The sequence below is a fragment of the Bubalus bubalis genome, chromosome 16, assembly GCF_019923935.1.
Source record: "Bubalus bubalis isolate 160015118507 breed Murrah chromosome 16, NDDB_SH_1, whole genome shotgun sequence".
NCBI classification, from domain to species: domain Eukaryota; kingdom Metazoa; phylum Chordata; class Mammalia; order Artiodactyla; family Bovidae; genus Bubalus; species Bubalus bubalis.
Window position 1 is genome coordinate 79638738 of NC_059172.1, and position 72089 is coordinate 79710826.

General features: G+C 41.4%; 2 protein-coding genes across 2 annotated transcripts in view; both read left to right on the top strand.

The window, feature by feature from the left end:
* Window positions 1-1591, top strand: part of LOC123465014 (stromelysin-1-like) — a 2450-nt gene extending 859 nt beyond the window's left edge. Inside the window, exons 2-3 of the mRNA XM_045163037.1 lie at window positions 19-122; window positions 1191-1591. Coding sequence (XP_045018972.1) covers window positions 19-122; window positions 1191-1291 — 205 coding nt within the window. The 3' untranslated portion in view covers window positions 1292-1591. The remainder of the gene's footprint in view (window positions 1-18; window positions 123-1190) is intronic.
* Window positions 1592-27435: 25844 nt separating this feature from the next.
* On the top strand, window positions 27436-36622 carry LOC112579733 (interstitial collagenase). Its single transcript, XM_025267019.3, has 10 exons — window positions 27436-27777; window positions 28457-28701; window positions 28795-28943; window positions 29185-29310; window positions 30248-30403; window positions 30536-30653; window positions 32941-33074; window positions 34941-35103; window positions 35598-35701; window positions 35878-36622. Exons 1-10 carry the CDS (start codon window positions 27673-27675, stop codon window positions 35985-35987), a joined length of 1410 nt encoding a protein of 469 aa, XP_025122804.3. The 5' UTR covers window positions 27436-27672; the 3' UTR covers window positions 35988-36622.
* The last annotated feature ends 35467 nt before the right edge of the window (window positions 36623-72089 follow it).

A 72089-nucleotide genomic window follows, 5' to 3' on the forward strand; every position in this document is an offset into this window, starting at 1 on the left:
TTCTTTTACTTGGTACAGATTTGATGAGAAGAGACAATTCATGGAGCCAGGTTTTCCAAAGCAAATAGTGGAAGATTTTCCAGGGGTTGAACCAGAGGTGGATGCTGTTTTTGAAGTATCTGGTAAGAGGACACTCCTTTTGTTGGCAGTGGGGCACTTGAAGCATTCTGTAGTACTGGAAGAAAGAGGAAAGCTGAAGGATTTAATACAGTTTTTTTAACCAGATTCCTCTTCCCAACCCTAAATTTCAGCTTACAAATTTCATATCAATTGTATGACTACTTCGTATAATAAGCTGGATAAAAACCACCTCAAGTGGTGTTGCCAAGTTGAACAGTGGCCAGCTGGCTTCTCCACCCCACCACTAATTCCCACGGAGAGTTTCTCTGTCTTTTCTGAGTAGTCAGTCAGCTGCCAATATTTAACTTTCCATGAGCCCAGAGTTAAAAAAAAAAAAAAAAAAGGATTTTCTCCCTCCTCGGGGATAGATGGGTGGAGGGATAGATGATCTTTATTGAAAGGTAACCTGAGCACCAGGATGGCAGAGTCAGAAAGGATCGTCTGGTTCTGAAAGAGTCCCTGAGATTCTCTGAGGCCAGAGAATCAGGCTTCTTTGTCAGCAAAGGGGAGGAGGAGTATTCGGAAGGAAAAATGTAAAGATACACAGTTTCTGAAGATGCAGAGAATTTTATCTGATTTTAAGCGGAATAACCTAATAACCCAGAGCCTGGTTCTGCTGTCAAACAGAGCTGGAGTGGGATGCTGTTCCCATCCTTTCCTTGTTGAGTGACCTTGGGCAGGCATTTAAATTTGTCTGAATCTCAACTTCCTATCTGTAAAATGGAGTTAGATATATGTGCCTCATAGGACTTTTACAGAAAGAAATGAAAATAAAAGTCATGCAAAATGCTTACCATAGTTCCTGCTGCTCCTGCTGCTAAGTCGCTTCAGTCGTGTCCGACTCTGTGTGACCCCATAGACGGCAGCCCACCAGGCTCCCCCGTCCCTGGGATTCTCCAGCCAAGACACTGGAGTTGCCATTTCCTTCTCCATAGCATAGTTCCTGGCACATAGTAAATTTCTACAGACACTTTCTACTTTAAGGTATCTGTTATTCTGAGTTCTGTGTGTTGCCAAATTTATTTACTTGAAGAAAAATATCTCATTATTTCCCCTGTCTGCATTTGCAGGGTTTTACTATTTCTTCAATGGATCTTTGCAGTTTGAATTTGACCCAAATGCAAAGAAAGTGACACATGTGTTGAAGAGTAACAGCTGGTTGAATTGTTAGGAGAGATGTTTAGAAGGCATAACTGGGCATTTTAAATTAAGCCGATAACTCTTCACCTAAGTCTCTGTGAACTGAAATGGTTCGTGTTCTCCTGTGTGTGCAGTGATGGAGACCAAGCGTGTGAGCTGTGTGTCTTACCCACTAGCCTCACATATCACAGGGCATTCAAATGGGCTGTGCATTTGTACTCTGGTCACATGCATCAGCCTCCCACGGGAACAGGGTTAGCACTCTGCAACAGGCAAGAGACTGTATATAGACTATTTGCTTATTATTTAATAAAAAGAATCTGTCAGTTAACTTTATCGTGTTGTTTGTTCCAATGAATGCACTTTCCTCATGATCTTGGGTGTGTTGTGGACTGATCAGTCAACAATGGAGGTACAGGATCAGGGTCTCCACGTCTGGGACCTCAAAATGGGCTCAACCAGAACTGGAAACAATCTGCCATTTCCTCTCCCCAGGTGCCCTACCAAAGGAATGCTATTTCCGCCAACAAGGCTTCATATGTGTTCCTGACACACCTAAGGAGAAAGATCAAGGGAGTTGTCACTACACAGGGCGGGCTCAGAAAAAAAGTTGTGAGGCAGAATCCTATAATCAAAGCAAATCACCTAGTTCACACACCTCATTTTTTCTGGTGGGGAAATAAACCCGTTCTTTATCTTCTCCTTTTACTTATATATTCCATCAATGGAGTTCCTTTCCCTGCACAAGTAAATAATTGTGCTCAGATCACCTCTATCCACACACGAAAATGCCCTCCTATACTCATTTTGTATCTCTCCATGTCCCCATAAGCCCCCATGGACAAATGGTTATCTTAAACCAGTTTGCCACTCCTAAGTAATATGTAGCACAGTATTGGCAACACAGTAAGAGCTCATTCATGCTATAACTTATTAATTCATTTGAGAATAATTTACTACTAGTATTCCATGTCTTAGGTATTGTGCTATGTTGTGGGCATGGGAGCCTGAGGAAATGGACACTGTCCCTGCCTCACTGAGATTATAATCCAGCAAGAAAGACTATATGCAAAGAGTGAAAAACATGGATATGCAACTGTAATTTTAGTAAGAGTTATAAAGGAAAAATTAGGCTTCTTTGATAGAATAACAGGAGGAACTCCTTTGAGCTGGGTGGTTTTAGAAGTTTTGGAAGAATGGCATTGGAGAAGGTTTTGAAGGAAGACATGAAAACTAGCTGAGAAGATGGTTTGGACTAAAGTGGTCACAGGGGAGAATCAGATGGGCATATGAATGTGCATATGATTGGCAACAGAACTCTATGATGGCTTAGACATGGCGTTTATTTAACAGACAGAAGTGGCCAGAATAACTCCCAGATAGCTTCGTTGAGCTTACGGATTGATGGGGGAAGAACTGGAAAGAAACAGTTTTGTGAGGAAAGGGCAATAGTTCGGAAGAATTGCTCAGTTTTGCTAATTTTTGAAATGTCTGAGAGATTCCCAAGTAATACCATGAAATAAATGAGCTTAGAACTCAAAAAAGAAGATATAGTGATTATGTTTGGTAATAAATGTTAACTAAACTTACTGTGGTAAACATTTTGCATTGTACTCACATACCAAATCATTATGATGTACACGTAAAACTGATACAATGCTGTATGTCAATTATACCTAAATTTTCTTTTTAAAAAAGAGAGAAGATATGAATATGTGGGGTTTTCCAGCATTTTATTAGTCTTATAGTGCAAGACATACCAAATGAAAGATTTTTATGATGTAATCTTAATAAACCACAATATTTTGCCAAGGATTGAACATGTCTTTATTTTTAAAACTAACCAAATTTATTTGGTTTATTTTTTGATAGATACTATGCAGCCACAGCATGAATTTGAAAGGTAAAAACATGCAATGAAAAATTAATTTTCCTTGCACGTGTATCATCACTATCTAGTTCCTTTTTTCAGATGCAACAAACTAGAATTTTAGGAATCCTTTCAGAACTATCTTATACATATACAAGCAATAATATTATCTTTATAGGTTAAAGTGTGTGTGTGTTAGCCGCCCAGTTGTATTCAACTCTTTGCTAACCCATGGACCATAGTCTGCCAGGCTCCTCTGCCCATGAGCTTCTCCAGGCAAGAATACTGTACTGGGTAGCAATTCCCTTCTCCAGGGGATCATCCCAACCCAGGTCTCCTGTGTTGCAGGCAGATTCTTTACCGTCTGAGCCACCAGAGAAGCCCTAAGTTAAAATGCTGCTGCTAAGTCGCTTCAGTCGTGTCCGACTCTGTGCAACCCCGCAGACGGCAGCCCACCAGGCTCCCCCGTCCCTGGGATTCTCCAGGCAAGAACACTGGAGTAGGTTGCCATTTCCTTCTCCAATGCATGAAAGTGAAAAGTGAAAGTGAAGTCGCTCAGTCGTGTCTATTAGCGACCCCATGGACTGCAGCCTACCAGGCTCCTCTGTCCATGGGATTTTCCAGGCAAGAGTACTGGAATGGGGTGCCATTGCCTTCTCCCTAAGTTAAAATGGTAGCATATAAACTCACACTGCTCTGCCATTTGCTATTTTCACTAACTATAGCCTGGCAACCATTCCACATCAGTACATGCCGAATTTGCTTCTCTTTTCATGACTACATTCTGTGAGATAAATATGTGATTTATTTATTCAGTTTCCTATTGGCCACTAAATTAATGATTAAATAAATGCATGCATCAAAGAAATAAAATTTAAATGTAAAATAATAAAAAATAAAAATATTTTTAAAGTAAATAAAACTATTACATTAAATGATAATTCAGTAATGTGTAATTTGTCATGAGTATCCAAATGGCCCACGTGGTGGAGAATTTAAACAATAGTTTCCCTACCCCTCCATCTCCGCTCAGACTTTGAAGGTTAAGCTTTTCATCAGATATGCAAGTGTATTCAAGGATATTCATTGTAGCATTGGGAAAAATAGTAAATGAATCAAATAAAATTGTAGGCATCAGTATTCTATTTTCAGTATTCAGTGAATCAGTAGGTGATTTTAAATATTTCACTATTATTTCTATTATTTGATTGGCATGCCAAAAAAAAAAGCTGCTCTCAGACATTAACTAGTCCAACTGAAGGTCTGACATATATTATTTGTCCTGTTTTAATGCAGAAACAAGTAGTTTACATACATCACCTCACTTAACTCTTCTTTGGGAGGTAGAGATCATTACATCAGTTCTACAAATCTAAGGATTGCTGCTCAGAGACGATAGGCCATATCCTCAAGGTCATGCTGATAATAAATGGCTGAACCAGAGATGTAATCCATCTTGTCTGACACCAAACTTATGTATGATCCACTCTGCTGCTCCCTACTCTTTGTATTGACATGAACTGACTATACGTGTGACGAAAAACAAAAGAGATGAAGCAAAGGAAAGACTGACAGAGGTAATAAGTCAAGAGCTGGAAAAGAGATAAAGGAACTGGCTCTTTATAGCTAGCTGAATCAAAAGGGGAGGTTGGAGTGACCTAGCCATGGGTGTGTAATACAGACTTTCAAAAGTCAAAGGTCTGTAACTCGAGTAATTTCTACAAGTGCTGCTTTATATATTTTTCCATTTAAATAAGGAATATTAACTCAGGTGATAGAATATTTTACATGCATCTAAGTGTACAGGAATATGGCTTTTTAAAATAAATAGTTCATTCATAATTCAAGAATATTTAATAACTTGTCAATTAGGATTCTGCTGGATAGTAGAAAGGGACAGTGGGAATCTCACTCATCCATTCATGCACATCACTAATTAGATGATGAGGCATTTGGCTACCTTAAGAGAGTCATAGATTAATCTTAATTATAGATTAGTGGTTTTAAAAAATCACTGCAAAATCCGATACTAAAGGAAAGGGCATGGGTGATTCATAAAAGAGCATTGTAGAGGACTCCCACACTCCTGGGACAACATGTGTGACACATGAGACCACAGATACATTTTCAAAGGCATGAAAATATTTTATATAGATCTGTTACAGAACATCAAATTGCTTTCCCTGACACATTCTGAAAACGACAATTTAATTTTTAAAGGTCTCTGCACATTAACTTGCTTTGAATTTCATTTTCCATGAAGTCCTAACATGTTACCATCTGACTCTGTAGCAAATGAAAGTCTTTTTCTCAGTGCTTTCAGTTCATGTCACTTTTGTGATTAATCAGATTCAAATTACATCCTCATGAGCAAGTAAAAACTTGGGAGGAGAGTCACAACCGCAAGACTACAGTTGGCGGAAATCTAGGTCAAAATTCTGCTAAGAAAGGACAGAAGTGCTTCTAACACTTGGAGGTCACAATTTGGGGATGATACTACTGATATGGAAATAAACATAAAGGGCAGACAGGATAGGAGACATCCATTTCTTCCTTTCCTTATTCATTCACTCTTTGGGCAATAGTTACTAAATACTCACTGTATGCTAAGCACAGTGCTAAAAGCTTGGATACATTTGGATAAATCAGTGAACAAAACAGGTGAAGATTTTGTCGTCTTAAAACTTCCATGCATGAGAGAGGCAGACAAGAAACTACAATTAAGAACTATAAATACACTACATCATATGCTGGAAGGAGATACAGGCCCGAGTCCTCTGTGCTCAGTGTTCAAGGAACAGCAAGGGGGCTGCTGATGGCAATGAAGTCAGAGGGAGCGGGTGAGAGTCCTAGAAGAGAAAGGCAGAGAGATGCGGGCTGAGGCAGGAGCAAGTCCTCGGGGTGATACGGGTCGGTTTAAAACTTTGGTTTTTGGGTGAAATGGAAGAACCATAGGAGACAATAGGTCAGAAGAGTCTCTGGATACTCTGTTAGATTATTAATAGAGCAAACGGGAACATAGGTAGAAGCACAGAGACCTGTTAGGAGGCAATTGTACTATTTTAATCCAGCAAGGATGGTGACTCCAGCTAGGTGGGAACCGTAGTAGTGGGGAGAAGTTATTTGAGATGTATTTGCAAATAGAATCAACAGGATTTAGGGTGTGAAAATGTGGGGCTGTAAAGTGTAGGAAAAAGAGAAGAGTTTGGAGGACCTTGAGTCTTTTAGGACAAAGCTGTTGAGCGGCCCTCACTTGAGGCGTGAGCAGGCTGTGGTGGGAAGACCATAAGTTTAGTTTGGGGCTTGTTGTGTATTTGCTATGTCTATCTTACATCCATACAGTGATGCTGGATTTATGAGTCTGGAGTTTAAGGAAAAGCTCTGGATTGGAAATGTAAATTTGGAAGTCATCAGCACATAGATGGCTTCATTTTTTTTATTAAAATTTCTTTGTTTTATTTACTTATTTTTAAATTAAAAATTTTCATTAAAAAAAATCAGTTAATATTTTTGCGGTGCTGGGTCTTTGGTGCTGCACACGGGCTTTCTCTAGTTGAGGCGGGTGAGGGCTACTCCCCAGTCGTGGGTGTGGGCTGCTCCTTGTGGAGGCGCCTCTTGTGATGGTGTGTGGACTCTCAAGTGTGTGGGCTCCAGTGGTTGTAGCACAGACGCTTAGATGCCCTGCAGCTCATGGAATCTTCCCAGGCCAGTGACTGAGCTTGCATCCCTGCACTGGCAGGCAGATTCTTAACCACTGGACCACCAGGGAAGTCCCACAGAGATGGTTTTAAAGTCTTGTAATTCGATGAGCTTAACAGTGGAGTAAGAATATAGAAGAGAAGTGGCCTCAAAAAAAAAAAAAAAAAAGAAATAAAAAAAAATCCCTGGGGCACCCCAACATTGAGTTAAAGAACACATGAGCAATGAATTTATATTCCACCACTCTTCGATGGTACTGACTTGAAGCATCAGAGTCATTTATGAAACAAAGCAGGGTAGAAAGTTTATCATAATCTACCATTACAGATTGCCTCTTTTTTGCTACTTGTGAGAGTCCAGGTGTGAATTGTTATTTTTAGATAAGTGTGTCTGACAGAGAGAGGAGGGTAGGCTATGCTCTTGGCATGGACAGTTTGGGGCAAGAATGTGTGAATCCTCCTGGGTGATCCAAGGATGAGCAGATGATGAGTGAGGAGGGGTGTTTCAGCAGGTCAAGGGAGGAAATCAGGGAGGAGCGAGTGGAGAGGGCAAAGGATTAAGGTGATGAAATACGGAATCACACAAGGAAAGGAATATAGATTGGTCACGTAGGAAGTGGATAGTGAACAAGGAGGCGTCTGGAGAGAATTTTCATCCAGAGTCCCAGGGCTGAGCCCAGAGAACCTGTAGGAGGGCCTTCATTCTTCCTAGTCTAGGGACCAAGGAAGGGCCAGTTAGTCTACCTGAGAAGCAAAACCAAGCTTACCCTTTAAGCAGGAAATGGGTGCTGCTGTGGTCTGACTTATCTCTATCCCATTCATGCCCTGATGAATTCATTCCTTAAACAGACTGCGTGTCTGAGATTGCCAGGCCCTGTGCCAGGAATGAATACACTGAGATAAGATTCCTGTTCATATTCTAGTGGAAGAGACAGAATGGGCAATCAGGAAACAGATTGGAATATAAGCACTGCTCAGGCCAAGCCCAAAGAGCTGGGGACACACACAGCAACTAACCCAGTCTGGGGACATCAGGGAAGAATTTCAGAGGAGATACATTTAAGCTGAAACCCACAGGGCAAGCAGTTAGTGAATGAAGGGAAGGAAGGATGATATCCCCACCAGACAGAAGGCATAAGATGTGTCAAGATCTGAAGGGGAGGGATCTTGGCTTTTTATCTCCTTCAACCCCTTAGCATGGCATCAAAGTGCTTCATAGTTTCAGCCCCATTTACATCTTTATGACAGCTCCCTTTATGGCCCACCCTAATGCTACACTCCAGCCGCTGAACCACTTGAGGTTTCCTCTCCATGCCAAGCTCTCTGTCCCCTCCCATCTTTATGTTCAGGTCTCATGTTTGCTTTACCCACTGTCTGGCATATTGTGGATATCTTCCCAGTTCATTTCCCTTCTCTGGACATATCCTCCTAAGGTCCCAGTAGGTGAGGTTGGGCTAAGCAGCCATGCTTGTACCTGCAGTCCCACAGTCATGCAAAAATCTGATTGGATTACAGAAAGGCACAGGAATAAGACAGAGCCTATGAGGTGCTCTCTCCCAGAGTTAGAAGCAACCCATAATACACAGTCAGACCATACTGTGGACAGAATCTATAAGATCACCTAGGGCTGGAACCCGAATCAGGACCATGGTGTGTCAAAGCCCTGCACAAAGTATTCTCATGGGGGAGCATCCTCCTTGAAGCAAAACTGATCTACAGAAAAAGAAAAGAACAGCAAACCTGCAGGCTAAAGCTGAGAACATGAGGGAGAGAGAGACTGAGAAGGGGAGATGGAGACGGAGTCTGTAACTGTCCCATTTCTCAGGAAGGCCGTCCTGAGATTGCATTCCATGAGATTCTTCCATTTCCTTATTATAAGTCGACTGTAATCATCCTCCAATGAAATAATTCCTGGCTTAGACATAAGTTGGGAGTGGATTGGTGAGCCACAGGCTTTCAAAGCGAATGTGAGATTTGCTGTGGGGTCCCAGCTGGGCAGAGGAAAATGCCATGTCGAGGCACGGCCAGCAGTTTATGAAAGGCAGAGAAAGGGCAGCCGGTTCATCTGCTATCTGTGTTGAACTGTCTCCTGAAAACTCAAGCCAGGGCCTCCCTGACAGCAAAGTTTTAGGGGCTTGGGATGAAAAGTAAGGTGTCTGAAGTTTTGGTTACTCCTTGTCATCTAAATTCTACAAGGAGATGGATATATACAGTCCAGGTTTCCTTACTGAAAATTAAAAAAAAAAAGTAAATAGCTGTTGCCAGAAGCCATTTTAGTCTGAATTCATATTCAGATTATGAAAATGTGTCTGGAAATTAATCATCCACTTGGCTGAACTGTCTCCGTTCCTTGCTCTGCCCTACTGAGTGCTAACGGTAATGGCAGGGCTCTGAGTGATGGGAAATGGGCTGGAGACTGTTGAGAAATCCGGCGGAGGAGCTGGAGGGATGCAACTCCCTGCCCAGCACATCCCTTCAAACCACTTCTTGCTATTGGGTTCTATATGATTCCTCTGAGTCTTTAAAATTAACTTCATTTGAATTCAGTTTCAATCAGATGGTTCCCGAGAAAAACACACATAACGTTCTCTCAGCTGACTTGCTCTTGAAAAGCAGTGCTTACTTCTGGATGTGAAGAGCCAGCAGGAGCCTGTCAGGTCCAGTGTGAAGAGAAAGAGTTGGGATTAGAACCACGTGGAAGGGTGATGATATGAGGGGACATGTCATAGCTGGGGACTAAAGAGAAGATTTTTTTTTTTCTGAACTAAATTATAGAGAGATGAATATTAAGTATTCAATAGCTGAGCCACCAGGGAAGCCCAATTATATAATTAGGAATATTAAATTTAAAAAAATCCATTACATGTTATTCAATAAATGTGACAACTGAGAAAGTGCTCCCCAAAGCATATGAATTAACTCAGTCAGTGAATAATTCAGCAATAAATCTATTTTGGAAATAGTCAGGATATAAACAATAAATTAAACTACTAACTTACTCAGCTAATGAGCATTACCACTTGCACACAAAGAGAATTTCTTAAGCATATCTGAAGTTGATTAAAAGTGCTTCAGAGAAAAGCAAAGAATATTGTTGCTGTTTAGTTGCTAAGTCATGTCTGACTCTTTGCAACCCCATGGACTGTAGCATGCCTGGCTCCTCTCTCCTCCACTGTTTCCTGGAGTTTGCATAAATTCATGTCCACTGAGTCAGTGATGCTATTTAACCATGCCCTCCTCTGCTTCCCTCTTTTCCTTTTACCCTCAATCCTTTCCAGCATCAAGGTCTCTTCCAGTGAGTTGTCTCTTCTCATCAGGTGGCCAAAGTATCCCAACTGTGGTGCTGGAGAAGACTCTCGAGAGTCCCTTGCACTGCAAGGAGATCCAACCAGTCAGTCCTACAGGAAATCAGGCCTGAATAGTCATGGAAGGACTGAGGCTGAAGCTCCAATATTTTGGCCACCTGATGCAAAGAAGCAAAGAATATAGAGAGATTTTTTAAAAAAAAAAAGCTGGCCTTCCCAGCTTTTGCTGAAAGAGAGGTACTTGCAGATCCACTTAAGTCATTTAATCCTTGAAAGTGAAAGTGCTAGCTGCTCAGTTGTGTCCGACTCTTTGCGACCCCATGGACTGTAGCCTGCTAGGCTCCTCAGCCCATGGACCTCTCCAGACAAGAATACTGGGGTGGGTTGCCATGTCCTTCTCCAGGGGATCTTCCCAACCCAGGGATCAAACCTGGCTCTCCTGTATGGCAGGCAGATTCTTCACTGTCTGAGCCACCAGGGAGGCCCTTAATCTGATGGCCGTTAGAAAAAAAAGATGCTTGGGGGAAAATTCCACTCTAGGGTTTGGTCCTGGTAAGGGTCAGGCCACAGAGTAACAGCTGATTCTTAGTATAACCATTTTTGTCCGCAAGAGCTCCTCAGGACGATTAAGAAGAAGCTGTTTCACTTTCCTAAGACAAAACTAAAGGTGAGTATTTATGATACCTGACTTCCCGGCCATGATTTAAACCACTGAGAAATTTTCCACCTTGACATTTACTCTTCGAATCAGACTTAGCTTATGGCACTGAAGGTGGTGATGATGTGACCCTTATAACACGCTGCTTCCTGGGCAAGTTTCCAAAAGTAATAAAGGAGGTTACTCACTGTGCTGGCTTACATGGTGCATTTAACCAGAAGTTAAATTCCCTCATTGCATAATAAGACTTTCTTCAATACTTGTATTTAATTTATGTTACAGGTAATTATTTACTATCAATATTTAGCTATAGATACATTCTTGTCAGGACTCATAGTTCTAACAGTTCTGATACTTTTGCTTCCAATGAATTAAAGCAAATAAAATGTGAGGGCATGATTTCCTCATCTCAATGTAAGAGGGTTAAGGTAAGTGATTTGGAGTGTCTTTCTAGTCTAAGAGGAATTAATATTCATTGAGCAGCTATTATGACAGCAAGATACATCCTGTGTTTGAGGAACTCACTATCCTATGCATCGCAGTGGCATATTTTAATATCACTATTTTCATTTTATATGTGAGAAAATGAAATACCATAGAGGTTAACATGCCTAAGCTTAGTGGTCTAAATTGTTGCAAAACTCTAATTGAGTTTTGAATCCAAATCTTCCTTACACAAAAATCTGAATGCTGTTTTGGTTCTATATTGCTTCTGGGTACATCTAGTAACTCTACATTTGCAATCAAGCTTTCTAGAGTATCAAGCAGTAAAATTACATCAAATTTTTATATACATATATAATTTTGGTTAATATTCTAGAGACAAGTTTACCTTTTTTATTTCAAGAAAATACTTATCCAGAAAATGAATCTGGATTTGTTTCTAAATCCAGAAAATGAGTTTCATGTCTATGAGCCCCTAGTATTTATCTTGTATTGTTATGTAATACCCGATCACAGGGACAGTCTTCAAGGGCAGGAAGTGAAAATTTTAATATGTAATCCTTCAATTTAAAAGGTACATATCAGTTCCATTATACTGTAAACAAATGGGCTAGGCATTATTATTTCCTTTTTGCAGTTGACAACATCAAAGATTGCTCAGCTGTGATTCAAACCTATGTCATTTGATTCAAAATTCTGAGCTTTTCCTGCCACACCCTTTGCAAGGTACTTGAAAGAAGGTTCCCTCCCCATATGTAAGGTAACTATCCTCACTCACTACAATTAGAAAACCACTGCTTTGTGCATAAATCTCAGGTATTTCTAACAGAATGCGCACTGGCTTCTAGACAGCTCTGGGCTCAAACCTCCACTCTGCCACCTCCTGGTGCCTGGGAGAAGATGATGTCTGAGTTTCAATTTTTGCCCCCCTACACGATGGAAGTCTCCAGCTCTAAAGGATCCAGACTCCAGAGGTCCACATCCTGGCCACCCCAGCAGCTTCCAAGGAGTGGGAAATGGAGTGTGGATCTTTATTCCTGATGGGAACTGCCCAAATGTCCCATTTTCCAGTTTAAAGAAATTGCTCCTTTCTCTTATGCGTCCCTCAAACCTTTTCCTTCTCCCTCTTAGTTGAAGACAACGGACATAGCCTTCTCAAATGATCTTAGGTTTTCCCAAGTTTAGAAAGAGGTACTGCCTTCAATCAACTAGTGTTTGATTGTAGTCGTGAAGGCACATCTAAGATCAGGGAATGCAGAATCCTTGGCAACATCAGGGGAAACTATAGAACAGAAAATGTAATTTTACATCTCAATATACTATCTCATGACATATACTGTCTATAGAAATATATGTTCATATTCTTTTGTAGGGACTGTGTTAAGTATATTTCTTTATGTATGTATTGTACTATAGGAGCTTCCCTGGTGGTGCCAGTGGTAAAGATCTCGCCTGCCAATGCAGGTGATGTAACTGATGAGGGTTCAATCCCTGGGTCAGGAAGATCCTCTGGAGGGGGAAATGGCGACCCACTCCAGCGGGTTGTGCCAGGCCAAGGCCTCCCACAGAGTCTGATTGGAATTGGCAGGCTATGGCTGTGCCTATCTCTGTACTTTACACATGTATCCCAATGTTCATTGCAGCACTATTTACAATAGCTAGGACATGGAAGCAACCTAGATGTCCATCGACAGATGAATGGATAAGGAGGTTACGGAACATATACACAATGGAATGTTACTCAGCTAGAAAAAGGGATGCATTTGAATCAGTTCCAAAAAAGTGGATGAAACTGGAGCCTATTATACAAGTAAGTCAGAAAGAGAAACACAAATACTTTATGTTGAATTTAATTGGTAGAAGACAAATAATAATAAAAACAATAAAGCGAACTCTGCCTTAGCACTTTCTGGCCAGAAAATATTCTAGTTGTGTGTGATTTACTTAGTAGATGAAGGAAGAGAGAAAGAAAAAAAGGAAGGAAAAAAGAAAGGGAGAAAGAAAGAAAAAGACTAAGAACTAACACATATGTGAATTTTGGTGTATAAATGGCTTGAGAGCCCTTCACCTCCATCAGCTCCCAGGGCCCAGCAGAAGACCCTCCAAGGAAGGCTTATTGAAAGATACTCCTGCTAACTGTCCAACCACAGAGCTCCCTTATTTCCCTCTCCACTTACCTCTCCAACAAGGCCAAGGGAAGTTCCTAATGCCAACATGACAACATCTGTTGCCGGTACTAAAAAGTACTGAAGCTAAAAGAGGCACACTTATATGAGAAGCAAAAGGAGACTTTGATTTAATTTGTTTCAGCCATTAATAGATTTCTGGATAAACTGACTGGAAAGTACACACTTGTATTTTGAATCTTATGTTTTCTGTTGTCTTCCATAAAAAATTTCAAGACGTGCTTACATAAATGTTCATTGATATACTATAAATTACACCTAAGATTTTTTAAAGAGCTACTTGAAAAAAATAGTAATGTATACAATATCACATTGCATCTCATTCATGAAAGAATTAACCCCCAGAGCAAAATTGATGTCTGATTGCTTTTTGCAATTCCGAGCATGTGACCCAATGCCTTGTATCAGGTCAGTTCAGTTGCCCCAGTTGTATCTGACTTTTTGTGACCCCATGAACTGTAGCACACCATTCTTCCCTGTCCGTCACCAACTCTGGAGCTTGAAAAACTCATGTACATGGAGCTGGTGAAACCATCCAACCGTCTCATCCTCTCTTGTCCACTTCTCTTCCTCCCTTCAATCTTTCCCAGCATCAGCAACTTTTAAAATGAGTCAGTTCTTCACATCAGGTGGCCAAAGTATTGGAGTTTCAGCTTCAGCATCAGTCCTTCCAAGGAATATTCAGGACTAATTACCTTTAGGATGGACTGGTTGGATCTCCTTGCAATCCAAGGGATTCTCAAGAGTCTTCTCCAACACCACAATTCAAAAGCATCAGTTCTTTGGCGCTCAGCTATCTTTATGATCCAACTCTCACATCCATACATACATACTAGAAAAACCATAGCTTTGACTAGATGGACCTTTATTGGCAAAGTAATGTCTCTGCTTTTTAATATGCTGTTTAGGTTGGTCATAGCTTTTCTTCCAAGGAGTAAGAGTCTTCTAATTTCATGGCTGCAGTCACCATCTGCAGTGATTTTGGAGCCCCCAAAATAGACTCTGTCATTGTTTCCCCATCTATCTGCCATGAAGTGATGGGACTGTATGCCATGATTTTAGCTTTTTTTCTATGATGACCTCCGAGACCTTGTAGAACTAACACCCAAAAAAAGATGTGCTTTTCATCACAGGGGACTGGAATGCAAAACTAAGAAGTCAAGAGATACCTGGGGTAACAGGAAAATTTGGCCTTGGAGTACAAAATGAAGTAGGCTAACAGAGTTTTGCCAAGAGAAAGCACTGGTCATAGCAAACACCCTCTACCAACAACATAAGAGATGACTCTACATATGGACATCACCATAGGGTCAATACCAAAATCAGATTGATTATATTCTTTGCAGCCAAAGATGGAGAAGCTCTATACAGTCAGCAAAAACAAGACCAGGAGCTAACTGTGGCTCAGATCATGAACTCCTTATTGCCAATTTCAGACTTAAATTGAAGACAGTAGGGAAAACCACTAGACCATTCAGGTATGACCTAAATCAAATCCCTTATATGATTATATAGTGGAAGTGAGAAATAGATTTAAGGGACTAGATCTGATAGACAGAGTACCTGATGAACTATGGACGGAGCTTTGTGACATTGTACAGGAGACAGGGATCAAGCCCATCCTCAAGAAAAGGAAATGCAACAAGGCAAAATGGTTGCCTTAGGGGGTGTTACAAATAGCTGAAAAAAGGAGAAGCTGAATGCAAAGGAGAAAAAAAAAGACATACCCATTTGAATGCAGAGTTCCAAAGAACAGCAAGGAGAGATAAGAAAGTCTTCCTCAGAGATTAATACAAAGAAATAGCGGAAAACAATAGAATGGGAGAGACTAGAGATCTCTTCAGGAAAATTAGAGGTACCAAGGGAACATTTCATGCAAAGATGGGCTCGATAAAGGACAGGAATGTTATGGACCTAACAGAAGCAGAAGATATTAAGAAAAGGTGGCAAGAATACACAGAAGAGCTACATTAAAAAGATCTTAATGATCCAGATAATCACGAAGGTGAGATTAGTCACCTAGAGCCAGACATCCTGGAGTGCAAAGTCAAGTGGGCCTTAGTCAAGTGGGCATCACTACGAACAAAGCTAGTGGAGGTGATGGAATTCCAGTTGAGCTATTTCAAATCCTAAAAGATGCTGCTGCTAAACTGCTGCACTCAATATGCCAGCAAATTTGGAAAACTCAGCAGTGGCCACAGGACTGGAAAAGGTCAGTTTTCATTCCATCCCAAAGAAAGGCAATGCCAAAGAATGCTCAAACTTCCAAAAAATTGCACTCATCTCACAAGCTAGCAAAGTATGCTCAAAATTCTCCAAGTGAGGCATCAATAGTACATGAACCAGACTTTCAGATGTTCAAGCTGGATTTAGTAAAAGCAGAGGAACCTGAGATCAAATTGTGAGCATCCGTTGGATCATCGAGAAAGCAAGAGAGTTCCAGAAAAACATCTACTTTTGCTTTATTGGCTATGACAAAGCCTTTGACTGTGTGGATCACAACAAACTGTGGGAAATTCTTAAAGAGATGGGACTACCAGACCACCTTACCTACCTCCTGAGAAATCTGTATTCAGGTCTAGATGTAACAGAATTGTACATGGAACAACAGACTGGTTCCAACTGGGAAAGGAGTACATCAAGGCTGTATATTATCACCCTGCTTATCTAACTTATATGCGGAGTATATCATGCAAAATTCCTGGCTGGATGAAGCACAAGCTGGAATCAAGATTGCCAGGAGAAATAGCAATAACTTCAGATATGCAGATGACACCACCCTTACTGCAGAAAGCAAAGGGGAACTGTGGAGCCTCTTAAAGAAAGTGAAAGAGGAGAATGAAAAATCTGGGTTAAAACTCATAATTCAAAAAACTAAAATCATGCCTTGTATATCATACCTATTAAGTAAATGGAGTATGTTTTCCATATGCATTCAATTTTTTATACAATGTTCGGGGAAATATTTAACTAACGTGTATTTGTCCACATATACAACAGCAACATGACAATTATATTTATAATTTTGGGGTGTTCACTGTGATTCCTTGGACTTAAGTAATTCAGTTCTCTTAGTGACTCTGCTTCCTTTTAGGCTTGCCAATTGAAAGAATTCCTTCTGAAAGAAGAAACAGCTTAAAAAGTGTTAACATGCAACATTTTCTGATCTTAAGAATTTAACCTAAGATTTTCTATATCAAGCAAATTTGTACAAATCCAATATTCCTGGAAAACGATCAGGGACATAAACACAGGTAAAACACCAGCCCTTCACCAGAGTGAAGTCAAGGTGAAGAAAACGTCAAAAGTGATTTAAGCAAGTGTAATGTTCTATGGAACTTCAGAGTAGACCTATCTCACAGAGGAAGGAAAGAGAAAACTTTGTGAATAAAATAACACTTAGACTGGACTTTGAAGAATAGATAGAATGATATTAAGTAGAAATAGAGGGGAATAAAAAGTATGACAAGGTAGGGGAACAAAGTGCAAGGTACATTTGGGAAATAATGCAATTTGTTTGGAAGAGTGGGAAGTGAAGCTTGGAAGTCATTTTTAAACATGGGAGGTCTTCAGTACTACAGTTGGTTTGTATCTGCTTTGGTAGATTATGTCAGTCACTGAAGGCTTTTATTCATAAGATTAATTGTACACCATTTGCATGCTCACTATGTTCCAGTTATTTTACCATAGCAATCTAGTTTTTGTACATGGATTACCTTATTTCAGTCTCGGAAATACTATCTAAGGACGTGCCGTTATTATTTCTATTTTTGAGATGAAAAAATCAACATATAAAAAGATGGAGTAATAGATCATTTAGCTATTAGTTGGTGGAGCAGGTATTTGAACCTGAGGCTGTGGTTTAGGAAGTTTTATGCTATATACTGCTACTGCTGCTAGTACTGCTAAGTCGCTTCAGTCGTGTCCAACTCTGTGCGACCCCATAGACGGCAGCTCACCAGGCTCCCCCGTCCCTGGGATTCTCCAGGCAAGAACACTGGAGTGGGTTGCCATTTCCTTCTCCAGTGCATGAAAGTGATAAGTGAAAATGAAGTCGCTCAATAGAGTCCAACTCCTAGTGACCCCATGGACTGCAACCTATCAGGCTCCTCCTCTGTCCATGGGATTTGCCAGGACGTACTGGAGTGGGTTGCCATTGCCTTCTGAGGATTAGGAGTTGTGGTTAATAGAAAATGACACCAGATATGTTCAAATGGAGAGGTCTTGGTGATGGTTGAAACTTGAGATAGAAGTTCAGGAAAAATAGTAGGGCCAGAGTTTAGGGTGGGTGAAGATGTTGGGTGAAGTTATAGAAGTAGATGAGACGGTGTTGGGGAAAAAGTGGCCAGAGATTAAAGATAAGAACTCAGAGTAGGATCTTGGTGAATGACAAGACTCAGGAGGAGGAAAAAGGAAGAGAAGCCAGCAAAGGAGAGGAAATAATTGGAAAAGTATTAATACAAGGAGAAAAGGCAAAGTGCAGAAGCTCCCAAGCCAGAAAAGGAAGGACTTCCAAAACTGAGCATCAAATATCAAAAAGGATCAGTGGGAATGTGAGCTGAGAAAAAGTCATCTGACTTGGTGGTGGGAGTTAGCAACCATTGAGAGTGCAGTGCCAGACGTTAAAGTCAAGGTTAATCTTAGTGATGAGACTGATGGTAAAGAGAGGCGTAATGCGCTGAAATAATAGTATCACCATGCTCATCGATCCATTTCAGACAGACTTGTTCACAGGATGAGCAAAATGATCTGTGCCAAAGGAAACACACATGTGGAAGAGAGAAGGACTGAACTCACAAGGGGGAGATGTCACTTAAGCAAAAATGGACTGTGGTGTCCCATGGCTGTTTCAAAAAAAATTGTAGAACTGAAAAATACATCCCAAAGTTAAGTATAGAAAGATGTCTATGTGGCTAAAGAAATACATCACCTTGTTCTGTAACCAAAGCTAATATCAAGATTCTATCTCCAGAACTGCCAAGGAAATCCTGAGGAAAAAGAGCAAAGCTGGAGACATACCCTCCCAGACTTCAGACAATTATCACAAAGCTATAGTAATCAAAAAAGCATGGTACTGACACAAAAACAGACATATGGATCAATGGAACAGAATAGAGAGCCTAGAAATAAACCCACATACCTACGGTCAATTCATCTTGAACAAAGGAACCAAAAACAGAGAAAAGAAAGTCTCTTTGGCAAGTGGTGTTAGGAAAGTTAGACAGCCACATGTAAATCAATGAAGTTAAAACACTCCTTCACATTATACACAAAAATAAACTCAAAATAATGTTAATCTTTAAGACAAGACACGATAAAATTCCTAGAAGAAAACATAGGTGAAACATTTGCTGATAAAAATCATAGCAATGTTTTGTTATGTGAGTCTCCCAAGACAGTAGAAAAATGGATAAAAGCAAAAGTAAACAAGTGAGACCTAATCAAACTCACAAGCTTTTGCACAGCCAAAGAAAGCACAAAACAAAATGAAAAGACAACATAAGGACTGGGAGAAATATTTGAAAATGACACAGGTGACAAGGACTTCATTTCCAAATTATACAAACAGCCCATACAACTCAATAACAAAAAAACAAACAACTCAATAAAAAAATGTGCAGCTCTAAATAGACATTTCCCAAAGAAGACATACAAATGGCCAATGGACACATGAAAAGATGTTCAATGTGCTGATTATTAGAAAAATGCAAATTAAAACTACAATGAGCTATCACCTCACACTGGTCAGAATAGCCATCATTAAAACATCTACAATGTACACTATATTAAATACCGGAGAGGGTGTGGAGAAAAGGGAACTTTCTTACACTGTTGGTGGGAATGTAAACTAGAGCAGCCTCTATGGAAAACAGTATGGAGGTTCCTTAAAAGACTAGAAGTAGAATTGCCATATGATCTAGCAATCCTGCTCTTGGGCATAAATTCAGAGAGGACACTAAATTCAAAAGATACATGCACCTAAATGTTCATAGCAACATTATTTACAATAGCCAAGACATGGAAGCAGCTTAAACGTTCATCAGCAGATGAATGCATAGACATGGCACATACACACAATGGAGTATTACACAGCTATAAAAAGAACAAAATGCTATTTGCAACACGGATGGACCTAGAGATTATCATACTGAGTGAAGTACGTCTGAAAAAGAAAGACTAATATCATGTGATATCATTTATATGTAGAAATTAAAATATGATACAAATGAACTTTTTTAAAAAACAGAAACAAACCCACAGGCATAGAGAACAAACTTATGGTTATGAGAGGGGAAAGAGTCAGGGAGAATAAATCAGGAGCTTGGAATTAGCAGATACAAACTGTTATATATAAAATAGATAAACAACAAGGACCAACAGTATAGCACAGGGAACTATATTCAATACATTATAATAACTTAGAAAAGACTGTGAAAAAGAATCCACACATATATATGTACGACTGAATCACTTTGTTGTATGCCAGAAACTAACACATTGTAAATTAGCTATACTTCAATTAAAAAAAAAAAAACACACAAGGATTCTGCCTCTACCACTTGCTAATGGGACAACCTGAGCTAGAGACTTAGTCACGAAAGTTGCCATAGTTTCTTAATTATGAGGTAGAAATAATCATATCTGTCCTAATTATTGCACAGGATTATTGTGAAGATAAAATAGTCACGCATGTTAAAGCCACTGAGCGCTTACTGAACATTAAATGCTGTTTCTTTGCTCAGCGCTTAGAAGTGTCAACTGACTGAAAACCAGCTGTCATCGGAATGAATTATAGTGGGGGCCTGAGTAGTTTAGAGAAATGAAAAAGAACTGGATAAAAGCTAGTAGGTTTAGTGAACACTGTGCTTCAGAAAAAAAAAAAAAAAAGGAAAAAAGTTCTGAAGGCAGCAGAATACATTCCACAGAGACTCCCAAACTAGCAAGCAAGTCACAGTCTGGGCGTTGCCTCTTCATCAAAATCTCCTAGGGGTGTCCTGATCTCCCTCACATGTCCCAGATAGCACAGACCAGAGGGCTGGGAGAGAATGGTGCCAACGCGTCTGGGCTGAGCCATGGTACGAGCAGCACTTATTCCCTGCAGGGCCCTTGGTTTGAACTTCCTTAGAGGAGAACTACAGCTGCAAAAATCTGTCGGCTACTCTTCCAGAGTTCCTAACAAAATATTTAGATAGAGAAGTATTACTGGCAAACAGATTAAAATGCTCAAAATAATCAGTGAATCAATGATTATAGCCTGACATGCAAGTTACCAAAACTAAATGTGCAGTGGTTTATTCAAAATCTCCATTCAATGGATATGTCCAGATTTTGTCTATGATGTCTTAAATAATTTTAATCTTAGGAGAGTGAAATAAATAAAAATCTAGCCATGGATATGAGACTTTTAGCAGACAATTGAGCCAAAAAAGCCTAACACAAAACAAGCCCTTTTATTTGTGACATTTAGTATTTATTTGGGCTTCCCCGGTGGCATAGTGGTAAAGAATTTGCCTAACAATGCTGGAGATGCAAGAGACCCGGGTCCGATCTTGGGTCACAAAGATACCCTGGAGAAGAAATAGGCAACCCACTCCAGTATTCTTGCCTGGGAAATCCCATGGACAGAGGAGCCTGATGGGGCTACAGTCCATGAGGTGATAGAGTCAGACACAACTGAGCAACTGAACACACACATAGTATTTACTCATTCTTTTATTCACTTACTAGTTCATTCAATAATCATTTTTAAACACCTACTGAGTTGAGGTACAAACTACAAACAAACTACAAACTACGTAGTATCAATACGAACAAAGCTAGTGTAGGTGATGCAATTCCAGTTGAGCTATTTCAAATCCTAAAAAAAAGATGCTGCTAAATTGCTGCACTCAATATGCCAGCAATTTGGAAAACTCAGCAGTGGCCACAGGAAAAGGTCAGTTTTCATTCAATCCCAAAGAAAGGCAATGCCAAAGAATGCTCAAACTACTGCACAATTGCACTCATCTCACACACTAGCAAAGTAATGCTCAAAATTCTCCAAGCCAAGCTTCAACAGTATGTGAACCATGAACTTCCAGATATTCAAGCTGGATTTAGAAAAGGCAGAAGAAGGAGAGATCAAATTGCCAACATCTGTTGGACCATCGAAAAAGCAAGAGAATTCTACTTCTGCTTTATTCACTTTGCCAAAGCCTTTGACTGTGTGGATCACAACAAACTGTGGAAAATTCTTGAAGAGATGGGAATACCAGACCACCTGACCTGCCTCTTGAGAAACCTATATGCAGGTCAGGAAGCAACAGTTAGAACTGGACATGGAACAAAAGACTGGTTCCAAATATGAAAAAGAGTATGTCAAGGCTGTATATTGTCACCCTGCTTATTTAACTTATATGAAGAGTACATCATGAGAAACACTGGGCTGGATGAAGCACAGCTGGAATCAAGACTGCTGGGAAAAATATCAATAACCTCAGATATGCAGATGACACCACCCTCATGGCAGAAAGTGAAGAACTACAGAGCCTCCTGATGAAAGTGAAAGAAGAGAGTGAAAACGTTGGCTTAAAACCCAACATTTGGAAAACTAAGATCATGGCATCTCGTCCCTTCACTTCATGGCAAATAGATGGGGAAACAATGGAGACAGTGACAGACTTTATTTTGGGGGGGCTCTAAAATCACTGCAGATGGTGACTGCAGCCATGAAATTAAAAGATGCTTGCTCCTTGGTAGAAAAGTTATGACCAACCTAGACAGCATATTAAAAAGCAGAGACATTACTTTGTCAACAAACGTCCGTCTACTCAAGGCTATGGTTTTTCCAGTGGTCATGTATGGATGTGAGAGTTGGATTATAAAGAAAGCTGAGCACCGAAGAATTGATGCTTTTGAACTGTGGTGTTGGAAAAGACTCTTGAGAGCCCCTTGGACTGCAAGGAGATCCAACCTGTCCATCCTAAAGGAAATCAGTCCTGAATATTCATTGGAAGGACTGATGTTAAAGCTGAAACTCCAATACTTTGGCCACCTGATGCAAAGAACTGACTCATTTGAAGAGACCCTGATGCTGGGAAAAATTGAAGGCAGGAGGAGAAGGGGACGACAGAGGATGAGATGGTTGGATGGCATCACTGACTCAATGGACATGAGTTTGGGTGAACTCCGTGAGTTGGTGATGGACAGGGAGGCCTGGCGTGCTGCAGTGCATGGGGTCGCAAAGAGTTGGACACGACTGAGTGACTGAACTGAACTGAACTGAGTTGAGGTAGTAAATATAAGCTGCAATTTTATTAATTTTGTTAAACGAAATAAGGGTTATTGAGTGGCAGCTTTAATGGGAATATTGTTTCAGCCCTAAGGGACAATGGTGGCATGGAGGCATTATTGCAGACGTGACCTTACATTAGACAGCCCAGCATCTCAGAAGATTATCTCTCTTTAGGGAGGCAAAGTTTCTCCATCCAGAGGGTGTGTCATGTAGGTTGACAAGAGCACCATGTAGACTGCTACGAAGTGGACTGGAGTTCCACAAACACATGTCAGTAAGTGACTTAGGGCTGTTGTGTCAATTGTTTCTACCTGGAGGGTAACCATGAGGCCTGAAGGACCAGAGATGCAAAGTGTCTGAGCGTCTGGCACACAGCAGTCATCCATAAAGCCACTACAAGCGCTTGAAGGGAGAATATATAGGGTGGGAGAAATCTTTCCCTCATGTAACTCCTGAAACAAAACAGCATTCAGGCTAAAGGCCATTTCAAGACTTGCAGGACCAAAAAGAGAAAAGAAAAAAACAACTGACACTCAATTTGAATTATGAAATTAAAAAGGCTGAATTTCCAAGCATAAGTAATGTGAAGCACAAGTGAAATTCCAAGACTGACTTTACTATGGAAAAATACAAACACACTTGAGTCTTTCCACAGAGCAGCCAGAGTGGGCATAATTAGCCTGTTTTGAAAGTGGAGTCATTGGATACAGCCACACCTCTACAAGCCCTCTTGTGGCTGACATTCTCCCAGGGGAAATTTTCACAAATTTTTACACCCAAAAAGGGATTATGGGGGAAGAAGAAGCTCCCAGAGAAAAAAACACTTGGATGTGAAGAGCAATACGATTTTAACACATTTTGAGTTTCTTAGAAACTATGCTGAGTTTCTCAGAAACATTGCTAGGGTTTTGGTAGGATTAATCACCAGATCTTTGTTCTAGATTTTTGTGTTCTATTTTTCACTCACAAATAGATAACTCACTAGCATGAGCCCGGAAGTTACATGTTCTGGTACAAATACCTAACTGGAAATTTCAAGATTCAAGACCACGTGAATCTTGGAGGTTTGTTGCTTAAGAAAAACGTAAATAAAATTCTTTGCTAATCGAACAAGAAATGTAACAAAAAGCTGTTTTAGGTATCCAGTTTCCAATCCACTTCAACAGGCCTGAAGTTATAACAAAACACTTAGAGCTTTTAAGTCATGACCTCTGGACTCAGACCAGGAGAAAAAGGTGGAAGTGCAGGATCTGTCTTTTCTTTCCCCTCACGTGTGTCCTCCTGCAGAGGTGTGACCTCAGGCCTGTAGGCAACTACTCAGCTTTTTAGTTTACAACTGAAAAACCAGGGTCCTGGACTAGATCGATGGTTTTTGAGCTTCACTTCACTGCACTGGATACTCATTGTTTCCTGGAAACTGGGGGTTTTGCTAAAGAAAGGGGGCATGGGGGCAAAGTGGAAGTGATGTAGGTGGGACTTCCGGCCCCTTTTGTCTTTCATAAGAGCACTTCTGTTAACATCCAGTTCACAAATTGGTCTTCCCAAAAATATTTCCTTTGGGACTTCTCTGGAGGTCCAGTGGTTAAGAATGTGCCTTGCAACTCAAGGGACGCTGATTCGATTCCTTTCAGGGATCTAAGATCTCAGATGCCACGGGCAACTAAACCCACACACCACAACTAGAGAGAAACCCACGTGCCTCAATGAAGACCCGACACAGCCAAATGAATCCATTTTACAAAGAAAGAGATTTTGCTTAAGTGAAGTGAAAGTCACTCAGTCGTGTCCGACTCTGTGACCCCATAGACTGCACAGTCCATGGAATTCTCCAGGCCAGAATACTGGAGTGGGCAGCCTTTCCCTTCTCCAGCGGATCTTCCCAACCCAGGGGCTGAACCCTCCCGCATTGCAGGCGGAGTCTTTATCAGCTGAGCCGTCAGGAAAGCCTGATTTTGTTTAAAGTGGTTTACCAAGTTTGACAACTTCTAGATCATAGGACGGAGACTGTTGCCAGATTGAACAGCTTATGAGACTCTTCCAGCGTGATGCTTCTATAATTCCTTGCCCCGTCCCAGATGGTTACAACGCTGCTCTCTTGAGTCAACCTAGTGACCCCTGTTCCCCAGGCCCTGGCAGAGTCGGGGACAACGTCACACTGACCAGACTCGCTAACGCCAAGGTAAGCGCCTCTGCCTGCTGCCCGGACACGCAGCCCGTGCCCTGCCTCTCGCAGGAAGGGCCCCTTCCGGCACGCTCCTTGCCTGCGGGGCAGCGCCTCCGCTGAAGCTGTCCTCACCCTCCGTATCCTGCTGTGAGGACGAGAGGAGTTCATCTCCGCGAGGCCGCCTTCCAATCCCTCTCACCGCCGCTAACTCACACGTTGCTTCACTTGGCTGAGGGACTTGCGGTTAAATAGTTAGAGAGGAAACAAGCTCTTTCAAAACAATTCAACAAATACTGAAGCAAGATTTACATGTGAGATGTGTTTCTTAGCATGACAAGGAAAGCAAATTGGTACAGTGAGAAAAGTCCTGAGAAAGCAAAGCTGACGTGGTGGGAAGGCGGACGACCCCATCAAGCACTCACGTGGAACACACGCCAGGGTTTCTCAACTTTACCCTGTACTTAACCTCTTTCAAGGAAGAGGGGTGGGGCGCGGAGGAAAGGAAGCTGCAGATGCAGGCCAGCTTGCCTCACCAAGCGTGTAACGGATAGCACTATGGCCTCAAGACACTTCTGTGGAACATGAATAATGAGCAGACGTTTTTCATTATATAGCCAGTTATTTATTTTAATTTGCACACAGAAATAACAACCCATTAAGCTATGATTTTATGGATATGACAGACTATACTGAGGCAAAACTTTTAGAGGAAATTTAAAGAAAAGTACAAAAGTAATATAAAAGTTGTCACTAATATTTGGCAAAACTCATGACGGAGGTAGAAGCATTAATGGAGATCAGAAAACGTAGGGCTAGACCGGGTACAGATACTCTCCTGTCCTATTTCTGGTAAAGCTAATCTGTGAAACTGTGTACAGACTTCTCTTCAAGTCATGTTAAGGTGTCTCATGTTTGCTTGTTTGTTTTTATTTTTTGAAACGTGTTTCTTTTAAAAATGTTTATTTACTTTTTTATTTTGTTGCATCAGGTCTTAGTTGTGGCATGCAGGTGAGATCTTTTGTTGCCGTTTGGGAAGGTCCCCTGGAGAAGGGCATGGCAGCCCACTCCAGTATTCTTGCCTGGAGAATCCCAAGGACAGAGGAGGCCGGTGGGCTACAGCATAGCGTCAGACATGACCGCATGATGGATCCTTTCACTGGAGGGACTCTTGCGTGGCACGTGGGCTTAGTTGTTCCAAGGCCTGTGGGATCTTGCCCCCACCCCCCCAACCAAGGACTGAGCCTGTGCCCCTGCATTGTAAGGCAGATTCCTAACCACTGGGCCACTAGGGAAGGCCCTGTTTCTTCATTAATTACCCTCATCCCACCATAACTGGTGCACAGAGGATGCTAAATAAGGTCTTTGAAGTGGATGAATACATTACTACTTGAATGAGTGCATGCATAAAGACGAAATAATTGCTTCCTATCCCCAAGGAGCAGACATGTGCTCACACTGAGGGGAATGAGAATGACTAAAATAAGATCTCAGACTCACACTTGATCGTCTACAAGCCTCTGGCTCACCTAATGGGCCTGACAGTTTTCAGAGAAGGATTCCACTCGTCCCGTGATTCTGCTGGACAGTGTCTACACCCGGTAGGGAGTTACCACATACCCCACCCATGGATGGGGGTCTTCTCAGCCCAGATTCTCAAATTCTGGGCCTGAATGAAGATTAAGGGACACTATAGCGCTATGAAATAGTGTACAAGGCAGTTTAGCAAAGGTGGAAAGAAACCCCGCTGAACCCAGAAGAAAAAGTGAGTGTTAATTCATGTCCGATTCTTTGTGACCCCGTAGACTGTAGCCTGCCAGGCTCCTTTGTACATGAGATTCTCCAAGCAAGAATGCTGGAGTAGGTAGCCATTCTCTCCTCCAAGGAATCTTCCTGACCCAGAGATGGAATCTGGGTCTCCTGCATCACAGGCAGATTCTTTACCATCTGGGCCACTAGGGAACCCAGGAGAGCCACCCACAAATGAGTGCCTGTCTGTGCAGTGCTGAGCAGCCGTAGGGCATACATGTCAGCAGTTTTGCCCTTTGCTTGGAAAGCAAGGTGTGTGTACCCAGAGCACTTTATGACCAGCAGAATCAAGTAGCAAAGCCTGCTATTTTTTTTTTTTTAAGTCCGTGGCGTACTCTGTGATCTGTGTATATAAGAAGGTGAGGTATAGAACAGCCTTATGGACTCTGTGGGAGAGGGAGAGGGTGGGAAGATTTGGGAGAATGGCATTGAAACATGTATAATATCATGTATGAAACAAGTCGCCAGTCCAGGTTCGATGCACGATACTGGATGCTTGGGGCTGGTGCACTGGGACGACCCAGAGGGATGGTATGGGGAGGGAGGAGGGAGGAGGGTTCAGGATGGGGAACACATGTATACCTGTGGCAGATTCATTTCGATATTTGGCAAAACTAATACAATATTGTAAAGTTTAAAAATAAAATAAAATTATTAAAAAATAATAATAATAATTAAAAAAAGAAGGTCTCTCTCAAACAGGATAGAAATGAATTGGAGAAAACAATTGTTTACGTGGTGGATATGTCTCCTTTGCCCACGTCCTGTTGATGGTAATGACGATTGCAACACCAAACGACCCCAGATATTCTGCTTGGAGTCACCATTCGTGATGATTGCTCATAGCTAATCAAAGGATGTTATGAAATGTGAGTCAGACAGCTGCCGGCTTCCTGGAAGTTCCAGAACCTGTATATAAAGAGGGAGCTTCCTAGTTGAGACACTGGAGCAGCAGAGAGGTAGGAGCTATCAGATTCCTTAAGCTGAGAAGGAAGACAGAGACCAACATGCCCAGACTGCCTCTGCTGCTGCTGCTACTCTGGGGTGTGGGGTCCCACGGCTTCCCAGCAGCGACTTCAGAAACACAAGAACAAGATGTGGAGACGGTGAAGGTAAATGCTCAACTTCACATGCCTAAGACGCAAAAGCCTTATTTGGGTTTTTCCACAATATAACAGAATAGTATCAGTATGCAGTTCTGCTGGCGATTTAGTACCTAAGTCGTGTCCAGCTCTTTGTGACCCCATGGACTGGAGCCCACCAGGCTCCTCTGTCCATGGGCTTCCCCCAGTGAGCATACTGACATGGGTTGCCATTCTCTTCCCCAGGGGATATTCCTGACCCAGGAATCAAACCCAGGTCTCCTGCATTGCAGGTGGATTCTTTACTGTCTGAGCTATGAGGGAAGCCCCCAGTAATAGTATAACAGAGTTTATTTAAGGATGCATTTCCTACAAAGAGAGATTTTTTCCAGAAAGGGTATTCTCCCCCAAAATGTATCTAGCTGTGCATAGACTCTCATTTTCCAGTTAAAAGTGATAGGGAACTAAAGGAATAACATACAAATATGTCTCTATAACATTGTAATTCTGACTTCATAGTAAATAGTGGTAAGAGGAGTTCTACTCCAAAATGAGTTTCCACCAACAATAAGGATAATAAGGACCATGCAACCTAAGTGGAACCTTTAAAAGTAGTGTTTTGTTTCAGGTTTGACAGTATAAACCATCAGTATTTAGTAAAATTGGAGGATTTCTCATTCAGTCTTTCGATAATTTTATCTTTCATCAGAAATACCTGGAAAACTACTACAACCTGAACAGTGATGGGAAGAAAGTTGAAAGGCAGAGAAACGGTGGCCTCGTAATTGAAAAGCTAAAGCAAATGCAGAAATTCTTTGGGCTTAGAGTGACCGGGAAACCAGATGCTGAAACCCTGAATGTGATGAAGCAGCCCAGATGTGGGGTGCCCGACGTGGCTCCGTTTGTTCTTACTCCAGGAAATCCTCGTTGGGAGAACACAAACCTGACCTACAGGTAATCAGATTGAGCACCAGAGTGGGAGCGCTCTTTCCCATCAGAGCCATGAGAAATGAAATCTGATGTGTCTGTCTTTTATTCCACTTGAAGGATTGAAAATTACACCCCAGACCTGTCAAGAGCAGATGTGGACCAAGCCATTGAGAAAGCCTTTCAACTCTGGAGCAATGTCACACCCTTGACCTTCACCAAGGTCTCTGAGGGTCAAGCGGACATAATGATATCCTTTGTCAGGGGTGGTAAGCTCTTTTTGTAGCATGAAAGTATTCTTACCTTAACTCCCCCTTGCCCTTGAATCTCTTCAGCTTTGCAGATAGATTTCCTTGTTTAAAAAAGAGTGTTGATTTTACAGACTTAAGAAGGAAACAAGATCTCATTTGCTGAAAATCTGCTGGCCTCTTAGCAAAGTTAATGCTTACTCTCCTGGGTTAAGCTAAATAAGAATCTAGAGAAACATCTGATGAATTCTGTTTCTTGCAGATCATCGTGACAATTCTCCCTTTGATGGACCTGGTGGAAACCTTGCTCATGCTTTTCAACCAGGGGCAGGTATCGGAGGAGACGCTCATTTTGATGATGATGAATGGTGGACCAACAATTTCCAAGGTAAGTCAGCTTGTCTTGCCTCTCTCAAGCCTCCCCCCTCCTCCCACCTTCTCAGTTCATTGTAATATTGGTTGATTTAACTGAAAGAATGCATTAATAGAAATAGCCACTTTGCTGCTACCACTTAGAAAATTAACAACACATTTAGAAACTATAAGAGAATTACTTCTGTTAGTAAGACCATCTTACTGGTTACAAATGGGCTACTCTGAAATTTCTATTGAGAAAGTGTTGAAAATATTAATGTTTTCCTTGTGGGCATCTACACAGAATCTTTTTTTCCTGGAAACACACCAAAGTGTAACAATGTTATTAAGATATCTAGAAATTAAGGGAGAAGATACTATATATTTTTTCTAAAATTTCCAGCATTAAGCATCTATCAGTCTATAAATAGGAAAAAAATTGTGTTTATAGAAGAATATTTCTTCTCAGTGAAATTATATATGCCATATAACCACTGACAAAATTGACTAATCTGTGCTAGAGCCTTGGTTGGCTGAATTTGTTCTTTAATTGTAATCATAGAATTCAAGTTTTAACCAATCTCTTCACTGGCTCCCAGATAGCTCAGTGGTAAAGAACCCGCCTGCCAAATACAGGAGACTTGGGTTTGATCCTTGGGTCATGGAGATCCCTGGAGAAGGAAACGGGAACCCACTCCAGTATTCTTGCCTGGGAAATCGCATGGACAGGGGAGCCTAGCAAGCTGCAGTCCATGGGGACGCAAAGAGTCAGACATGCCTGAGCATGTAATCTCTTCACTATTAATGAATGCATCCTTCTCACCTTTCAGAAAAAAAAATTATATACCTCAAAAACCTACTGATAAAATAAGAACATTAATCCTTGTACAGTTGTAGATTACTTCTTACTTAAATGTCTCAAAACTGAAAACATTTCAATTAATTGCAAATGGGTTTATTGTCCCTTTTAGATTATAACTTGTATCGGGTGGCAGCTCATGAATTTGGCCATTCCCTTGGACTTGCTCATTCTACTGACATTGGGGCTCTGATGTACCCCAGTTACATCTTCAGTGGCGATGTTCAGCTTTCTCAGGATGACATTGATGGGATCCAGGCCATCTATGGTGGGTATACAGACAAACAGCATAGACAAGTGGTCCTTAAAACATCCATTGTCTATCTTTTAAGAAGCCTTCATTGGTTATGCAATTTTCCAAAGCCAGGCAGAACTAACTTCAGATCTCTTGTTCCTTTAGGACATTCCCAAAATCCCACTCAGCCAGTCGGCCCACAAACCCCAGAAGTGTGTGATAGGAAGCTAACTTTTGATGCCATAACTACAATTCGGGGAGAAGTGATGTTCTTCAAAGACCGGTAAGACAACAGTTCTTCTTTGCATTTTGTATTTGTAAGAATAATAGGACTCACTACTATGGGGCTATATGGGCTACTACTATGCTTCACATATTATTTATTACATTTGTTTATATACATAATTATAGTTATAATTAAGTGTAAACAATAGCTTGCTCTTGCACAACATAATGAATTTTTAACAACTTTTCCCCAGCATGTATTCTGTCACTTGATTCTCAGAAAACTTACCACTGATGTAGCAAATCAGTAAACATACTTCCATTTTACAGATCGGCAAAGTAAAGTAGAGAGAAGGAAAGAGATCCTCAGGGTACCGAGTTCACTGGGCAGAGCAGTAATCGGTCTTCTGAACTCTGCTTCAGGCCTCTTCCTGTTTTTGTCACTCTTTGGGATGGTTAAGTACATCAGAATTTTGTTAGGAGAAATTGGTCCTTTTCACAGCACTATCATGATGATGAGGGTTGTGTAGACCCCTTTGAAGTATCATCTTGGAAAAGACAGCCCTTCCAAAGCCTGTGGTCATAACAAGTCTCTGTGCCCCCAACGCTGGGAGGAGGCAAAGACGGATAGGCACAGGGAGAACCCCCAGAAGCTCATGAGGTCCCGGAGGGGGTGGGGAATGGATGGTCACAGTGAGTTTCCGTCCTCAGAGGAGGGTCCCAGAGCTCCCTAGGTAGCATGAGACCTCGAGAAGTCTAGGGTCCCCTTGCGTGCAAGAAGTAGGGCTGCTCTGCATACAGTTCTGACTCCTAAAGGACCAGGAAAATAGTAACAGTCTTCTTCTGAACGGCACAGCCCAGCAAGCATAGAAAGTAGGGGTGCTTTAAAAGGCTGGCTTCTCCCCACTTTCCTCTTGGAGTGCTGTTCTACTGGGTCACAGTCATAGCTGCCCCAGAAGGCAGGAGAGTCAGCTCCTCCTGCATCTCAGCCTCTGCTTTACTATCTGGAGTTTAAGAGATAAGGACGGATACATGCAGGGGATGGCTCAGTGCTGGGGAGTACTAGGAAAGATACGGCTTTCAAGGAAAGCTCTCAGTACATCAGGACAGCTCATCAAAGCAAGTACTTGAGGGATGACCCCGAAGAACAGGGCCGAGTCTAAGGTCCGCAAGACCTGAGAGGACACTGAGGTCATTTAGATGTCACCAAGTCGTGGAGACATGGACGGCAGGAAACTGACCGCGACTGGCCTGCCCCAGGTCTCACAGGCAGGCAGAGGCCACTGGATCAGAAGGCCAGAGTCTGCCCTGCGGATCCACACGACAGTTTATGCTTTGTCTTTACCCCAGTCCCTGTGGACCGTGGAGTCAACTTTGTCATTAACAAATAATAGGCAGAGCTGGACACGACTGAAGTGACTTAGCACATGTGGGACTGTAGAACCCACTTTGTGAACTGCTGGTCACAGGAGCACACAGGGAGTGGCTAAGGTTTAAACTACCCTTTGCTTCTTATCAGTCGCATGGCCTTGGACACATCCCTCTGCCCCCCTGAACTCATTTTCTAATCCGTGAGATGGAAGTAATCTCTTACAGGATTTCTGTGAGGTAGGGCATGAAGTAGGTAGAGTTTGTTCGATATGCAGAATGCTAGTGTTGTGTCCTAGCCAGTGCCATTGGAGAATTTTGCAAGCTGGTTGTTAAACAGCATTATTAAAAGTTTAATTATATCAATTTAAAATTATATTTAAACCAAAGGCACTAAAAATAATTATAACTCATCCCTTTTTGTGTGTGTGTGGGGGGGTATGTGTGTGCGTGTGTGTTAGTCCCTCAGTCATGTCCAGCTCTGTGACCCCATGGACTGTAGCCCTCGCCTACCAGGCTCCTCTGTCTATGGAATTCTCCAGGCAAGAATACTGGAGTGGGTAGCCATTCCTTTCTCCAGGGGATCTTTCCAGCCTAGGGATCAAACTCAGGTCTCCTCCGTTGCAGATAGATTCTTTACCGTCTGAGCCACCAGGGAAGGCCCCATCCCTTTGCATCCCTTTGCAATTATTTTGCTATATATTTCTATTTATTTATATTCCTGAGATGGCTTATGCCTGTATGGGGGAAATACTATACAGTGAGGTACCACTGCAAATGTCTTGAAATCTGCAGTGGTTGGAGTTTCCACCAAGAAAGTAAGCAAAGGCTACAGACCAGAGCTCCTGTCCACCTCCACTTTGGAGAGCCACATGTGGAACACTAGCCCACAGGCCACCAGTGCCCCTAGAAGGGCCTGGATGGCACCAGAACGTGCTATGTATTTGATCAAAGCCTTTTTTTTTTTTTCAAATTAGGTTCTACATGCGCACAAATCCCTTGTACCCAGAAGTGGAGCTCAATTTCATTTCTGTTTTCTGGCCACGTCTCCCAAATGGACTTCAAGCTGCTTATGAGGTTGCCGACAGGGATGAGGTCCGGTTTTTCAAAGGTAGTACTTCCAATTTTTGTTGTTCTTTAGTCACCAAGTCATGTCTGACTCTTTTGCGACCCCATGGATTGTAGTCTGCTGGGCTCCTCTGTCCAATTAGCTCTCAGTTTTTACCAGTTGGGGCTTCCCTGGTGGCTCAGAGGGTAAAGCATTTGCCTGCAATGCGGGAGACCCAGGTTCGATCCCTGGGAGGGAAGATCCCCTGGAGAAGCGAATGGCAGCCCACACGGTATTCTTGCCTAGAAAATCCCATGGACAGAGGAGCCTGGTGGGCTACAGTCCACTTGGTCACAGAGTCGGACATGACTGAGCAACTTCACTTTCACTTTTTACCAATTAAGTTTTCTTCTGCTTTGGGTTCATGTATGAGATTACTACCGACTTTCTTTCCATGGACTTTTGACAAACTGAGCAGTCATACCATGTCAGTGGGAGTCCATCCCCTTAGCTAAGAATTGCAGAGTGCATTTCTAAGGGAAAAAATTTGAGACACAGATTTCCTGGCTTGTTTGTGAATCTGGACTTACGAAAGGATTTTCTGTGCAAACTATGTATTTTAAATCCTCTCCGCCTCCCTGGGGTGTCCAGGAATAAAACTGAGAGGAACATTGGAGTCGCTTGGTTTCCTAGAGCCTGTCTTCCGCAAGTTGCTTTCCTGAAAGGAGAAGCTGCCTCACGACAGCCAGATGGGGGCTCTGCAGCCTTGCCATCAGAGTATGCCTCGCAGACCAGCTGCGTTGATTCTGTCCCAGGTCTGTGAGAATCACAGAATCTCACTTAGCATAAGGCCCACAAAGTCCATCTATGTCGTCAGATCCTACTCCAGACCTTCTTGAATGTTACCAAGATTCCCAGGCAATTCATATGTACTTTAAAGTGTGAAAAGTCCTTAATTACCATGAATTGAATGAGGCAAACTTTTTGATTCTATCAGAATAAAACCCCAATCCAATGATCAGCTCCTTACTTTGACAACACTATGCCAAGTAACAGTTTTTCTGCAAATATATGTTTGGCATAGTTATAGACAAACATTAAGACACCTGACCTAGTAATCCTCTCAAGGCAAAGAACTGGAAACAATTCAGATGGGCAATAAACTTTGAAATGAGCTTTCTAGCTCTTTTATAATGAAAATAAATAGGATTTTAGATACACAAAGTTTCAAACTGTCCCCCCTCCCCTCCCCGAGGGATAAATAAGAATATTTGTGCAATAAGAACAATGCTGGCTTCAAGATGTAAGACCAGTTTTATTTGACTTGGGGTTTGCTAAGTATTGGAGAAGGAAAAGGCTACCCACTCCAGTATTCTGACGTGGAGAATTCCATGGACTCTATAGTCCATGGGGTCACAAAAAGTCAGACACGACTGAGCAGCTTTCACTTCACTTACGGAGTGAAACATGCAGAATCTGGACACAGCCTAAATTTCAGGATTTGGAACCGTCTTCAAGTTAGATGTAATGATTTCTACCCAGGGTCGCAAGTCATTACAGACTGTGAGTCATTACAACCCTCTGGCCTTTAGGATACCTTGGGGTGAACTTCTGCAGCCTGTGGGCAACCTGGAGAAGCAAAGATTTCTATCCCTGTGGTGGCATGATGAACTCTTTAGTCGTTTGAACTTTGGAAAGAGGTCCCCAGCTCCATAAACCAGTCATTCCCAAAGCTTGCTACAGATTAGAATCATCTTGGAAAAAGAACTTAAATATACTAATGAAAAAACACAAAAATCTCCCTAAATGATTCTGATGTGCAGTGGGGACACTGCCCTCGCACGTGAGAGTAAGCATTTAGCTGGAGATCTGCTTCCTGTCTACTGGTGCCCTTGGCAAGGGTTTTCATCCCGGTTTCTTGATTGGCAGGTAACAAGTACTGGGCTGTTAAGGGGCAGGATGTGCTCCGCGGATACCCCAGGGACATCTACAGATCCTTTGGCTTTCCGAGAACGGTGAAGAGTATCGATGCTGCTGTTTCTGAGGAAGATACTGGGAAAACATACTTCTTTGTTGCCAACAAATGCTGGAGGTAAAGACTGGGTGCAGAACATGGGAGGACACCTGTCCTTTCTATGTAGAAGTTACTAGACTGACTCATTTAAGACATGAGTCTCATATTGCCTTGGCTGGCTGCCTTTGCTGTGAATGGCAGTAGCTTTTCTAGTTGCAAAGTCCATTGACCAGTAATGATCATATCTGTCCTAGAAATCCAGGAAGAACGTGAGCCTGAATTGAGAAAGATAATGTGAAGAGAAGGGCATTCATCTTCATAGAACTGCTGCAGCCACCAGGAACTTATCTTTCACTGCATTCGACATTAATGGCACCCACTGGAGAACTTAGAATTAGATGTTATAATTCAGAGGGACCTTTTAAATTTTCTAGTCCACCCAGAATCGTACTCACCTCATCTCACCTCCTATTTTATACATAATCTGTGAAAAAGTTTTTATTACGTTCTTGCTGATGAATTCCTATACCTTTAACAAATAGTTCTGACAGTCCAATTATTTTTTTGACCAGGTATGATGAATATAAACAGTCCATGGATGCAGGTTATCCCAAAATGATAGCAGAAGAGTTTCCTGGAATTGGCAACAAAGTTGATGCTGTTTTCCAGAAAGGTGGTAAGTGAGTTTATATACTCCTCTCTTTTGTTGCCACAGAATATCATCAGTATTGTTATTTAGAACAGAAAATACCAAAAATATTTATTCTTACAAATGACTTTGATTTTTTAATAATTCAGGTTAAACCTAGAAATCATTTGTATAATATAATGTCTCCTTTGTTTTACTTCTAGGATTTTTCTATTTCTTCCATGGAAGAAGGCAATACAAATTTGATCCCAAAACTAAGAGAATTTTGACTCTTCTAAAAGCTAATAGCTGGTTCAACTGCAGAAAAAATTGACCAATGTTTACAAGGTTAAACAGAAAAGTATGTTTTAGAAGTCTAGGGAAGGTGTTTCCTGAAGAGCCATGTGTCGTGTTAGTCGCTCAGTCGTGTCCGATCTTTGCGACCCCATGGACTGTAGCCCACCAGGCTCCTTTGTCCATGGATTCCCCAGGCAAGAATACTGGAGTGGGTTGCCATTGCCTTCTCCATGAAGGGCCATATATTTAAATAAAATAAAGTTATTAAGTATAATCTTATTTTTAAGCATAATCTTATTTTAAAGTATAATCTTATTTATACCTCATTCAGCATTTTTTTATGATTTAGAATGTAATTTTTATATACTATATACTACTGTAATTTAGTTCCCCAAATGAGGCCTAACTAAGGTCAGGGTTATAGTTTATGGATTCATATGGGCCAGTTTTACAATGAGAGAAACTCTTCTGCAAAATATGAGACTCTGACATTGATAGTGGAAAACACTCTCAGTGATGTCTTCTCTCAAGAGAGAGAGAGACGAGATATGAGCCTTCACCACAGAAAACAATTCAAGAACGTATGAGCAACCATTACTACCATCCTGATACGCAAGGGACAACTTTGTTATAAAGTGTTTTATGTTTGAAATAAAGCCATCCTTGTCTCTACTGTTTCTAAAACTTTCTTTTATGTTTGTTATGTTATTATTTCTGATTTTAAAGTCACTCAGAGATTTTCAAATTTGAAATAAGAATTAGACAACTATGCAATATATTAATGTGTGAAATGAGAATAGATGAAAAGTTCAGATATTCTCCCTTCTCATGGAATTTACATCATACAGAAAGGGGGAGAATCTATTTTCCATGCCCTTATAAAGGTTCCAAAATTGGTTTTTGGTAAGCTCAGTGACAGCATGGCAGTGCTTTCTAAGTGCCTGTCCTCTTCTCTCCTTCTGAGTACATGGAAGGGTTACATTTTCCACAGTTCAGTTCCCCTCAGTTGTGGAAGGGAGGAGTGGGAAGTGGCACCTGGAATGTCCTGGCCAGGGGAGTGTGCCCAGAAGTGACCACTGTCACTTCTGGATGGAAACCCTGGATGCCGGTGGAAACTTCTCCAGCGCTGTGGGGATTGCAGAAGCATGCGTGCTCAGTCATCAGTGTCCGACTCTTTGCAACCCCATGGACTGCAGCCCCCCGGGCTCCTCTGTCCATGGGATTCTCCAGGCAAGAGTACTAGAGCGGGTTGCCATTCCCTCCTCCAGGGATCTTCCCAACCCAGACATCGAGCCTGTGTCTCCTGCATCTCCTGCATTGCAGGAGGATTCTTTATTGCCAAGCCACTGGGGAAGCCGTTGTAGAAGCACAGTTTGAGAGGATTTCCACAAGGTGGAAGAAGCCTGAATTCTTAGGCCAACGCTCTGAACAGTCACCCAAAACCTCAGTAGATTTTACTTAAGAAATAAACGTTCATTGTGCAAAGGTACCAAGATTTTAGATTTTGTTAAAGCTGCACAGCTAGCTCTCCCAGAGGAACACTGTCCAGTTTCTCATGCCTGAGTTGGGAGGGTGTTAATGGAGACAGGAGTCCTGTAGGTAGCCTCTGAACCCTGTGAGCATCAGGCACACCTCGGAGGGTGCTCAGTGTTTGCATGCTCACTTCCTCAGTCGTGTCCCACCCTTTGCAACTCTGTGGACTGTAATCCACCAGATTTCTCTGTCCAGGGGATTTTCCAGACAAGAATTCTGGAGTGGGTTGTCATTTTCTCCTTCAGGGGATCTTCCCAACCCAAGGCTTGAACCCATGCCTCCTGCATCTCCACACTGCAGGCGGACTCTTTAGTGCTGAGACATAGGTGAATTCCAGAATGTTTACAGACTTCCAAGAACACAGAGAATCTTGGGAATATTTTGAGGTGTTCATGATTCTGAGGCAGGCAGCTAAGTCAACAATTTGGACAGCAGTATAACCTTCCCTTTGGCTAAGTCCCTCTCATATTGAAATACAACATAATTGCAGAAAAGTGCACATGTAAATATTCCCATCAATGTGTTATCACAAAGTTAATAACTCCATGGAACCCTCACCCAGCTCAAGAAACAAAACATGACCAGTGTCAAGGAGGGGTAATGTCTCTCTTACCCGTCTTTAGCCCTTGTGGCAGCACTAATAATTAAGTTGACATGAGACAGATTAACAGAAGAAAAAGACATTTAACTTAATGCATGCACAAGGAGGTGGCATAGAAATGAGACCTCAAGCGGGCAGCTTGTTAAGATACAGAAGCAATAAACTTGTGAGGAATTGAGAAGACAAAGAAATTTAGTGAAGAATCTAAGGAGAGTTTGGTTCGGATCATGAACTGAAGTCGAGAGTTTGTGTATACAGGCTTCTAAGCCCTGCGAGTCCTGTGTCTGGTGATAAGGACGTCTCTCCATCTGCAGCTGCAGGGCTGCCACCTGCTTTCAATTTGATCCTCCCTAAGTGCCGTTATGACAGCTGTTTATGATGAGGACTCTCAAAATAATCTCCCTTTCAAATAGTGCCAATTTAAAGGATTCATCATTTGGCCATTGATGAATAGGATCTTATATTAATTTCAAATGGTGAGTCAAACCAATAAGTGTTTTTATGTCTTAACCAAAGATGCAGGAGGCATCTCACAAGACAGTATGTATCCCCCACACAATCCTATCACGGCTCAGCTCTCTCTTAGCTCGTTCCCCAGAATAAGGGCCTGAAACAGGGATTCTAGGTGCCTTCAGTGGGGGAGGAGTGCTCTCAGGAGGAGGGGAAAAAACACTTTAGAGCAGGAAAAAGCGAAAAAATGCTGAAGAACGCGATCTGAGACAGAGCTTGCTTTGGTCTCATGGGCAAGGAACTCTGGAGCAAAAACTGAATTACCGTTAGTCCTACCTTGAGGCAAAGGAATTAGCCTTTTGCATCCCTGTGTCAACCGTTATCAGTTGAGGCCTGGTTTGGGGAGACAGGTGTAGCTCCCCGGAAGGATGCTCTCATTCGGCAAAGTAACAGGGGACAACTGGGAGCTGTAGCAGCTGACCCTTGCAGTATCCACCAGGGCGCCGACGGGGAGCGGGGGCAGTGCCAAGAGCACTCTCTATACACTCTCTGTCCCCCAAAGAAACCACTATGCCCCCACCTGCTAAGACCTTAGGCTAAACTCACCCATTTTTAACTAAACTGATTCAAGCGTATATATTTTCTATCTGCCTTACTGTGTTGAACATTATCACTCTGCACTTTATCCACTGACTTTGGGTTGTTACCATCTGTTGTTGTTGTTGTTCAGTCGCTAAGTCATGTCCGACTCTTTGTGACCCCGTGGACTGTAGCTCACCAGGCTCCCCGGTCCGTGAGATTTCCCAGGTGAAAATACCGGAGTGTGTTGTCATTCCTTCTCCAGGGGATCTGCCCGACCCATGTCTCCTGCATTGGCAGGTGGATTTGTTACCGCTGAACCACCAGGGAAGCCCTGTTACCATTTGGGGGTACACATGTAGGCTTTTCTGCTGACTGGACACCAAAGAGTACGATTGCTGAGTCACAGAGATTGTCAGAAACTCTTCAGATTCTTCCCTGGCTTCATTTCTGTTATTCCACCACAACCGTGGTGGCTGGCTCTGTTCAGGTGCTAAACCAGCTTCCAACAGTGGTTCTTGTTGGGCCTGTGCAGGGTGTTTCTAGCTTCCTTCTCTAGGGTTTTTCCCCCTTTTCTGTTGCTGTTCCATCCATCTCTGCTATGGAACTCCCTTGGAATTCATGCACATACAACCTAGAATTGACAAGATTAATCGTTTGTGGAGCAAATATTTTACCAATATGAGAGGAATGGATGAATAAACACACCTCCCTTTCTTTCTTCAGGAGGATGCTTCTAAGAAATATTTCCCGTAGCCCCTCAGACAGTCTCATATTAAGCAACACTTATCTTTGTCCGGTTGAGAAACCATCTGTGTATTGTCTCTCCTGCTTTCCCTGATTGGGTCTCCTTGTCTCTCAATCCAGCCCCCCCTGGGTTACCCTTAAACTTTTGTCCCGGGCTCTGCTTTCTAGGAATACTAAATTAAGATAACTTGTGCATGGTATGTAGTGGCATTACAGTTACTAAGACTTTCATCTGGGGCTGATTATGGAAAGATGAAGATGAATGGTGCAGTGTTGGATCATCAGGTGCCGATGACATTTCAACAGTATGAGAAGGAAGGTAAGAAATGTACAGTGGGTTGATTAACTGCCCTAGGAATCTACTATAGAAAGCAATAGGCTCAGGGAAGCCAAATATCTCAAGACACTTTATGAATGCTCACAGATATTAATGGCAACATTTTAAAAACTCCACATCTATTGTAGACCACGCTGGAAATAAGTCCCAGACCTAATCGCAAAATTGGACATTTTCTAGCTGGAAATAATGGGCAAACCTGAAAACCCTGAACACCTAAATTTCTCTGTAAATCCACATGTGTAGAAGTATCTCCCTCCTTACAGAGGAGGACAATCTACCCTTGCATAGAGAATACACGAAGACTGTATCTGACTCCGTATCTCACAAGGTAATTCCTGTCCTCCTCCCAAATTGTCTCCTTCACCCCTCATTGTTTTCAGGCAAAGGACTAAAGTCAGGTCTCAGTGTAGCTCAAATCCTAGCTAAAGCAGGAAGTTACTTACACATCAGACTTGTGTGGGAGTGATTGAGAGTTTGGAGATGTCCCTCGCTTTCTACAGATTCCCTGGTGGCTCAGACAGTAAAGCGTCTGCCCATGATGCGGGAGACCTGGGTTCAATTCCTGGATCGGGAAGATCCCCTGGAAAACGAAATGGCAACCCACTCCAGTACTCTTGCCTAGAAAATTCCATGGATGGAGGAGTGTGGTGGGCTACAGTCCATGGGGTCACAAAGAGTCGGACATGGCTGAGTTCACTCACTCACTCACTCAGATACACTGAAAAATGTTTTTTGTTTTTTTTTTTACTAAATATAGTTGATGTACAATATTATGTTAGTTTCAAATGTGCTATACAGTGATTTCACATTTACATCCATTTTGAAGTGATCATCATAAGTCTAGCCATCTGTCTCCTTGTAAAGTTATTACAATATTACTGACCCTATTCCTTCTGCTGCATAGTACATCCCTGTAGCTTATTTATTTTACACCTGAAAATTTGTACCGCTTAATCTCCTTAACCTATTTCACCCCTTCCCACCCGCCTCCCCTCTGACAACCACCTGTTTGGACCCTGTATCTCTCAGTGTGTTTTTATTTTGTTATGCTTGCTTGTTTTTTTTTCACCTTTTTGAGATTCCACATACAGTAAGATGAAGTGGTATTTATCTGTCTCTGTCTGACTTATTCCATTAAGCCATAATGTCCTTTAGTTTGCATCCATGTCGTGGTGAATTGTAAGTCTTTTCTTTACGACTGAATAATGCATTTCATTATGTGTATATATGCCTCATCTTCTTTATCAATTTTTCTGTCAGTGGACACCTAGGTTACTTGCCTATTGTACATAATGCTGCAATAAACATTGGTGTGCGTACATCATTTTGAATTAGTGTTTTTTCTTTCTTCAGGAAAACACCTAGAACTGAAGTTGCTGTCCTACCTCACTATCACAGATGGCGGTTCACTCTTTAGTTTTCAAGGAAACTCCATTCTGTTTTCCATAATGGCAACATCAATTTACAATTCAACCAACAGGGCACAAGAGTTGCTTTCTCTCCATGTCCTTGCTGTTTGTTGTCTTCCGGTTGATAGCCACTCCGACAGGTGTCAGGCAGTGCCTAAGTGTGGTTTCAATTTACATACCATAATGATTAGTGACTTTGAGCTGATTAGTGACTTTTCATGTGTCTGTGGCCCATCTGCCTGTCTTCTCTGGAAAGATGTCTATTCAGGTCCTCCACCAATTTTTAAATCAGGTTGTTTGTTTGTTTTAATGTTGAGTTGTAAGAATTCTTTGTAGTTTGGGGATATTAATTCATTATTAGATATATCATTTGCAAATACCTTCTCACATTCAATAGGCTGTCTTTTGTTTCATTTCATTTCAATAGGCTGTCTTTTCATTTCATTTCATAGTTTCTTCCCTATTCAAAAGCTTTTTATTTTGATTTTGTCCCACTTGCTTATTTTTGCTATTATTTTCCTTGCTGAGAAGATAGACTCAAAAAAAGTATTGCTAAGACCACTGTCAAAGAGCATACTGTGTATGTTTTACTCTATAAGTTTTATAGTCTTAAAATCATTTAAGATTTCAACCCATTTTGAGCTTATTTTTGTATATGATGTGATTGTTTTGCATGTAGCTGACCAGTTTTCCCAGTACCAGTTTATTGAAAAGGCTCTGTTTTCTTCATTGAATATCCTTGCCTCCTTTGCTGTAGATTCATTGAGTATATAACTGTCAGTTTATTTCTGGGCTCTCCACTCTATTCCACTGATGTATGATCTGTTTTGTGTAGTACTATATTGTTTGATAACTGTAGTTTTGTAGTCCAGCTTGAAATCAGGGGAATATTACACCTCCTGCTTTGTCTTCCTTTCTTCAGGTTGCTTTGACTATTTAGAGTCTTTTGTGGTTCCACAAAAATTTTAAAAGTTTTTGTTCCATTCTGTGAAAAATGCCTTTAATAGTTTGATAGAGATTGCATTGAAACTGTAGACTGCCTTGGGAAGTATGGTCATGTTAACAATATTGACCCTTTCAATTCATAACACAGTATATTTTCTCATTTGTTTGTGTCATTTTCAGCTTCCTTTATCAGTGTCTTATAGCTTGCAGAGTACTAGTTTTTACCTTTTTTGCTGATGTTTATTCATAGGAATTTTATTCTTTTTGATGCAATTGTAAATGGGATTATGTTCTTCATTTCTCTTTCGGATAGTTCATTATCAGTGTATAAAAATACAATAGATTTCTAATGTGTTAACTTTGTGTCCTAAAATTTACTGAATTCATTTAATAGCTTAAGATATTCTACATATAATATTATGTAGTCTGTAAACAATGATAATTTTATTTCATCCTTTCTAATTTGTCTGATTATAGCGGCTAGGACTTTGTGCTAAATAAAAGTGGAACGAGTAGGCATTTTTTTACTTATTCCTGATCTCAAAAGGAAATGCTTTCAGCATTTCACCATTGAGGATTATGTTGGCTCTGGGCTTGTCATATATGGCCTTTAGTATGTTGAGGTGTGTTCTAGCTATATCAATTTTGTGGAGAGTTTTTTTTTTTTAATCATAAATGAGTTTTAAATTTTGTCAAAAGCATTTTCTGAATATATTGAGATGATCATGTACTTTTTAGTCTTCAATTGTTAATATGGTGAAAGTGAAAGTCCCTCAGTCATGTCCGACTCTTTGCGACCCCATGGACTATACAGTCCATGGAATTCTCCAGGCCAGAATACTGGCGTGGGTAGCCTTTCCCTTCTCCAGGGGATCTTCCCAACCCAGGGATCAAACCTAGGTCTCCTGCATTGCAGGCAGATTCCTAACCAGCTGAGCCACAAGGGAAGCCCAAGAATACTGGAGTGGGTAGGGTAATCCTTCTCCAGTGGATCTTCCTGACCCAGGAATCAAACCAGGGTGTCCTGCATTGCAGGCGGATTCTTTACCAACTGAGCTATCAGGGAAGCCCCAATATGGTATTGAGAGTTATTCTTAGGTAGGTTGATAGGGAGTCCTGGGCCCTCAAGGAGGAGAAGGAGGCAAACATTTTTTTACATTCCTTCACCTTAGTCATGTAGGACTTTTTTCCCTAAGCTCTGAGTTTCTATGTCAACAATCTTTAGCCTAACACTCACTTTCTTTAAGCCCAGAGCTAATGATTACATGACAAAACAATATATCTTATGTGGGAACCTGTTTTTCTTCAAAAGTCTACACTCTTAATTATATGGATATAATATATCCTGCCCAGAGACATCTTGTCCAGAGACCATTCCCCTTGGTTAATCTGATTTTGATGTTGTCTCAAGATGTACACTGTGGGAGAGGAGATTGGTAAAATTTTCACAGCCTTGCGGTGTTTCTTTTATCTATGATTAGCAGTCCACTAAAAAGTACATGAGTTAGACAAGGCTGTGGTCCTAGTGTGATTGCATTGACTAGTTTCCTGTGAGTATGGTTTCAGTGTGTCTGCCCTCTGATGCCCACTTGCAACACCTACCGTCTTACTTGGGTTTCTCTTACCTTGGACGTGGGGTATCTCTTCACAGCTGCTCCAGCAAAGCGCAGCCACTGCTCCTTACCTTTGACGAGGGATATCTTCTCACTGCCACCCCTTCTGACCGTGAACGTGGAATAGCTCCTCTAGGCTCTCCTGTGCCCGCATAGCCACTGCCCCTTGAAGGTGGGATTGCTCCTCCAGGCTGCTGTCCCTGGCCTCAGGCGTGGCGTAGTTCCTCCCAGCCGTCGCCCCAGACCTTGGACGTTGGGTAGCTCCTCTCAGCTGTTCCTGCGCCGTCGCAGCCTGGCTCTCTCTGCTGCTGCCCCTGACCTCGGATGTGGGGAAACTCCTCTTGGCCGTCTCCTCTCGGGCATGGGATCCTCTCGGCTTCTGCCCCTGACCTTGGATGTAGGGTAGCTGCCCACGCTAAATGCTCCGGTCGCAGCCTCCCACTCTGAATGCGCTGGTCGCAGTCGCCCATACTCACTGAAACTAGTCAATCTAATCACACTAGGACCACAGCCTTGTCTAACTCAATTAAACTAAGCCATGCCTGTGGGGCCACCCAAGAAGGGCAGGTCATGGTGGAGAGGTCTGACAGAATGTGGTCCACTGGAGAAGGGAATGGCAAACCATTTCAGTATTCTTGCCTTGAGGACCCCATGAACAGTATGAAAAAGCAAAATGATAGGATACTGAAAGATGAACTCCCCAGGTCAGTAGGTGTCAATATGCTACTGGTGATCAGTGGAGAAATAACTCCAGAAAGAATGAAGAGATGGAGCCAAAGCAAAAACAATACCCAGTTGTGGATGTGACTGGTGATAGAAGCAAGGTCTGATGCTGTAAAGAGCAATATTGCATAGGAACCTGGAATGTCAGGTCCATGAATCAAGGCAAATTGCAAATGGTCAAACAAGAGATGGCAAGAGTGAACGTCAACATTCTAGGAATCAGCTAGCTAAAATGGACTGGAATGGGTGAATTTAACTCAGATGACCATTATATCTACTACTGCGGGCAGGAATCCCTCAGAAGAAATGGAGTAGCCATCATGGTCAAGAAAAGAGTTCGAAATGCAGTACTTGAATGCAATCTCAAAAACGACAGAATGATCTCTGTTCATTTCCAAGGCAAACCATTCAATATCACAGTAATCCAAGTCTATGCCCCAACCAGTAAGGCTGAAGAAGCTGAAGTTGAATGGGTCTATGAAGACCTACAAGACCTTTTAGAACTAACTCCCAAAAAAGATGTCCTTTTCATTATAGGGGACTGGAATGCAAAACTAGGAAGTCAAGAAACACCTGGAGGAACAGGCAAATTTGGCCTTGGAATACGGAATGAAGCAGGGCAAAGACTAATAGAGTTTTGCCAAGAAAATGCACTGGTCATAGCAAACACCCTCTTCCAACAACACAAGAGAAGACTCTACACATGGACAACACCAGAGGGTCAACACCGAAATCAGATTGATTATATTCTTTGCAGCCAAAGATGGGTTAGGGTTAGGGTTAGGGTTAGGGTTAGGGTTAGCTCTATACAGTCAACAAAAACAAGATGAGGAGCTGACTGTGGCTCAGATCATGAACTCCTTATTTCCAAATTCAGACTTAAATTGAAGAAAGTAGGGAAAACCACTAGACCATTCAGGTATGACCTAAATCAAATCCCTTATGATTATACAGTGGAAGTGAGAAATAGATTTAAGGTACTAGATCTGATAGATAGAGTGCCTGATGAACTATGGACTGAGGTTCGTGACATTGTACAGGAGACAGGGATCAAGACCATCCCCATGGAAAAGAAATGCAAAAAGCAAAATGGCTGTCTGGGGAGGCCTTACAAATAGCTGTGAGAAAAAGAGAAGTGAAAAGCAAAGGAGAAAAGGAAAGATATAAGCATCTGAATGCAGAGTTCCAAAGAATAGCAAGAAGAGATAAGAAAGCCTTCCTCAGCGATCAGTGCAAAGAAATGGAGGAAAACAACAGAATTGGAAAGACTAGAGATATCTTCAAGAAAACTGGAGATACCAAGGGAACATTTCATGCAAAGATGGGCTCAATAAAGGACAGAAATGGTATGGACCTAACAGAAGCAGAAGATATTAAGAAGAGATGGCAAGAATACACAGAAGAACTGTACAAAAAAATCTTCACAACCCAGACAATCACGATGTATGATCACTGACCTAGAGCCAGACATCCAGGAATGTGAACTCAAGTTGGCCTTAGAAAGCATCACGGTGAACAAAGCTAGTGGAGGTGATAGAATTCCAGTTGAGCTCTTCCAACTCCTGAAAGATGATGCTGAGAAAGTGCTGCACTCAATATGCCAGCAAATTTGGAAAACTCAGCAGTGGCCACAGGACTGGAAATGGTCAGTTTTCATTCCAATCCCAAAGAAAGGCAATGCCAAAGAATGCTCAAACTATCGCACAATTGCACTCATCTCACACGCTAGTAAAGCAATGCTCAAAATTCTCCAAGACAGGCTTCAGCAATACATGAACCGTGAACTTCCTGATGTTCAAGCTGGTTTTAGAAAAGGCAGAGGAACCAGAGATCAAATTGCCAACATTCGCTGGATCATCGAAAAAGCAAGAGAGTTCCAGAAAAAACATCTATTTCTGCTTTATTGACTATGCCAAAGCCTTTGACTGTGTGGATCACAATCAACTGTGGAAAATTCTGAAAGAGATGGGAATACCAGACCGCCTGACCTGCCTCTTGAGAAATTTGTATGCAGGTTAGGAAGCAACAGTTAGATCTGGACATGGAACAACAGACTGGTTCCAAATAGGAAAAGGAGTACATCAAGGCTGTATATTGTCACCCTGCTTATTTAACTTATATGCAGCGTACATCATGTGAAATGCTGGGCTGGAAGAAGCACAAGCTGGAATCAAGATTGCTGGGAGAAATATCAATAACCTCAGATATGCAGATGATACCACCCTTATGGCAGAATGTGAAGAAGAACTAAAAAGCCTCTTAATGAAAGTGAAAGAGGAGAGTGAAAAAGTTGGCTTAAAACTCAACATTTAGAAAACGAAGATCATGGCATCTGGTCCCATCACTTCATGGGAAATAGATGTGGAAACAGTGTCAGACTTTCTTTTTTTGGGCTCCAAAATCACTGCACATGGTGACTGCAGCCATGAAATTAAAAGACGTTTACTCCTTGGAAGAAAAGTTATGACTGACCTAGATAGCATATTGAAAAGCAGAGACATTACTTTGCCAACAAAGGTCCATATAGTCAAGGCTATGATTTTTCCTGTGGTCATGTATGGATGTGAGATTTGGACTGTGAAGAAAGCTGAGTGCCGAAGAACTGATGCTTTTGAACGGTGGTATTGGAGAAGACTCTTGAGAGTCCCTTTGACTGCAAGGAGATCCAACCAGCCCATTCTGAAGGAGATCAGTCCTGGGTGTTCTTTGGAAAGAATGATGCTAAAGCTGAAACTCCAGTACTTTGGCCACCTCATGTGAAGAGTTGACTCATTGGAAAAGACTCTGATGCTGGGAGGGATTGGGAGCAGGAGGAGAAGGGGAAGACAGAGGATGAGATGGCTGGATAGCATCACTGACTCGATGGACGTGAGTCTAGGTGAACTCCGGGAGTTGATGATGGACAGGGAGGCCTGGCGTGCTGCGATTCATGGGGTCACAAAGAGTCGGACAGGACTGAGTGACTGAACTGAACTGAAAAAGTACATAATGCCCCACCTAAATTAGCGAGAGTGGGCACTCTTCTACCCCCTTCCAAGTGTCTTTTGCTGGAAGCTTTTCTCTATCCTTTCACTTTAATAAAATCTCTTCTACACAAAGCTCTGAATGACTCAGGCTGCATCTTTGGTCCCAGAGTGAATTCTTCTCCTTTGGAGACCATGAATTTGACACCATTCACTGTAAACTACCAGCACAACACATTGATGGACTTGTGGATAATGAGTCATCCTAGCATCCCTGGGATAAATCCCTCTTGATCACTGTATATGAGCCTTTTAATGTACTTTTGAATTTGGTTTGCTAATTTTTTTTTTTTGAGAATTTTTCCTTCTATGTTCATTAGTGATATTGCCCTAATATCTTTGTGTGGGTTTTTTGTGTGGTTTTAGTATCAGGATGGTCAATGGCACCCCACTCCAGTACTCTTGCCTGGAAAATCCCATGGACGGAGGAGCCTGGTAGGCTGCAGTCCATGGGGTCGAGAAGAGTCGGACATGACTGAGCAACTTCACTTTCACTTTTCACTTTCATGCATTGGAGAAGGAAAAGGCAACCCACTCCAGTGTTCTTGCCTGGAGAAGCCCAGGGACGGGGGAGCCTGGTGGGCTGCCGTCTATGGAGTTGCACAGAGTCGGAAACAACTGAAGCGACTTAGCAGCAGCAGTATCAGGATGATGCTGGCCTTGTAGAATGAGTTTGAAAGTGTTCCATCCTTTTTGATTTTTTGGAATAGTTTTATTTTTTTTATTTTTTATTTTTTAACTTTACAGTATTGTATTGGTTTTGCCATTTATCAACATAAATCCACCACAGGTATACACGTGTTCCCCATCCTGAACACTCCTCCTTCCTCCCTCCCAGTACCATCCCTCTGGGTCATCCCAGTGCACCAGCCCCAAGCATCCAGTATCGTGCATCGAACCTGGACTGGCGACTCGTTTCATATATCATATTATACATGTTTCAGTGCCATTCTCCCAAATCATCCCACCCTCTCCCTCTCCCACAGAGTTTTAAAAGGATGGGTATTACTTTAAATGTTCACCTGTGAAGCCATCTGGTCCAGGACTTTTGCTTTTTGTGAATTCTCTTTGTACTACTGACTTGATTTCATTATTGGTAATTTGTCTCTTCATATTTTCTTTTTCTTCCTGATTCAGTCTTAGAAGATGGTATGTTTTTTGAATTTGTTCACTTTTTTAGGTCATTCATTTCATCAGTGTATTATTATTCATTTTAATCTCTTATGAATCTTTGTACTTCTGTAGTGTCGTTGTACATTCTCTTCTTTCATGTCTGATTTTACTTATTGAGCTCTCTCTATTTTTCTTGATGGAGAGTCCCTTGGAGAGCAAGATCAAATCAATCAATCTTAAAAGAAATCAACCCTGAGTACTCTTTGGAAGGACTGATTCTGAAGCTCCAACACTTTGGCCACCTGATGTGAACAGCTGACTCATTGGAAAAGATCCTGATGCTGAGATAGATTGAAGGCAGAAGGAGAAGAAGCCGACAGAGGATGAGATGGTTGGATGGGATCACTGATTCAATGGACACTGACTTGGGCAAACTCTGGGAAATGGTGAGGGACAGGGAAGCCTGGAGTCCCAAGGGGTCACAAAGAGTTGGACACAACTTGGTGACTGAACAAAAAATTTTTTTGATGAGTCTGGCTAAAGTTTCTTTTTTATCAATTTTGTCTTTTCAAAGACCCAGCTCTTGGTTTCATTGATCTTTCTTCTTCTTTTTTTTTTAGTCTCTCATTTATTTATGCTCTGCTCTTTTTATCTCCTACTAACTTGGGATTTTGTTTTTTCTTTTTGGAATTACTGTCAGTGTAAGAGTAAATTGTCTATTTGAGATTTTTCTTGCTTCTTGATGTAGGCTTGCATCATTCTTTTTTTAACTTTTTAACTTAAAAAAGCATTTATTTATTTGGCTGCTTCACGTCTTACTTGCAGCACACAGGATCTTTGGGGTGGTTTCATTGTGGTGCATAGATTCTCTGGTTGTGGCATGCAGGCTCAGAAGTTGGGTGCACAGGCTGCAGAGTGCAGGGCATTAGCAGTGGCAGCGAACGGGCTCTCTGGCTGTGGCACACAAGCTCCAGACCAGGCGGCTCAGTGGTGGTGCTGTGTAGGCACTGCCATATGTAGGATCTTAGTTTCCCAACCAGGGATCAAATCCTCTGCATTTCAAGGCAGATTCTTAACCACTGGACCTCCGGGAAATTTTCTAGGCATGTGTCATTCTAAACTTCCCTGTTAGATCTGCTTTAAAGCAGCTCATATATTTTAAATCATTCCATTTCCATTTTGATTTGTCTCTAAGTATTTCTTGATTCTTTCAGTAACTCATTGGTTATTTAGTAGCAGGTGGTTATGCATATGTTTTTTTTTTTAATTACAGTTTTTTCTCTTTGGGTTGATTTCTAGTTTCATACCATTGTGGCTGGAAAAGAAGCTTTATCAAAACTATAGTCTTTGTAAACTTATTGAGACTTGTTTTGTGCCCAGCATGTGATCCATCCTGGAAAATACTCCATGTGTACTTGAAAAGAATATGTATTTTGCTTTTGAAGGAAAGAGAAGTGGAAGTTCTCAGTTCAGTTCAGTTTAGTCACTCAGTCGTGTCTGACTCTTAGCGACCCCATGAGCTGCAGCACCCCAGGCCTCTGGGTCCAACACCAACCCCCGGAGGCCACCCAAACCCATGTGCATTGAATCGATGATGTCATCCAACCAACTCATCCTCTCATCCCCTTCTCCTCCTGCCCATAATCTTTCCCAGCACTAGGGTCTTTTCAAATGAGTCAGCTCTTTGCATGAGGTGGCCAAAGTACTGGAGTTTCAGCTTCAACATCAGACCTTCCAATGAACACCCAGGACTGATTTCCTTTAGGATGGCCTGGTTGCATCTCCTTGCAGTCCAAGGGACTCTCAAGAGTCTTCTCCAACACCACAGTTCAAAAGCATCAATTCTTCGGTGCTCAGCTTTCTTTATAGTCCAACTCTCACACCCATACATGACCACGGGAAAAACCATAGCCTTGGCTAGACAGACTTTTGTTGACAAAGTAATGTCTCTGCTTTTTAATATGCTATCTAGGTTGGTCATAACTTTCCTTCCAAGGAGTAAGCATCTTTTAATTTCATGGCTGCAATCACCATCTGCAGTGATTTTGGAGCCCAGAAAAATAAAGTCAGCCATTGTTTCCTCTGTTTCCCCGTCTATTTGCCATGAAGTGATGGGACCAGATGCCATTATCTTAGTTTTCTGAATGTTGAGACTTAAGCCAACATTTTCACTCTCCTCTTTCACCTTCATCAAGATGCTCTCTAGTTCTTCTTCACATTCTGCCATAAGGGTGGTGTCATCTGCATATCTGAGGTTATTGATATTTCTCCCGGCAATCTTGATTCCAGCTTGTGTTTCTTCCAGTCCAGCGTTTCTCATGATGTACTCTGCATATAAGTTAAATAAACAGGGTGACAATATACAGCCTTGTACTCCTTTTCCTATTTGGAACCAGTCTGTTGTTCCATGTCCAGTTCTAACTGTTGCTTCCTGACCTGCATATAGGTTTCTCAAGAGGCAGGTCAGGTGGTCTAGTATTCCCATCTCTTTCAGAATTTTCCACAGTTGATTGTGATCCACACAGTCAAAGGCTTTGGCATAGTCAATAAAGCAGAAATAGATGGTTTTCTGGAACTCACTTGCTTTTTCTATGATCCAGCAGACGTTGGCAATTTGATCTCTGGTTCCTTCGCCTTTTCTAAAACCAGCTTGAACATCAGGAAGTTCATGGTTCACATTTTGCGAAGCCTGTCTTGGAGAATTTTGAGCATTGCTTTACTAGCGTGTGAGATGAGTGCAATTGTGTGGTAGTTTGAGCATTCTTTGGTATTGCCTTTCTTTGGGATTGGAATGAAAACAGACCTTTTCCATTTCTATGGCCACTGCTGAATTTTCCAAATTTGCTGGCATATTGAGTGCAGCACTTTCTCAGCATCATCTTTCAGGAGTTGGAAGAGCTCAACTGGAATTCTGTCACCTCCACTAGCTTTGTTCATAGTAATGCTTTCTAAGGCCCACTTGACTTCACATTCCAGGATGTCTGGCTCTAGGTCAGTGATCACACCATCATGATTATCTGGGTCATGAAGATCTTTTTTGTACAATTCTTCTGTGTATTCTTGCCATCTCTTCTTAATATCTTCTGCTTCTGTTAGGTCCATACCATTTCTCTCCTTTATCGAGCCCATATTTGCATGAAATGTTCCTTTGGTATCTCTGAAATTCTTGAAGAGATCTCTATTCTTTCCAATTCTGTTGTTTTCCTCTATTTCTTTGCACTGATCACTAAGGAAGGCTTTCTTATCTCTTCTTGCTATTCTTTGGAACTCTGCATTCAGATGTTTATATCTTTCCTTTTGTCCTTTGCTTTTCACTTCTCTTCTTTTCACAGCTATTTGTAAGGCCTCCCCAGACAGCCATTTTGCTTTTTTGCATTTCCTTTCCATGGGGATGGTCTTGATCCCTGTCTCCTGTACAATGTCACGAACCTCAGTCCATAGCCCATCAGGCACTCTATCTATCATATCTACGCCCTTAAATCTATTTCTGACTTCCACTGTATAATCATAAGGGATTTGATTTAGGTCATACCTGAATGGTCTAGTGGATTTCCCTACTTTCTTCAATTTAAGTCTGAATTTGGGAATAAGGAGTTCATGGTCTGAGCCACAGTCAGCTCCTGGTCTTCTTTTTTCTGACTGTATAGAGCTTCTCCATCTTTGACTGCAAAGAATATAATCAATCTGATTTCGGTGTTGACCATCTGGTGATGTCCATGTGTAGAGTCTTCTCTTGTGTTGTTGGAACAAGGTATTTGCTATGACCAGTGCATTTTCTTGCCAAAACTCTATTAGTCTTTGCCCTGCTTCATTCTGTATTCCAAGTCCAAATTTGCCTGTTACTCCAGGTGTTGCTTGACTTCCTAGTTTTGCATTCCAGTCCCCTATAATGAAAAGGACATCTTTTTTGGGTGTTAGTTCTAAAAGGTCTTGTAGGTCTTCATAGAACCCTTCAACTTCAGCTTCTTCAGTGTTACTGGTTGGGGCATAGGCTTGGATTACTGTGATATTGAATGGTTTGCCTGGAAAGAAACAGAGATCATTCTGTCGTTTTTGAGATTGCATCCAAGTACCGCATTTTGGACTCTTTTGTTGACCATGATGGCTACTCCATTTCTTCTGAGGGATTCCTGCCCGCAGTAGTAGATATAATGGTCATCGGAGTTAAATTCACCCATTCCAGTCCATTTCAGTTCGCTGATTGCTAGAATGTCGACATTCACTCTTGCCATCTCTTGTTTGACCACTTCCAATTTGCCTTGATTCATGGACCTGACATTCCAGGTTCCTATGCAATATTGCTCTTTACAGCATCGGACCTTTTTTTGTTATGTAGCAATAAATAACCAGAAAATCTTCCTTGATTAAATCTTTAGGGGGCCAAGTCATTCCTTCCCCTGCTCACTTACTGAAATAGTGAGCATCTGCTGAGTTGCTGAAGAAATGTATCATGTAGTACAGGATAATTTGGCGTTTTTAGCTGACTGAGTACATTTAAAATATATATATATATCCTGCTTGCTTCAAAACTAGATTTGATGCCATGATTGATTATTGAATTAATCAATGTGTAAATGAAGTATGAAAACATGGTTAATTAGTTTACCATGAAAACAAGTTAAAGTTAGACATGAACTCTGTGGAGGCATTTAACTCAGCTGTCATATATATTAACTGAAATCTCATGATCCTAATTGTAAGTTGAATGCTTCATAGTCCTCTCTCCAAAATATACATTAAAAGTGCCTAACATTTTCTTGACTTTAACCAAACATTTTGAGAGTCCCCGGTCATGACATGTCACCCAGTATCTCCACACCATTGCTCTGTATGGTTCTCTGCATTTAGAACACCGTTCCTCTCCAAACTGGTGGCCTGACAACTCCTACTCTTTCTTTATTCTAACATCAAACACGATTTCCTTCTAAGACTTAGTGACCCATTTATTTATCCATTCAACAATCATTTACTGAGCACCTACTTCATGTCAATAATTTTGCCCTTGAACAGTTTAGCGTGAGTGTGTGTTCGGTCGCTTCAACTCTTTGCGAGTTCGCCCAACTCTTTGTGAGCCTGCCAGGCTCCTCTGTTGGCATTTCCTACTCCAGGGGATTTTCCCCACTTGGGGATCGAACCCGCTTCTCTTGTGTCTCTTGCATTGGCAGGTGGATTCTTTACTACTTAGCTACCTGGGAAGCCCCTTGAGCAATTTAGAGTGGAAAATAATTCAAGGTTGTAGCCTGCTGCGGGACAAATCTGAGGCATTACTTGTAACAGAGAGTGAAAGTGTTCTGCAGCAGCCGGGATGACACAGCACATCTGGGGGAAGAAAGGCAGCATCTCAGAGATGCAGCTCCGAGCTGAGTCCAAAGTGCAAGGAGGTAGCTGTGAAGTGAGGGGGGAAAGTGTGGGAAGAGTTTTGTGGTTTGTTTCATTTCCTGTTTGTGTTTTTAACCAAGTCAATCAAATTGAACTAAAGTTTATTATAGGAAGACTTTCATGGCAGCAAATAAGTTGCTTTGAAGAACAGACAGAAAGGGAAGTTTTCTCTATCTCCTCTCCCAGGTTTTCCCTATTACCCCGTTCTGGTTGCTGGAATCTCCACCACAATATTAGCCTTGGTGTTAACAATTAGGAGTGTTGAGAATTCAACAGTCACAGTACAGTCAGGGGCATTTTAGACCTGACTTTCAGTAGTCTGAGTGCAGCACCACCCAGAAAGTGCTTCAGGCAGCAGAGTTCCTTGATGTTCACCCCTCTCTCTAATGCAAGTCTTTGCTTGTATAGTATATTACATGCCAGTGCTAGTCAGAGTGTCCTCTCTGCTGGCTCAGGGAAGATTTGCTACTATTCTACACTATTGTTGTTCCGTTGCTAAGTCATGTCTGACTCTTTGAGACCCCATGGACCCCACGTACTTATCTGAAGAATGCCAAATAAGTACAAGTATAGGGAATAAGTCCTCTTTTCTAGCAGTTTGACAGAGAGATTTATGTCTGCCAGATCTAAAAATCGGGCACTCAAAATCTCTGTCATTCCATTTTTCTAGTAATTCCTTTTTATTGTATTTTACGAAGTACCAGTCCATAATTTATTGGCAATTTAGGAAACTGGTCCTTCACTACCGGTGGTTTGAGAAACACTGCCTTAGGCCACAAGGTCTAAACACCTTCTGATACTGCCCTCTCTCCCTACCTTGGCCACCTCCTGCCCACTTCCTAAATTCCTGCTCTTTGATTTTTCACTTAGGGGTTGCTCCTACGCGAAAACCCTAGGAGGTTTCTCATGACTTGTGGCTTCCCATGACTTGTCAGTGTTACGGTTGGGATGGAGCTTCTTCTAGGTGATGCAACAGCCCCGTGTGCTTCGCTGCTATGGCCAAAGCACTTGGGATCGTATCACACAGACTGTTCACGTCTCCGCCTCCCTCTGGAGAAAGTAAGCTCCGGAAGAGTGGAGCTGTGTCTGTAAAGCTCTGTGTCCGTGTCCTTTACCCTGTAGCCCTCACACTCACCTGTACACGAGTGGATTAGCCAGTGAATGAAGGAGCAGAGGCGGTGCAGCCAGTCTCCAGGAGACTGTTTTGTGCAAGCACCTCTTTTTACGCTTAGAGAGCAGTCAGGGCTTGCTTCTTAGGTCACCAACTCAAACTCTCTGCTCGTGGTCTTTGAGGCACAAAGTTGCTCCCAACAGGTTCTCGGTCTCACGTCAGGGTTTGGGATAACACTGCTTTCCAGGCTACTCTCCCTGATTTCCAGGTTGCTTCATGAGTGGCCTGGCGCAGTGTGACTTCCTAATGCAGTCCTAACTATGTCTTCTTGGCCTTTTCCTTCTTCCCTTTGCCCTTCATCTGTGCACACCCTTCTCCGCCTTAGGTCTGCTCGTACCCGGGTCATCTTCCTGCATTTCAGCGTGCTTCCCACCTTCCTGCCCACACCTGCACTTACTGCCACGTGTCACCTGTTACCTTCTCTCTGTCTCCCCTTTTGTCTCTGTCCCTCTGTCTCTCTGCTTTCTTTTCTCTGTGTGTCTTTTGCTCTGATTCCACAATTACTCTGTCTTTTTCAAGTGTATTTAACATTTGAACCCTAACAATTACCAATAACAAGAAAAAAATTTTATAATTCAAACACATCAGAATTGCTATCATTTGTTATTTCATTAACGGCTACAAATGCTGTGTAATAATGCTACTTTATGACTGGATAAAAAGGTAAGATACAGAAAAAGAAAGAGAAAGATTCCCCAAATAAAGTGAGGGCATCAACGGCCAATTTTTTCTACTATAAAATTTTGCCTTTGAACTCCCCCTTGACACAGTCACACATCTCTCTATGTCATGGCTATCATTGCCAGATTCAGAACTCCAGAAAGTGGAGAGATATTGCTGCCTTTGGAGCTTCTGAGTATGATTTTTGACCTGAATTATCTGGATAATTGTTATGTATCTATGACTGTACATAAGATCATTTACTGTATTAGATATGTATTACTGATTTTAAAGTTACTACAAACTTATTGGGTTAAAACAACACACCTTACTATTTCCATTTCTGTGGGATGGGGGTCTTTGCTGTTGTTGGTTAGTTGATCAGTTGTGTCTGACTCTTTATGACCCCGGGGACTGCAGCACACAGGCCTCCCTCCCTCCCTGTCCGTCACGATCTCTCAGAGTTTGCTCAGATTCCCGACCATTGGTCATGCTTGTGAGCAGTGAGTGATGCTATCTAACCATCTCATCCTCTGCTGCCCTCTTCTCCTTTTACCTTCAAGGACTTATCTGGGTTTCCTGTATAGGATCTCAAGGCATCACCTAGCCATTTCTGAGCTCACTCAGGTTGTATTCCCTTTCTTTTCTGCCTCATTATCACCATCCTATTGACAAGTGCCAATCTATTCACAACCCTAACTTCCCTCCATCTCCCCAACACTAAAACTACTTGATCCCTTCCTGAAGGTGCAGTTACACCTTTTCTAATTTCCAGGACCAATATTGACCAGAGGCAGGAATCACTAAAACCTCTTCCTCACCTCTTTTTGAGCATCCTTCTCAATTCACCATAGTGCTGGTCTTGTCCTACCATGGGAGTCCAAGTCTGTTCAATTGTCTTTGACTACAGTCTCCTCCTCCTCCTCCTCCTTCCCCTCCTCAGGGACCCCAGACTTCTTATCAATCTGCTTAGGAACTGCCTGTCTCATTTTCTCTTTCTATCCAATCCCATTTACCCCCATGAGGTACTAAATCACAATTTGGGAAGCAATTGGACCCAAGAGAAACAGGCCATCAATAAAATGCACTGGCGGTCCATTTATTGCTTTGCAAACGTTAAGGCCAAGTTATCCTGTAACAAGACCAATAGCCCTATGGGCTGAGGCTTGTGATGTCAAGCCCTGGCAGCTCCCTACAGATTTCTTAAAAGCAAGCATGCTTTTTGCTTTCTCATCTGTTCATTACCAGGAGTCAACTCTTGTCTCTTTTGAGCCTAGGGAAGGGCTATAATTTATTTACAAATAATATTTAATATGGGCAATGGCAGCCTGCAGCAGAATGCCAGGCAGACTCTTCTCTCTCCTTGGGATAGGAGAGCATGGACAACAAGGAGGCGCTGGAGGAGAAAGACAAGCAGACACTGGCAGACCTGCCTCACGCTCGGCTGCATTTTTATTCCACACAGTGGCTTGAAATGGCTATGATGTGAGGAAGTATCCTTTGATTTTATGTGCAAGTGTGAAACAGTGGAGGCTTCCCAGGTGGCACAGCAGTAAAGAATTCGCTTGCCAGTGCAGGACATGCAAGCAACGCCAGTTTGATCACTGTGTCGGAAAGATCCCCTGGAGTAGGAAATGGTAACCCACTCTAGTATTCCTGCCTGGAAAATTCCACGGACAGAGGAGACTGGTGGGCTATAGTCATGAGGTCACAAAGAGTCAGACATGATTGAGCACGCATGCAGGGCTCAGGATGAAACAGTGACATGGAAATCATTCAAGAAGAAAGTTAAAGCCCAATTTGCATAAATTGGAAAGTGAAAATTTTCAAGAGTTTAGAATAAAAAGATGTAAGCTTGAGTTATTTGAAAATTGCTTTGTGTTTCCTCTTCAGTTTGACACCATAAAATTCCCTGAAGTGTCTCCATTGGCAATGAAATGAGTGTCCTCTTACCAAATGCCTGTTACACAGCATCAATCTTCAGCTTAACTCCAGGAAAGTCATCAGCTATTAGTCTGGGAAAACTTTGCTCCATGGGCTAGCTATTTTCATCAAATCTGTACCAAATGAAAGAAACACAGTTCAACATTATGCAGAGGCCCCATTGCAACAGTATGATGTCATATTAATGTCCCAGTGTGAAATCCTGGAAAAAATTCTAAAATGGTGTAAGGAAGTGTTAAATATTATTTTGACTATAAAAACATGTGACTATCTTGGGCTCAAAAACTTCAGTTCAGTTCAGTCGCTCAGTCGTGTCCGACTCTTTGTGACCCAATGAATCCCAGCACGCCAGGCCTCCCTGTCCATCACCAATTCCCGGAGTTTACTGAGACTCACATCCATCAAGTCAGTGATGCCATCCAGCTATCTCATCCTCTGTCGTCCCCTTCTCCTCCTGCCCCAAATCCCTCCCAGCATCAGAGTCTTTTCCAATGAGTCAACTCTTCGCATGAGGTGGCCAAAGTACTGGAGCTTCAGCTTCAGCATCATTCCTTCCAAAGAAATCCCAGGGCTGATCTCCTTCAGAATGGACTGGTTGGATCTCCTTTCAGTGCAAGGGACTCTCAAGAGTCTTCTCCAACACCACAGTTCAAAGGCATCAATTCTTCATGCTCTGCCTTCTTCACAGTCCAACTCTCATATCCATACAACACCACAGGAAAAACCATAGCCTTGACTAGACAGACCTTTGTTGGCAAAGTAATGTCTCTGCTTTTGAATATGCTATCTAGGTTGGTCATAACTTTCCTTCTAAGGAGTAAGTGTCTTTTAATTTCATGGCTGCAATCACCATCTGCAGTGATTTTGGAGCCCCCCAAAATAAAGTCTGACACTGTTTCCACTGTTTCCCCATCTATTTCCCATGAAGCGATGGGACGTGATGCCATGATCTTCATTCTCTGAATGTTGAGTTTTAAGCCAACTTTTTCACTCTCCTCTTTCACTTTCATCAAGAGGCTTTTTAGTTCCTCTTCACTTTCTGCCATAAGGGTGGTGTCATCTGCATATCTGAGGTTATTGATATTTCTCCCAGGAATCTTGATTCCAGCTTGTGCTTCTTCCATTCCAGCTTTTCTCATGATGTACTCTGCATATAAGTTAAATAAGCAGGGTGACAAAAAGGAGCCTTGACGTACTCCTTTTCCTATTTGGAACCAGTCTGTTGTTCCATGTCCAGTTCTAACTGTTGCTTCCTGACATGCATACAGATTTCTCAAGAGGCAGATCAGATGGTCTGATATTCCCATCTCTTTCAGAATTTTCCACAGTTGATTGTGTGATCCACACAGTCAAAGGCTTTGGCATAGTCAATAAAGCAGAAATAGATGGTTTTCTGGAACTCTTTTGCTTTTTCCATGATCCAGCAGATATTGGCAATTTGATCTCTGGTTCCTCTGCCTTTTCTAAAACCAGCTTGAACATCAGGAAGTTCATGGTTCATGTATTGCTGAAGCATGGCTTGGTGAATTGTGAGCATTACTTTACTAGCATGTGAGATGAGTGCAATTGTGCGGTAGTTTGAGCATTCTTTGGCATTGCCTTTCTTTGGGATTGGAATGAAAACTGACATTTTCCAGTCCTGTGGCCACTGCTGAGTTTTCCAAATTTGCTGGCATATTGAGTGCAGCACTTTCTCAGCATCATCTTTCAGGATTTGGAAGAGCTCAACTGGAATTCCATCACCCCCACTAGCTTTCTTTATAGTGATGCTTTCTAAGGCTCACTTGACTTCACATTCCAGGATGTCTGGCTCTAGGTCAGTGATCACACCATTGTGATTATCTGGGTCGTGAATATCTTTTTTGTACAGTTCTTCTGTGTATTCTTGTCACCTCTTCTGAATGCCTTCTGCTTCTGTTAGGTCCATACCATTTCTGTCCTTTATCGAGCCCATCTTTGCATAAAATGTTCCCTTGGTATCTCTAATTTTCTTGAAGAGATCTCTAGTTGTTCCCATTCTGTTGTTTTCCTCTATTTCTTTGCATTGATCACTGAAGAAGGCTTTCTTATCTCTTCTTGCTATTCTTTGGAACTCTGCATTCATATGCTTATATCTTTTCTTTTCTCCTTTACTTTTCGCTTCTCTTCTTCTCACAGCTATTTGTAAGGCCTCCCCAGACAGCCATTTTGCTTTTTTGCATTTCTATTCCATGGGGATGGTCTTGATCCCTGTCTCCTGTACAGTGTCACAAACCTCATTTCATAGTTCATCAGGCACTCTATCTATCAGATCTAGGCCCTTAAATCTATTTCTCACTTCCACTATAATCATATATAATCATGTATAATCATAAAGGATTTGATTTAGGTCATACCTGAATGGTCTAGTGGTTTTCCCTACTTTCTTCAATTTAAGTCTGAATTTGGTAATAAGGAGCTCATGATCTGAGCCATAGTCAGCTCCTGGTCTTGTTTTTGTTGACTGTATAGAGCTTCTCCATCTTTGGCTGCAAAGAACATAATTAATCTGATTTCGGTGTTGACCATCTGGTGATGTCCATGTGTAGAGTCTTCTCTTGTATTGTTGGAAGAGGGTGTTTGCTATGATCAGTACATTTTCTTGGCAAAACTCTATTAGTCTTTGCCCTGCTTCATTCTGTATTCCAAGTCCAAATTTGCCTGTTCCTCCAGGTGTTTCTTAACTTCCCACTTTTGCATTCCAGTCCCCTACAATGAAAAGGACATCTTTTTTGGGTGTTAGTTCTAAAAGGTCTTGTAGGTCTTCATAGAACCCTTCAACTTCAGCTTCTTCAGTGTTACTGGTTGGGGCATAGACTTGGATTACTGTGATATTGAATGGTTTGCCTGGAAACAAACAGAGATCATTCTGTCGTTTTTGAGATTGCATCCAAGTACTGCATTTTGGACTCTTTTGTTGACCATGATGGCTACTCCATTTCTTCTGAGGGATTCCTGCCCGCAGTAGTAGATATAATGGTCATCTGAGTTAAATTCACCCATTCCAGTCCATTTCAGTTCGCTGATTGCTAGAATGTCGACATTCACTCTTGCCATCTCTTGTTTGACCACTTCCAATTTGCCTTGATTCATGGACCTGACATTCCAGGTTCCTATGCAATATTGCTCTTTACAGCATTGGACCTTTCTTCTATTACCAGTCACATCCACAGCTGGGTATTGTTTTTGCTTTGGCTCCATCCCTTCATTCTTTCTGGAGTTATTTCTCCACTGATCTCCAATAGCATTTTGGGCACCTACTGACCTTCTCACTGGAGAAGGGAATGGCAAACCACTTCAGTATTCTTGCCTTGAGAACCCCATGAACAGTGTAAAAGCTTAGTACATAAAACAGTAATTTGTCCAGATACAAGGATATCATGCTCTTCACAGAGGGACCATACGCTATGTCTGAGGTCAGTTTTCTAAGTCTAGACACACAGAGCCTAAGTGTCTTTCCACCTCAGATGCTTGAGGACTGTATATACAAATGATGCAAAATGAATTAAATAATTGGCTAAAGTAAACTTTCGGTTCTTTATCACACTTGGTCTTCAGCCTGATACACCTGGGCTTCCTACAGTGGCACATTGTTTGGGCCTCAGCTGGTCTCTGCTGATGCCTTTTGGTGTCTGGATATATGATCCAATGATCATCCATTTTGAGATTCCTTGGTTATATCTGGGAAGTTGAATGATTATAAGCTGTCGTCTTCATAATCAGAAAATTTGAAATTAGAGAAACTTTGATTGTGGGAGTAGGGGATATCCTTAAAGAACAAATAATAATTTTCCCAATTAGGCTTCATATGAAGTCATTCCTATCGCTACTTACCTCCAGTATTTGTCCTCTACAAAGAAGCATCTTTTCTTCTTTTCCTTATCAGAAATAGCTACATCAGTTTTCTTTATGGTTGGAGGAAAACCCAGGTGTGGATGTCTCTTAGATATCCTGCTTGCATCTCAACTCTTCTCATTGTCTATTGAACTCATTGCCTATTGAAAAGAGAAGCCCAAGAAAATTTGAGTGAAGTTGTTTGGTTTTAGAAATGCTTTTAGAGCAGTGTTGTGGAAAACGGAAGTCTTGGTTTTATTTCAACCAATTTATAGGTGGTATTTAGTCCCTGAATGAATGCATGAATGAATGTGTGAGTGAAAAAATAAATGAGTAGATAACTTGGTCCACTCTCTTTCTGGGTCTTATATTTATTACCAATAAATTACAGTGACCAGTACTAGTTATTTTGTCTAATTGCTGGTGACTTCTTAATCTAAATTTCCAACCTAGAAGTCTCTCCCAAGCTTCACATCAGTAAGTCAGTCACTTACTGGACACTTTGTTGCTCCTGCAACAAATTCTGTGCAGATGCCCAGGGACCATTGTAATCACAGTTAATCTCAGTCATTGTGTTAAAATTTAGTAAAGTTGTTTAGAAACAGTTTGGGGTGAGGGGAAGCTCCTAAACTAGAGACACTGACATGTTTATTTGAACAGGTGAACTAGAAACTTATCTTCTGGCATATTTTTCTGATCTTTATTTTTAAGAGAAAAGAAACCAGATGGTAAGAAAAGAAATCCCAGGGCACATTTTACGGTCAAACCTGATTCAATGTAATTGATTTTTCCTTAATCATCTGTAGTAAAAGGAAAGAGAAGCATTGTTAACATGCTCATTCTAAAACCTCCACAAATTTCTAAGCTGTGAAAGTAAGATTAATGATGCTTCAACATTGTGCTTGCTGACAGCAAAGAAGAAAATGCAGCTTCTTTTCTTTCAGCATTTCTGAAATGCTGTCAGAAATGCTGACAGCAAAGAACTTTATTTCATAAAGTTCTTCAACAATGATTGAAACAAAGAGTGCTTCCGGTGGGTACCATCAAATAATCAGAAATTCCAGTTCTTAGGATGTTCCACTTACTGCTCATTCTAGATAATCAGGTCACTCTTGGATAGTGTCAGACATTATTCCTGAAATCATCCAGAGATGTTTATGACTCGCCTGCTGCGTCTTCAGCCCATCATGGTTCATCATCATCAAAGTGAACATCTCCATACAAACCAGGCCCTGGTGGAGAGGTGTGACCCGAAACTTTTCCAGGTACATCAAAAATGATCAAAGTCTCCAAGTTCTAGGAGAGCAAAAATACTGGTGGAAATATAGGCAATCAGAATTTCTTTATGCCCTTTTTCAATAAGACAACACCAGATCAATGAAAGCATTTTATTTATTACCTTTGAGTGCAAAGTCATTATGTCAGCTTTTCCTTCATAGATCCTGAAGAACCTAAGTGGCATCACCTCCTCCCAGAAGTGGCAGAGCTTTCGGAGTGGCAGAATCAACACGTCTCTAGGCAAATTCAGTGTATAATTCACAATTCTATACGGAAAAAAAAAATTGAAGGTACTATTTCTCCTGTGACAGTAATTTATAAAATCTCAGTATTACGTGTAAAATCTCTGTGGACCCATCACTTGTGAGATGAGTTTTCCTCCGTCTCTTTGGGCTTACCAGGAAAGACGCAGAAGTGACGGATGCCAGGAACCCCAGCTCTGGGCTTGTGTGTTACCTCCAGGGTGTCAGAGTCCAGCTTCTCTGTCACGTCCAACCCCAGGAACCTCTGGATTTCTTGCATTTTTTTAAAACCACAAGACCACTGTCCTTCCCTCTAGTAAATTCTTTCACATATTTTTCAAGATTGTAATATTTTTCCAGATATTAATATTTTATTTTTGTGCTATTTTTTATATTTTATTGCAATTCAGTTCATTCGGTTCGGTTCAGTTGCGTCCAACTCTTTTGCAATCCCATGGGCGGCAGCATGCCAGGCCTCCCTGTCCATCACCATCTCCTGAAGTTTGTGCAAACTCATGTCCATTGAGTCAGTGATGCCATCCAACCATCTCATCCTCTGTTGTCCCCTTCTCCTGCCCTCAATCTTTCCCAGCATCAGGGTCTTTTCAAATGAGTCAGTTCTTCACACCAGGTGCCCAGAGTATGGGAGTTTCAGCTTCAGCATCAGACTTTCCAATGAATATTCAGGACTGATCTCCTTTAGGATGGATGGTTGGATCTCCTTGCAGTCCAAGGGACTCTCAAGAGTCTTCTCCAACACCACAGTTCAAAAGCATCAATTCTTCAGTGCTTAGCTTTATTTATAGTCCAACTCTCACATCCATACATGACTACTGGAAAAATCATAGCTTTGACTAGATGGACCTCTGTCGGTAAAGTAATGTCTCTGCTTTTTAATATGCTGTCTAGGTTGTTCATAGGTTTTCATCCAAGGAGCAAGTGTCTTTTAATTTCATGGCTGCAGTCACCATCTGTACTGATTTTGGAGCCCAAGAAAATAAAGTCTGTCACTATTTCCATTGTTTCCCCATCTATTTTCCATGAAGTAATGGGCCTGGCAACTTGAATTTAAATATTCAGATCCAGCCTGCTTAAAGAAAAAGAAGCCATCCTCTTGCTTTTAAAAAATCTTTTCCTTCTCCCCAAGTACAAAAGAGGAAATTGGATTGAGATTTGTAATGGGGAACTATTTAAAATATTGTCCACCTAACCTCTCACTTTTGCTCAAGAGAAGCATTTCTCTCCCTTTTTTTTCCTCAGCCAAGTATGTTTTTCACATACCAAATCCATATAACTGTCTTATCAAACTAACTTTTTAATACAGAGGATCCTAAAATTATTATAGTATAGAATTATACTTTTCTCTCACTAAAGATGAATTAACTCTACTCTATCTGAAGTATGTAACTTCAAAGTGATAGCAGACTAAATTAATGAGCATGCAGGAATGATCCTCTGAGTACCACATGCCACCTCTACCCTATTTGAAGTAGATTGGACAAGGTGTGATTTCTAGAAACTGGAGGCTCTGAGATCCCCATGCCAGAGCTGGAGAGAAGCTTGGGTACTCACTGAACCAGTGAGGTCAACCTATGTCTTAATGCAGCCAAGGAGTTTGCTCTACACAATGAAGTAAAATGGATGCTAGCTCAAAGTCAGAGGCAGGGGGAGCTGACACCCAGACTTAGAGTCAACTGGACTATGAACAAGTGTATCAGTTCTGTGGGCCATTGTTTTGCCGTCTGTATAAAAGGCGGTGAATATAACATCATTCACCTGGTTATCATATGTGTTTTATGCTGGTGTATATTATTCACTCCAATATATTTACTAGAAGAAGCTTGCTGGCCTGAAATATATCTGACAATGCTCTCAGGTACTTATTTGGCAAGCTCTGAGGTGCTTCATCTATGTTTGAGTCGTAATTTTATTGGTGTTTACATACCTTGTTGGTGGATCTTATTATGCAGTAATGATGCAATGAAAGTTAAAGTTATATTAAGAGCTATTATTATAACTGATACATACCTTGGGCGTAATGTTAGTGTGTAAATTTAAAACATCACAACTGGAAGAAACTAATGACTTGGGATGAGAAGAATCCTGTGTTTAAGTTATTCATTACTTACTAAACTTACTGGAGTGTGTGTATACATTCAGCCAAGTATACAATTGTTTCTCAAAAAAGGTGAACCCTTTCTAAGTCTAGAGCTATTACTGTATGCCAGGCCCTAAATATATGTTATTTCTAATCTGTAGAACAACCTTACAGAGTAGAGATTAGGATAAAAAAATTAAGTAATAAACTCAAGCTCAGGGGTAAGCCATTACACAAAATTAAATGGTTAAGTGATTACCCAAAATTCTAACTATTGCACCTTAGATGTTTATCAAAAGCTTCTTGGTTTGAAACTTGGCTCTCCCCCAACTTTTTTCCCTCATATTTTGATACTGTTTATTTTTCTCATTTTTGAAACTGACCCCAATTTTGCCTTTGATTTACTTCTTTGCTGCTAAGTCACTTCAGTTGTGTCTGACTCTGTGTTACCCCATAAACGGCAGCCCACCAGGCTTCCCCGTCCCTGGGATTCTCCAGGCAAGAACACTGGAGTGGGTTGCCATTTCCTTCTCCAATGCATGAAAGTGAAAAGTGAAAGTGAAGTCGCTCAGTCGTGTCTGACTCTTCTCGACCCCATGGACTGCAGCCTACCAGGCTCCTCCGTCATGGGATTTTCCAGGCAAAAGTACTGGAGTGGGTTACTTCTTTAGTTTTGTTCTTTTCCCCCCAACTGTCTAATCATATGGGCTTCCCTTGTGGCTCAGCTGGTAAAGAATCCGCCTGCCATGTGAGATACCTGGGTTAGATTCCTAGGTTGGGAAGATCCCCTGGAGAAGGGAAAGGCTACCCACTCCAGTATTCTGGCCTGGAGAAAACCATGGACTAAATGCGTCTCAAAGAGTTGGACATGACTGGGAAACTTTCTCTTCACTTGACTTCATCTGGTCATTACAGCTCATTCAGCCTCTTCTGATCCGTGCCAACTTGCTTTGTCACCTGAAGCTCGTGGCCTGTGCTGCACAGATGTTGTAAAGCCATACAAACAGAAATATAGTCCACCACATCCTGTAACTAAGACTGAGACATGTAAAACAGATTCTCACTTATAGGTGTTCAATTATTGGGTAAGCTATCAATTTCAACATCTGACAACCTAAGATTATAGATATAAACACTTGCCCCTGGGTATGGCATGATCACTAGACCATTCAGGTATGACCTAAATCAAATCCCTTATGATTATACAGTGGAAGTGAGAAATAGATTTAAGGGCATAGATATGATAGATAGAGTGCCTGATGAACTATGGAATGAGGTTCATGACATTGTACAGGAGACAGGGATCAAGACCATCACCATGGAAAGGAAATGCAAAAAAGCAAAATGGCTGTGAAAAGAAGAGAAGAGAAAAGCAAAGGACAAAAGGGAAGATACAAGCATCTGAATGCAGAGTTCCAAAGAATAGCAAGAAGAGATAAGAAAGCCTTCTTCAGCGATCAATGCAAAGAAATAGAGGAAAACAACAGAATGGGAAAGACTAGGGATCTCTTCAAGAAAATCAGAGATACCAAGGGAACATTTCATGCAAAGATGGGCTCGATAAAGGACAGAAATAGTATGGACCTAACAGAAGCAGAAGATATTAAGAAGAGGTGGCAAGAATACACAGAAGAACTGTACAAAAAAGATCTTCACAACCCAGATAATCACGATGGTGTGATCACTCACCTAGAGCCAGACATCCTGGAATGTGAAGTCAAGTGGGCCTTAGAAAGCATCACTACAAATAAAGCTAGTGGAGGTGATGGAATTCCAGTTGAGCTATTTCAAATCCTGAAAGATGATGCTGTGAAAGTGCTGCACTCAATATGCCAGCAAATTTGGAAAACTCAGCAGTGGCCACAGGACTGGAAAAGGTCAGTTTTCATTCCAATCCCAAAGAAAGGCAATGCCAAAGAATGCTCAAACTACCACACAATTGCACTCATCTCACATGCTAGTAAAGTAATGCTCAAAATTCTCCAAGACAGGCTTCAGCAATACATGAACCGTGAACTTCCTGATGTTCAAGCTGGTTTTAGAAAAGGCAGAGGAACCAGAGATCAAATTGCCAACATCCGCTGGATCATCAAAAAAGCAAGAGAGTTCCAGAAAAGCATCTATTTCAGCTTTATTGACTATGCCAAAGCCTTTGACTGTGTGGGTCACAATCAACTGTGGAAAATTCTTCAAGAGATGGGAATACCAGACCACCTGATCTGCCTCTTGAGAAATTTGTATGCAGGTCAGGAAGCAACAGTTAGAACTGGACATGGAACAACAGACTGGTTCCAAATAGGAAAAGGAATACATCAAGGCTGTATATTGTCAACCTGCTTATTTAACTTATATGCAAAGTACATCATGAGAAATGCTGGGCTGGAAGAAGCACAAGCTGGAATCAAGATTGCTGGGAGAAATATCAGTAACCTCAGATATGCAGATGACACCACCCTTATGGCAGAAAGTGAAGAGGAAATAAAAAGCCTCTTGATGAAAGTGAAAGAGGAGAGTGAAAAAGTTGGCTTAAAGCTCAACATTCAGAAAACGAAGATCATGGCATCCGGTCCCATCACTTCATGGGAAATAGATGGGGAAACAGTGGAAACAGTATCAGACTTTCTTTTTTTGGGCTCCAAAATCACTGCTGATGGTGATTGCAGCCATGAAATTAAAAGACGCTTACTCCTTGGAAGGAAAGTTATGACCAACCTAGATAGCATATTCAAAAGCAGAGACATTATTTTGCCAATAAAGGTCTGTCTAGTCAAGGCTATGATTTTTCCTGTGGTCATGTATGGATGTGAGAGTTGGACTGTGAAGAAGGCTGAATGCTGAAGAATTGATGCTTTTGAACTGTGGTGTTGGAGAAGACTCTTGAGAGTCCCTTGGACTGCAAGGAGATCCAACCAGTCCATTCTGAAGGAGATTAGCCCTGGGATTTCTTTGGAAGGAATGATGCTAAAGCTGAAACTCCACTACTTTGGCCACCTTATGCGAAGAGTTGACTCATTGGAAAAGACTGATGCTGGGAGGGATTGGTGGCAGGAAGAGAAGGGGACAACTGAGGATGAGATGGCTGGATGGCATCACTGACTCAATGGACATGAGTCTGGGTGAACTCCAGGAATTGGTGATGGACAGGGAAGCCTGGCGTGCTGCGATTCATGGGGTTGCAAATAGTTGGACACGACTGAGCGACTGAATTGAACTGAACTGAATTGATGGCATGATTACAATATTTTGCAACTTCTTTCATTGGAAACTCTTGATTTTATTTTAGATTGGGTAATTGTGCTAAGTCACAGAATGAAAACAGATGAGAAGTTGACCTCCTTTTCCATGACTTTAATACCAGTTTAACTGCTTAGAATAGAAGTTGTTTACTGATGAATTTTTACCTATTTTATTTCTGTCTTAATTTTTTAACTAAATATTTAGGTTACCAGTCCTTGCCATAAAAAAGACTATCAACTGAAGCAGGCAAACATGTCCTTGTAGGGGTTAGACATATCTCAGAATTATGGCTTCAGTGCTCATTTTAAATACAAGAAATTATTATTATATATTGTAACCTAAATCATTCACTATTAATATTAATAAGTGGGTACATAAGTAATGTTACTATATTTTCCATTTGAATTAGGGTTCATTTGAGGTTGGTTCATTGTTGTGGTGGACTTTTTTGCTAGGGAGAAGTTTGTTAGGAAGGAGAGTAATACTGATGAAGAATTATGGCCTGAGGAGAATGTGGCAAAGAAAAGCTAGTTACAATTATTCAACATTTTGTGTACATGAGAAGCTCTAAGCTAAGTGATTTAGCTTTGCCCATCCTCATGAAACTCTTAAGACTTAGTATTATTTTCCCTTTATCACAGATAGAAAGCCAAAATCCAAAAAGGCCAAATTAACTGTATTTACAGAGCAACTCTGTGGGGATGGCCAGAAAACTAGCAGAAGATTTTCCACAACTAAAGACATAAGGAAGGAATGAAAACGGGATGGGTGGGAGAGGGAGAGATAGAGTATAGTCAGGACCCACACCTCTGGGCTAGTAACAGAAAGAATATCTAAATTGTAGAGCTCCTCCTCGAAGAATAAAGGATCCAGGACCCACAATGGGCTTCTCAGCCCAGAAACCCCAGACTGAGCAGACAAGGCTCCAAAACATCTGGCTTTGAACACTAGTGGGGTTTATGTTTGAGAGAACCAAGGACTATGGAAAACAGAGACTCTGCTTTTAAGAGGCATGTGCAAAATCTCACATACTCCAAGTCCCAGTTCAGTTAGAAAGGAGCCTGGGTCAGATCTACTTGCTGATATTGGAGTCTCCTGGAGAAGAAAGAGGCAACAAGGATCCTGCTGGAAATAGAGATGCTAGAAGCATTCATTTTGGAGGGCTCATCCTACTTTGAAGCACTGTCACAAGCAAGTGCAGTTTGGGGGTACCCCCTCCTGTCCATCAGCACTAGGGAGCCATTCCTGCCTACCAGTGGGCTGGGCCCCAGAGGAAGCTGGCTTAACCCTCTAGTTCCCCATAGGCACTGCACGAGGCATCACTTCAAAGCCAACCAGCCTGGGGCAGCCCAGCCTACCAGCATGACCACCGTGGTTGACCCTACCACAACAGAAGGGCACACAGAGTCCATGTGGGAGGTATCCCTAGAATATAAGGCTCTATAACCAGAGGGGAATATGCTCCTAGGATGGATAGGACTTCTCCCATATAAGCCAAGTCTCCAAGGTCCGGATATGTCACTGACCTACCTCATTCACAGAAATAAGCACAGCTAATTGGGCAAAGTGAGGAGACATTAAATGTTGTAAGTGATAGGACAAGACAAAACCTCAGAGAAAAGAACTAAAGGAAGTGAAAATAAGTAACGTACCTGATAAAGAGTTCAAGGTAATGACTGTAAAGAGGCTCCTCAAACTTGGAAGAAAACAGATGAAATCAGCAATGTTAGAAAATACTAAGAAGAACCAAACAGAAATGAAGACTCCAATGACTGAAATAAAAAAATACTCTGGAAAAAAATCAACAGTAGTTTAGATGGTATAAAGGAACAAATCAGCAATTTGAAAGATATAGCAGTAGAAATCACCTAAATTGAATAGAAAAAGGGAAAGAATTTTTAAAAATTAAGATAGTTTAATGGACCCCTTGGACAGCAAGCATACTCAATTTGCTTTAAAGAGATTCCAGAAGAAGAAAAAGAGAAAGGGGCAGAGAACTTATTTGAAGAAAAAAATAGCTGAAAGCATCCCTAACCAGGGGAAGAATATAGACATTCAAGGTAAGGAAGCACAAAGATTCCCAAATAAGATTAACTAAATGATGGGGGGGAAAGCCTACCACTAAGAACACTATACCCAGTAAAGTTATCATTTAGATTTGAAAAGAAATACTATTATAGACAGGGATAAGTTAAAAGAGTTCAACACTACTAAACTGGCTTTACAAGATATATTAAAAGGATTTCTCTAAGTAGAAAAGTAAAGGCAACAGCTAGAAATATAGAAATTATAAAAGGAAAAATCTCACTGGTAAAGTCAAACATACAGTAAACATGGTAGATTAATCATTTAAAAACTAGTATGAAGGTTAAAAGACAAAAGTAATAAAATGATTTATATCCACAAACAGTAGTTAGAGGACACCAAAAATATGTAAAATATAATGACAAAAACATTAAACATAAGTTTGGGGGTAAGAATGTAGGATGGTTAGAATGCATTTCATCTTGTAAAATCACCAACTTTATATGTATGTGTATATATATATATATATGTATATATATATATATATATATATATATAGTATGAGCCTTATGGTAACCACATCCTGATGACATATAATAGATACACACATAAAAGAGGGGGAAAAAATCCAAATATAAACCAAATATAGTTGTTAAATCACAGGGAAGAAAGAAAAAAAAAAGAATAAACAACCTCAAAACAATTAACAAAATAACAATAGGTACCTATATATCAATAATTACTTTAAATGTAAATGAAAGGAATGCCCCAGACAAAAGACAAAGAATGGCTGAATGAATACAAAAATAAAACCCACACATATGCTGTCTACAAGAGACTCATTTCAGATATGAAAACACATACAGCCTAAATGTGAGAGAATGAAAAAAGGTATTCCATGCAAACAGAAACAAAAAGAAAGCTGAGGTAGCAAAACTTATATCAGACAAAATAGATTTCAAAATAAAGACTGTAACAAGAGAGAATGACATTACATAACAATCAAGGGATCAATCCAAGAAAAAGAACAATTGTAAATATATATGCAACCCATAAAGAAACACCTAAATACATAAAAGAAATTTTAACAAACATAAAGGGAGAAATAGTAGGAGATTTTAACACCACACTTACAACAATGGACAGATCTTCAGACAGAAAATCAATAAAGAAACAC

Excerpts from the sequence above, each read along its gene's own strand:
- LOC112579733 (XM_025267019.3), top strand. The coding sequence starts at position 27,673 with ATGCCCAGACTGCCTCTGCTGCTGCTGCTACTCTGGGGTGTGGGGTCC. Across the intron at positions 28,702-28,794 it reads AACACAAACCTGACCTACAG|GATTGAAAATTACACCCCAG; the intron begins GTAATCAGATTG and ends TTCCACTTGAAG. Across the intron at positions 35,104-35,597 it reads GTTGCCAACAAATGCTGGAG|GTATGATGAATATAAACAGT; the intron begins GTAAAGACTGGG and ends TTTTTTGACCAG.